This window comes from Euphorbia lathyris, chromosome 3 (assembly GCF_963576675.1).
Source record: "Euphorbia lathyris chromosome 3, ddEupLath1.1, whole genome shotgun sequence".
Lineage (NCBI taxonomy): Eukaryota > Viridiplantae > Streptophyta > Magnoliopsida > Malpighiales > Euphorbiaceae > Euphorbia > Euphorbia lathyris.
The window spans coordinates 72,922,337-72,994,425 of record NC_088912.1 but is presented as its reverse complement, the minus strand read 5'-3'; the positions used below and the strand labels follow the sequence as shown (position 1 = coordinate 72,994,425).

General features: G+C 40.1%; 1 protein-coding gene and 1 long non-coding RNA gene across 4 annotated transcripts; one reads left to right on the top strand and one right to left on the bottom strand.

Annotated features, from left to right (window-relative positions):
- The first annotated feature begins 22,078 nt into the window (after positions 1–22,078).
- On the top strand, positions 22,079–24,724 carry LOC136223403 (palmitoyl-acyl carrier protein thioesterase, chloroplastic-like). The gene is made up of 7 exons (XM_066011367.1): positions 22,079–22,234; positions 22,328–22,721; positions 22,956–23,095; positions 23,661–23,774; positions 23,864–24,035; positions 24,117–24,185; positions 24,269–24,724. Exons 2-7 carry the CDS (start codon positions 22,350–22,352, stop codon positions 24,542–24,544), a joined length of 1,143 nt encoding a protein of 380 aa, XP_065867439.1. The 5' UTR covers positions 22,079–22,234; positions 22,328–22,349; the 3' UTR covers positions 24,545–24,724.
- Positions 24,725–61,490: 36,766 nt separating this feature from the next.
- Positions 61,491–65,498, bottom strand: LOC136221823 (uncharacterized). Of its 3 annotated transcripts, none has more exons than XR_010685327.1 (4): positions 65,316–65,498; positions 63,615–63,733; positions 62,535–62,624; positions 61,491–62,006 (listed from the first exon to the last, which is right to left on the bottom strand). It is a non-coding gene; the product is annotated as an uncharacterized lncRNA (long non-coding RNA). The 3 variants fall into 3 exon arrangements; XR_010685326.1 differs by having other exon boundaries at positions 61,491–61,989; XR_010685328.1 differs by lacking the exon at positions 62,535–62,624 and having other exon boundaries at positions 61,491–61,989; positions 65,316–65,496.
- Between the last annotated feature and the right edge of the window lie 6,591 nt (positions 65,499–72,089).

The following is a 72,089-nucleotide window of genomic DNA, read 5'->3' as shown; positions in this document are numbered from 1 at the left end:
GGGAATCCCATCCTGAGTTTAAAAATTTTGTTAAAGATAATTGGCAACCTCATTCTAATGTTCTCCTTGCCGCTGAGGGGTTTAGAAGGAATGTGGTGGGATGGAATAAAAACATCTTTGGCCATATTATCAGAAGAAAAAATAAACTTTTAAGAAGAATTGAAGGCATTCAACGCTGTTTGGAAATCCATTTTGATCACAGTCTGAATTGTCATCTTAGATCTCTCCAAAACGAGTTGGAAGCTGTGCTTAGACAGGAAGAGCTTCTTTGGTTCCAGAAATCTAGGAAGGCTTGGATTAAGGACGGAGACCGGAATACCAGGTTTTTCCACCTTTCTACTATTATTAGGAGGCAGAGGAATTGGATCGATGCTATTAAAGACTCCAATGGTGATTGGGTCTATGAGGATGAAGATATTCGTCGCCTGGTCCTTGACTTCTATAAAGACCTTTTTAAAGAGGATGAGGTGGATCTGGATAAAGCCCTCTCTGGGATTTCCTTTCCTAGGTTGGAGGAGGATGCTATTAAGGAAGCTTTCCATCCTATTGACCAGAAAGAAATTGATCTGCCTTTCTCTAGTATTGGAGCTACTAAGGCTCCGGGGATCGATGGTATTCCTGCTAGTTTTTACCATAAACACTGGGAAACTGTGAAGTAAGGCATTTACAGTTTTGTTAAAGGTGTTTTCGATGGGTCCAACGATATTAGGCTGGTGAATAAAACCCTCCTAGTTCTGATCCCAAAAGTTGAAAAACCTTCCTCCTTTTTACAAATGAGGCCGATTAGTCTTTGCAATGTGTTATATAAAGCTATCACTAAAATTGTGGCTAATAGAATCCGGCGTATTCTTCCTGAGATTATAGGCCAGAATCAAGGCAGTTTTGTTCCTGGCAGGCAAATGATGGACAGTGTGGTTATTGCCCAGGAGATGGTTCACTCCATGAAAATGAAGAAGGGTAAGACAGGGATTGTGGCGCTCAAGCTGGATCTGGAGAAAGCTTATGACCGTTTAAACTGGAGTTTTCTTCTGGATAGTTTAAAGAGAGCTGGTATCCCGGATAGCCGGAGGAGATTGATTGAGGATTGCATTTCTTCTCCTGTTTTCCAGGTTATGATCAATGGAGATATGTCTGATGAGTTCTCTCCCTCTAGGGGAATCCGTCAAGGGGATCCTATGAGCCCCTTCCTTTTTGTTATTGCTATGGAGAGGTTGTCTCACCTGATCCAAGAGGCTGTGAGCAAGGGGATTTTCCATCCTGTGTCCATCAATAAGTTTTGCCCTCCTATTACCCATCTGTTCTTCGCTGACGATGTATTGATCTTTGTGGAAGGGAATGAGGATCAAGTTGGTGTGGTTATGGATATCCTTAATTGTTTCTGCGCTGCTTCTGGCCAGAAGATCAATATCCAAAAATCTCGGATGCTTTGCTCTAAGAACATGGATAAAAGCGTTTGTAAAAGGCTAAGTGATTTATCTGGTATTCCTCTTACTCACTCTTTGGGTAAGTATCTTGGGGTCCCCCTCCATAGCGACAGAGTTTCTAAAGCCTCTTTTAAAGAGACTCTGGATAAAACTAATGGGTTGTGTGCTAGTTGGAAAGCTAACTCTCTTTCCCTGGCAGGCTACCTAACTTTAATTCAGTCGGTCAATTGTGCGGCTCCTAATCATATCATGCAAGCCTGCAGACTGCCTGAGCCTGTTCTCAATGAGCTTGACAAAATTAACCGGCGTTTACTTTGGGGTGAATCTGGAGAGGGGAAAAAGATTCACCTTGTCCCTTGGAAGGAGGTCTGCCAGCCGAAAAGTATGGGGGGTCTTGGAATTAGACAAGATAAGGACAATAACAAAGTCTTATTAATGAAGCTTCTCTGGAGAATGTGGCAATGCCCCTCCTCTCTTTGGGTTCGTCTTCTCTGCGGTAAGTATCGAAAAGATAAAATCTTTGGGGGCCCTAAGGAGAGAGTCATCAATTGTTCTTTCCTCTGGAAAGGGCTTGGCGCTGTGTTTGCAGAGTTCTGCTCAGGGGTTGGCCTAGAGGTGGGTAATGGCAAGTCCATCAGTTTCTGGAATGATATCTGGATTGGAGACAAACCGTTATTAGAAGTGTGTAGCTCCCCCCCCCCCCCCCGCCTAGTAATATCCGTAATTGGAGGATAGCTGATGTGGTGGACTCTGAGGGGGACTGGATTTGGTCAAAGTTTGATAGCTTCTTTAGCTTGGATACCCTCCTTAGAATTAGGGGAGTGAAGATTAGTAATCAAGAGGAAGACAAGGATAGGCATTGCTGGGCCCTGACTAACAATGGAGCTTATTCCTGCAAATCGGCCTTTGAAGCTTTTACCCTCAACAGGTCCGATCCTCTCTCTGATACTTGGAAGATCATTTGGGCCCTTAGAGTCCCTTACCGTATTAGGAGTTTCCTGTGGCTGGGAGTTAAGGACAGGTTGATTACTAATTCGGATAGGCACAGACGGCATTTGGTGGATTCAGGAGCTTGCAGTAGATGTAGAGGCCATGATGAAACCTTGTGCCATGCTCTTAGGGACTGCTCTAAGAGTAAAGAGGTGTGGAAGAAAATTCTCCCACACCACATTCTCCCTTCCTTCCTTGCCCACTCTGAGTATGACTGGTTCTCTGATGGTGTTAGTGGGAAATTACTGGTTAACATGGAGCATGGTGACATTTTCTTTGCTATCATCTGTCACCAAATTTGGAAGTGGAGGAACGAGGAGATTTTTGGTGATAAAACTGTTTTTATTCCTAACTTATCTGAGTTCTTCTCGAAAAAACTCTCTATTATTACTGAGATTTTCAAAGGGGATTCCCTTGCCAGGTCTACCCAGAAAAGAGATGTCCACCTCGTTGGTTGGAGCAGGCCGAGAGATGGGGTGGTGAAGTTGAATACGGATGACTCCTGCCTTAACAATGGGAAGATTGCTGCCGGAGGTATTCTTAGAGATGTGGGGGGCGCCTGGCTGTCTGGGTTCACCCAGAATCTGGGGTTGGGCTTTTCCTTTTCTGCGGAGCTTTGGGGTATTCTCTCTGGTATCAAGCTTGCCAAGAGTCTGGGTGTTAAGAGGTTATCTGTGGAGTCTGATAACATGGAGGCCATCAAAATGATTTCTGATAATCATGCTATTTGTCTTAATAGCCGCAACCTTATCAAAGCGATTAAAAGGCTTTGCTCTTCTTTTGAGTTCTTAAAGTTCAGCCACATTTTCAGAGAGCAAAACCGGATTGCGGATCGCTTGGCGGCAGCTGGTCATAAGGGGATGTTAGGCGTTACTACCCTTTCTGATCCTCCTATCTTTCTTTCTTCTCTTCTTTTAGAGGATAGGATTGGGGTTAACCTTCCTAGGCTAATCCCAGGTTAGGTGTTCTTTGTTTGTTTGTTTTTTCTTTCCTGTTTCTACAAAAAAAAAAAAAAAAGAAATTAACAATGTAATTTAAAATACCTTATTTTGTAAATTAAACCATATCACAGATCTCTATTTACAAACTTTTAAACCACATGTCCCTATTTCTAATTCTAAATTAGACAGAGGAGATACCTTATTTTTATACTTTACCCATAAAAAAATGTAGACTATTTATTATTATTATTATTAAATTGATAAATTAATGGAAACAATATTTGACTAATTAGAGAGGATGAGAGAATTATTAATTCCCATAATTAGAAGAATGTGATTCCAATTCCTCAACTAAATTTATGAAACAAAAAATATATATATAATAATCAATCATTTTTATTCCAATTACAAATCTTAATTTTCTTTAACCAAATACTCTCTAAAAGAAGGAATATTTAAATGTCATAAAAATTTAACATTAAGTAAAATAATATTATAAATTAGTATATCCTTGCTCAAAATTTCAAAGTTTGATTTTAAATCCGTTAATGAACTGCTATGGAAAGAGAGGTAATTCATAAAAAAAAAAATGAAAATAAATAAACAAATTCGTACTTATTTGATTATGGGGAGTCAAGAGTCAAGCCACAGTGTTAGAACAATTCGGTTATGGTAGATAGCAGTCAAATGCTATAAAACCTCCAAATTCAAAAAAATGAGAATTTACATTCCGAAAACTATAGAAATTGAAAGATTATACACGTTACTCATTCAATTTTGTACGTTCACATAAAATTAAATAAAGACAAATCATTGACTGTGACCATCACTATTATTTAAATGTGATATAATAATATTCAAAGGGGGAAAAGTAGAGAGAATTTTAATTTCTTTTTAGAAAAAAAAACCACTTAATTAGTGTTATAACCTTTTTTTCAAAATCAAATCGCCTCTTTCAAAATCATATTTGTCTTTTTCACCAAACTTGTAAAATTCTACTTTATCTCTCTAATTCCTTCTATTAACTTTAGCATTAGAGTTTTTACTAGGGGTCATCACCAATATAAGTACCTATAAAGACATCTTCCTTTTAGACCTCTCTGATTATTTAGTGCGGTGAGCATAGATTGAAACTTGGTTCATCCATTCTAAGAACAAAAACGCTTGATCTTGTAAATAAGAAAACGTGTATGATTTGGAACTCCACCACTATTAGGATCTGTTGGGTTCAGTAGAACTAAAAAATGCAATGGAAAAGAATAAGCCGAAAACCAAATGTGGAACCATGCCTTTAATTAAAACAAATGGAAATGTTAGATCACCCACCTCAGTTGAAGTGTAGTTTGAGATCTGTAGATCAAAGAAAGGGATGGATCCAATGTTGCTTGTCTAACAAACGAACATACTCTACGATATCCACATGAACGATCCAACATGTACATATTGGCATGCTAGCACCAAAGTAATCATGAAGGGGCTCAATGATGTCGATCTCATATTGAGAGGGACAAATCTCATATTTGCCACTCATATTCCTCTACATGAATCATATTATGTCCAATAATAACCTTTATAGTTTCCCGGTTAAAGATAATGTTCGATTGTGTCAAAACTATTACTTTTCTTGTAGGAACCTATGGTGATCTCAAGTCTAAGGATTTAATGACACTACTACAACTAAAATCACTTATGACACTGACCCATCACTTATGATACTAACCCGTGTAGTGATCTCATAGTGGATCAGTCCAATACTATGTACTCAACATAAACCCGTGAATTTGATTTGTATCTCCATACACTATTATCTCATGAACATCAATCAAACCTCACACTAGTCTTAATTTTATTATCATGCTCATGGCAATAAGTGACTAGGGGCATTTAGAATAACTAACTGTCATTCATGGATAAAAAAAGGGCGGCCCGGTCGCACTACGCGTCTGATAGGGGTCAAAAACCCCTATCTTTGGGTACGGTTTTAGGACGGTTTTTAGCATTATTTCGTGAATAAGCGAGCAATTCTCGCATTTATATGCCTTTGTGTGAGTAAGTTAGAAATTGGAAATGTTTTATTAACTTTTCGTTGTTTAGGCTCGTTTTCTGGCAATTTCAGGCAAATATGGCCAAAATAACATGTACGTCAGATTTCCATTATCTTTTATAGCTAATTGATCCGTCAAAAGTCGCACCAAATGGAGTTTTTACTTAAAATGAGCGATTGGCGGGTCAATTTAGCCCTTGGACTAACGTTGTTTGGAGTTTCGTACATGTGCAGGAATGAATTCGGGTGAAAAACGCGTTTAGGGGAAATTCAGCAAATGCGCACGGGCAGGCTAGGCCAGCTTACCGAGCAGGCCTCCAGGGGCCTGCTCGGGCGAGCTGACTTGCGGGAATCAGTCAAAAAGGCTGATTACCGGCCCCACGAAGACACTTTGACTCCACGACTTCCCACCTGCAAAAGGACACGACTTAGGTCAGAAAGAAGGCCTGAACCACGTCTATAAATAAGATTTTCCAATTGTAAATTAGACATCTTTTATCTTTGTAAAAACCTTAGCTTCCACCTTGAGAAATCCTCTCCACTTCCTCCATCTCCTTCCATTGAAGACACCTTTGAAGCTCCGTTCATCGAGGATTGCTCAAGTTCCATTCTTAAGTCCTAGGAAGATGCCTGCATTGGTAGACAGGTTCCCTGAAAGGGATTTTTCTTCTTTTACATTCTGTCTAGCCTCTGATCCATGTTATGAATCCTAGGCTCATTGTATCTTCGTGACAATACTTTTCATCTTTGATATATATTATAGTTTTGTTTATTCAATTGCGTTAATGCTTTAATCTTTGTCTTACGCTTTGTCTGATTGGTTTAACTCATTCGATAATCCCAAAATTAAGTTGGCACATATTGCGAGCTGAATCTGACCTAGTCAGTGCCTATAGGATTAACGACCCTATAGAAGATTAAGCCCAAATTGCTGAGCCTTAGAGCTAGTTTCGGCCTAACAAGGGAATCACGAACTAGGGACCTCAGGAGGATAGGTAGGGTTAATCGCCTCGGACACAAGTGACTTAGATTATGTTTTAATTCCGTTGTCTAAACAATCTATTTTCGTTATCATCGTATCCTTTCATGTTCCTTCGGGTAATTACATTGGTAAAAGATCACCTAGGAGTAGTTTAACTTAATTAGGAGTAGAATAACTTAGTTCGAATTAGTATAACTTAGCTAGAAGTAGAATAATTCAACTAGGAGTAGGTTAACTTAATCAAAACAAACTCAAAACCCACACAGCCTAGATAACACCTGAAACCGAGTAGCTCGATACTTGCAGAAATAAATCCTGTGGACGATACCTGGACTTATCCAGAATTTTATTACTTGATAACGACGGGGTACACTTATCCCTTAGTCGATCTCAGTGGAACCAAATGCCGTTGAGGCCCCGTCAAGTTTTTGGCGCCGTTGCCGGGGATTTATTTCTTCTGCAATATCGAACCAAAAGTTGATTTGTTAGTTTAGGCATTCTTTTTGTGAATATCCTTGTTTATATCATTTACACCTGTTTATACACATACTTGTTTTTAATTATACTTGTTTATATACTGTCATACAATCGTTCCATACGATTTATAGTATTATTTTTCTTATATACCTTTCTTTCAGCAATCATGGACAACAGAACTCCAGAACCGTCCATAGTTGATCTCAACAAGAAAATGGACTTCCTTGTGGCCTCCTTTGGCCATAACAACCAGACAAGGACACCATTTTGTGCAAGATGTGGCCAGAATCACTCCCGTGAGGTATGCCATACCAACCACTATGTACCTAGAGGTGAGAATGTAAGTTATTTGGGTAATCGTCAAAGGTATAACTCTGAACCCCCAACTTACAACTTCTATATGATCGGGAGCACACACGATATCCACCAGGGCCATACGTGGCACCCATGGATAACCTTTCATATCCCCCTTCTAATTCTGATTTTTATGGCAGGCAGACGGAGCACTCAGAAGGAATATGGCTCTCTTAAAAGAGATATCCGTCCAGCTTGCAGCCAACGAGGAGATGTGCAGAACCCTGAGCAACCAACTCGCTGCTATCAGACAAGAGGAAAGGGAATACCAAGAGGCGTTCCTCTCACGAGAAGAAACAGTTCAAGCCACCACCTTGAGAAGTGGCAAGGAAGTGGACACACTCGTACCACCCCAATCACAAACACAACTGTCACCTCAGGGAAGTAAGGAACCGGAAGAGGTAAGCAACCCCGGTCCCGTGTCTGAAACTTCAGCTCCTGGAGTAGCTGTAGAAAAAGTAGTTAGGCCTTACGCACCGAAACTACCATTTCCCTAGAAACAGAAAAAGGCCAACTTAGATAAGAAATTTGCTAGATTTTTGGAAATCCTTAGTAGATTAGAAATCAATATCCCATTAATGGAAGCACTAGAGGAAATGCCAAACTATGCAAAATTTCTTCAAGACATGTTGTCGAAAAAGAAAAAGTTTGGGGAGAATGAAATAGTGGCCTTAACAGAACAATGTTCGGCCATAATCACTTCATAAATTACCTCCCAAACTTAAAGATCAAGGGAGCTTTACCATCCCATGTAGGATTGGCAACATGCATATAGATAGGGCACTGTGCGACTTAGGAGCAAGTATTAACCTAATGCCTTTATCTATTTTCAGGAAATTGGGACTCAGAGAACCCAAACCCACAAATATGACATTACAACTGGAAGACATGTCGATCGCACGACCTCGGGGCATAGTTGAAAATGTGTTGGTAAAGGTGGATAAGCTGATCTTCCCGGTCGATTTCGTAGTCCTCGACATGGAAGAAGATGACTCCGTTCCCATTCTCCTCGGGAGACCGTTCCTTGCAAACGGTAGGACACTGATAGATGTTCATGGAGGTAAATTAGTCCTAAGGGTGCAAGACGAAGAGGTAACATTTAATGTTTATGAATCTATAAAATTTCCTCAAGAGCGTTCCAAAAGCTGTAATTTTGTAGATGCACTAATAGACGAATGTGTTGAGGAAGTTAACTATAGCAATAGAGAGGCCTCTTTGGGACTTAATTTAGGTGGTGAGGAATGTGAGAGCTTCAATGAACCATTCGAAGACCTCCCACCTGAAAAATGTTACTGGGTAAAGGGTAGAAAAGAAGACCTTGATCGTGAGATCAAGCCTAAACCTAAAACCTCACTGGAGGAACCTCCAGAACTGGAACTCAAGCCCTTACCCAGCAATTTAAAATATGTTTTTCTTCAGCCTCCCACAGATTTACCCTTTATTATTTCTTCTTTATTGATAGTTGAACAGGAAGAAAGATTGGTGGAGGTGCTGAAAAATCATAAAGGAGCCTTTGGGTGGTCAATCCATGACATCAAAGGTATCGACCCCAAAATTTGCACACATAGGATTTTTCTTGAGGAAGAGATCAAGCCATCTGCTCAACCTCAACGCTGGCTCAATCCTAACATGAAAGAAGTGGTAAAAGCCGAGGTCATAAAACTCATCGACGTAGGTATCATCTTTCCAATTTCTGACAGCCAATGGGTAAGTCCGGTACAATGTGTGCCCAAAAAGGGGGGAACAATGGTAATGGAAAATGAGAAAGGAGAATTAATCCCAACTAGAAAGGTTACGGGTTGGCGTGTGTGTATTGACTATAGAAAATTGAACGAAGCCACCCGTAAAGACCACTTTCTTTTACCATTTATTGATCAGATGTTGGAACGTTTGGCAGGGCACGAATTTTTCTGTACATTAGACGGGTTGTCCGGTTATATGCAAATCCCTGTGGACCCTTTGGACCAAGAGAAAACCACATTCACTTGTCCCTACGGGACTTTTTCATATAGGAGGATGCCCTTTGGATTATGTAATGCCCCTGCCACATTCCAACGATGCATGATGGCTATGTTTTCTGACATGGTTGAGGAGTTCCTAGAAATTTTTATGGATGATTTTAATGTTGTAGGACCTACTTTTGATCAATGTCTTGAAAATCTGGACCGAGTCTTAGAACGTTGTGAAGACAAGAACTTGGCACTCAATTGGGAAAAATGTCAGTTCATGGTCCAAAATTGTATAGTGTTAGGACATAAGGTGTCGGGAAAGGGGATTGAGGTCGATTTGGCAAAAATTGAGGTGATTGAAAAACTACCTCCCCCTACCAATGTAAAATTGGTTAGAAGCTTTTTAGGACATGCGGGGTTGTATAGACGATTCATAAAGGATTTCTCAAAAATCACTAAACCCCTCACTCAATTATTATTGAAAGATGCTGATTTTAATTTTAATGAAGAATGTCTGTTTGCATTTAAATTATTGAAAAAGAAATTAATTGAAGCACCTGTTATGGTAAGCCCGGATTGGTCCCTTCCCTTTGCATTGATGTGCGATGCCAGCGATCTAGCTGTAGGAGCATGTCTTGGGCAGAGGGTAGATAAACTTTTTCGCCCAATCTTCTACGCTAGCAAAACCTTAAATGATGCACAACAGAATTATTCAATAACTGAAAAGGAATTGCTAGCTATAGTCTTTGCCTTTGACAAATTTAGATCTTATTTAGTGCTATCTAAAGTAATTGTTTTTACTGACCATGCAGCTTTGAGATATCTAATGAGCAAGCAAGACGCAAACCCAGATTAATCCGCTGGATTCTGCTACTCCAAGAATTCGACATTGAGATCAGAGATAAAAAGGGAGTGAAAAATGTGATAGCGGATCATTTATCTCGACTGGAGTCAGATCAACAAGCTTTAGAACATAAAGAAATCAAGGAGGTATTCCCGGATGAAATGCTATATTCGGTAAAAACTCTCCCCTGGTTTGCAGACATCGCGAACTACAAAGTCGGTAACATTCTTCCTCTTGATTTAGATACAAACAAAAGACGTAAGTTTTTGTTTGAAAGCAAACAATACTTTTAGGAGGAACCGTATTTATTTCGATTCTGCACAGATGGCATGATTAGGAGATGTATACCTGAAGAAGAGGTAGAGTCAGTGATTAACATGTGTCACTCTAGAGAACCAGGTGGACATTTTGGGCCGGATAGGACAGTGGCAAAAATCCTTCAAAGTGGGTTTTGGTGGCCACAAATGCATGGTGATGTCAATAGTTATATCAAATATTGTGATGCATGTCAGAGAGTAGGAAATATCTCCAGGAGAAACGAAATGCTTCAGCAAGGCATACTCGTCTGTGAGCTATTTGATGTTTGGGGCATAGACTTCATGGGACCCTTCCCTATGTCACACAATAACCAATACATTCTCGTAGCGGTTGATTATGTCTCCAAATGGGTAGAAGCCGAAGCCCTACCCACAAATGATGCTCGAGTAGTGATAAAATTCCTAAGAAAGAATATCTTTACTAGATTTGGCACCCCCCGGACCATCATTAGTGATGGAGGATCCCATTTCTGCAATAAACAATTTGACACGTTGCTCAGAAGTATGGCGTAGCTCATAGGGTGGCAACACCTTACCACCCTCAGACGAGTGGTCAGGTAGAAGTGTCGAATAGAGAGCTGAAGCGTATTCTTGAGAAAATGGTAGGGAATGCTAGAAAAGATTGGAGTCTTAAGCTAGACGATGCTCTTTGGGCATATCGGACAGCTTTCAAAACTCCTATAGGAATTTCCCCCTACCGTTTAGTTTTCAAAAAATCTTGTCATTTGCTTGTTGAACAAGACCATAAAGCCTATTGGGCACTGAAATTTCTAAACTTTGACCCTAACCTTTCAGGCGACCTACGATTAACACAACTACATGAACTGGATGAGCTCAGATATAACTCTTATGAGAATGCTAAACTATATAAAGAACGAACCAAAAGGGTGCATGATAAGAAAGTGCAGCGGAAAACCTTCCATAAAGGCGATCAAGTACTGCTTTATAACTCCCGATTGAGATTCTTTCTTGGAAACCTCAAAAGCAGATGGTATGGGCCATACTCGGTTATTGACGCACACCCCTCCGGTATGATTGAGATCGTGGGAAAAGACGGGATCACCCAGAAAGTGAACGGACATCGACTCAAGCTTTATCTCGGCAAAGATAATTCAGATGTACAAATCCTGCGTCTACAGGACGATCAGTAAGTTGTCTTCTCCACCCTAACTTCTTTCACATGCGTTTTAGTGTTTTATATGCAATGTTGGAACTTATTGCATGATTTAAGTGTGAGGAGGAGGGGTAGACAAACTTACAAAAATTTGTATAATTTTTAAATTTTCGTTGCGTGGTGTCTAGTTTAGTTTAGCGTTTTCGGGTTTTATTTATGTTTTTGCATGCTTAGGACCTAAAACTGTGAACCTCCTTCGAATCTAAACTTCGTTATTTTTTCTTGAGGGCTGAGAACCGAATCTAAAATTGCATGACAACTAGTTTAGGTGTAGGACACAATCCTTGTATCTGTTAATTCATGAGCTAAAGTTTGCATTTAGACCCTACTTTTGAAGAAATTCTAAAATCATTACTTAGGTAGATAACTTAAGAATTGAAGGCATATGATATTAAACTTGAGTTTGGGGAGAACTAGTAAGCACAAAATTGAAACCCAAAGAATTGTGAGTTGAATTTGAGCCCAAGAGCGAACATCAAAAAGCTCTTTTTCTTGACCTTTTTGTGTGAATGCTTTGACTTGTGGAAAGATTACAGATTTTGCACCTAATACTGAGTTGAACCTACATGCGATGATTTGAGATGTTAAAGGATGAATCAGCCTCATTAGAATTAACTTTTTTCTTTACCTTATTTTCTCTTTTTCATCTACTCTAGGAAGCCCCTTTGAGCCTGTATTTTTGTAGTTTGTAGATTTTTCTTTCGTTCTAACCCAATTTTTGCAAACCATCACTTGGTTTGTTACTTAACCCGATTTTTTACAAAGCTCGCATTGAGCCTTTGTTTTCTTCTAGCGCTTTATCTTTGTTTATGGCATCATAGTAGCAAGCCAAAAGGCTAAGAAGTGATTGAGCACTACTATCCAAAAAAAAAAAAAGAAAAAAAAAAAAGAGAAAAAGGAAAAACAGAAAAGAAAAAGAAAAGAGACGAACAAAAGAAGGAGAACCATATCTCCCAAGTCTTAAAACTAGAACGTCTCAGAAAAATATATGTGAATAAAAAGCTCAATCACTTCCCAATTTGCTAAAGCAATTTTAAACTTTGTTTTTCTAGCGCTAGAACTCCAAACCCTTGTTGTACCTTTAACCCTCTAACCACATTACAACCCCGATTCGAGGCTGTTTTTGATATCATCGGAGTCATATAGCATAGTAGAGGAACTCGGATGAACGTGCAAAATCAACGTAATCCTAAGCAAGAACATAAGCCGAGAGTAAACACTTTAGCCACCAAAATTGTGTGAATTGAGTGAACTACCTATGATGAGGTGTTTTACTTACCTATCCCCTTAAGCTCGTTTAATTGAACATGTGTCCTTTTTCTTAAACATATGACTTGTGATAATTGAAATGCGGCTTTTGGATATCGTGTCTCTACTTTGTATTTTCGAATGCATGTAATTACAGATGCTCGAAATTGTGTCAAGCACCTAGTCAAACCAGGAGGTTTTCTAGCTTGCTTGTGATTGTGGGTTTAGTTTTTTAGTTTACTTGGGGACAAGTAAAGTTTTAAGTGCGAGGAGGTTTGATAGGGGTCAAAAACCCCTATCTTTGGGTACGGTTTTAGGACGGTTTTTAGCGTTATTTCGTGAATAAGCGAGCAATTCTCGCATTTATATGCCTTTGTGTGAGTTAGTTAGAAATTGGAAATGTTTTATTAACTTTTCGTTGTTTAGGCTCGTTTTCTGGTAATTTCAGGCAAATATGGCCAAAATAACATGTACGTCAGATTTCCATTATCTTTTATAGCTAATTGATCCGCCAAAAGTCGCACCAAATGGAGTTTTTACTTAAAATGAGCGATGGGCGGGTCAATTTAGCCCTTGGACTAACGTTGTTTGGAGTTTCGTACATGTACAGGAATGAATTCGGGTGAAAAACGCGTTTAGGGGAAATTCGGCAAATGCGCACGGGCGTTCTGGGCATTGTCGCGCGACGATCTGGCCTATAAGGGCCAGCTCGCCGAGCTGACCTGCGGGAATCAGTCAAAAAGACTGATTCCCGGCCCCACGAAGACACGTTGACTCCACGACTTCCCACCTACAAAAGGACACGACTTAGGTCAGAAAGAAGGCCCGAACCACGTCTATAAATAAGATTTTCCAATTGTAAATTAGACATCTTTTATCTTTGTAAAAACCTTAGCTTCCACCTTGAGAAATCCTCTCCACCTCCTCCATCTCCTTCAACCTCCATTGAAGACACCTCCGAAGCTCCGATCATCGAGGATTGCTCAAGTTCCATCCTTAAGTCCTAGGAAGACGCCTGCATTGGTAGACAGGTTCCCTGAAAGGGATTTTTCTTCTTTTACATTCTGTCTAGCCTCTGATCCATGTTATGAATCCTAGGCTCATTGTATCTTCGTGACAATACTTTTCATCTTTGATATATATTATAGTTTTGTTTATTCAATTGCTTTAATGCTTTAATCTTTGTCTTACGCTTTGTCTGATTGGTTTAACTCATTCGATAATCCCAAAATTAAGTTGGCACATATTGCAAGCTGAATCTGACCTAGTCAGTGCCTATAGGATTGACGACCCTATAGAAGATTAAGCCCAAATTGCTGAGCCTTAGAGCTAGTTTCGGCCTTACAAGGGAATCACGAACTAGGGACCTCAGGAGGATAGGTAGGGTTAATCGCCTCGGACACAAGTGACTTAGATTAGGTTTTAATTCCGTTGTCTAAACAATCTATTTTCGTTATCATCGTATCCTTTCATGTTCCTTCGGGTAATTACATAGGTAAAAGATCACATAGGAGTAGTTTAACTTAATTAGGAGTAGAATAACTTAATTAGGAGTAGAATAACTTAGTTCGAATTAGTATAACTTAGCTAGAAGTAGAATAATTCAACTAGGAGTAGGTTAACTTGATCAAAACAAACTCAAAACCCACACAGCCTAGATAACACCTGAAACCGAGTCTCTCGATACTTGCAGAAATAAATCATGTGGACGATACCTGGACTTATCCAGAATTTTATTACTTGATAACGACGGGGTACACTTATCCCTTAGTCGGCCTCAGCGGAACCGAACGCCGCTGAGGCCCCATCAGCGTCCCCGCTGAGCGAGGGTCCGGGGAGGGGTCCCACCACAAGGGTGTACTGGGGGCAAGCCTTCCCCTGCCAATTTATTTGACAAGAGGCCGCTCCTAAGACTCGAATATTATTATAAAATTGCCTCTTGATAAGTAGTAGGCTTATTTTGATCCATGAAAAGTATTGTTAGTCCCTTATGAGGTAGGATTAGTTACAAATGGGTGGGGGGGAGGATGAATGGAACTATTGTTTAACTTTAACATCTTTTGATTTACTCACTTGGCTATTTCTATTCGCTTAGCATAGAGGCGGAATTCGGAGTCAGAAGCAAGTTCAGATTAGCAAGTAATACCCTCTACTGGGTTTCACTCTGATTCGGATGGATGCGCTCAACATATAGTTATTTGGACAGAGCTTCTGACTACGCAATAATTAAGATTTGTGTGTTAATTAGTCGACTCTTATATATATGAGATAAATATGTTACATCAAATAATATAATCAAAAGCAGTAAAAGGCAGGATTAGGAAATCGTTACGTAGCAGATTTATATTGGTTCGGCCTCTAGTCTACATCCAGTCCTCAGAATACATTGTTCCTAGCTTTAATCCACTAAAGCACTTTTTCACAGGTAGAGCACAAAACTTTACAAAATAGACATAGCCTATGTAAAGTGCCTTCCTTTACAATTTCACTCAGCTATATATCTCTCAACTATTTGTCTATAACCGAAGCAAACAACAGAGCTTCTGAATATTATGAACATAAAATGGGTTCTAATGTAGAAAACAATTAAGATCTAAGTCTCTTTTGGATGAACACAAATCTTGAAATGATTGTGTATTACAAAATATTGCTCTAATATCACTTAAAAGTTTTGATCTCTTTTGCAGCTTATAATTTCGTTAACTTCACAATGAGCATGTCACTTGGTATTTATATTAGAGGCTGGACAGAATATCCGTTTGAAATTCAAACTAGTCGTTTGGAGGAAAATGACTTCTGTCAACATCAGGTTCTAACTTATGTGTCTATACAGTCCAAAAAGTTTATCGTCGTAGAAGGATGGACTCTTTTGTCTTGAGCCGTGCTTTTGATAAAGCAGACCTGTAGTCTGCTAGCTTTCTATCTTAGGTTTGTGCAGAGAGACATTGAGGGGACAAGGCTTCTGTAGCTTGTACTTGTTACCGGAATGGGGAATAGGCGTGATGTGATAGGGTCAACGCCAGCTTGTCCGTCTCCTTTTGCTTCTGGGCTTCTCCTATTGGTTCCAAAAATCAGCCAATGGGCCTTTTTCTTCTTTAAGGCATTTTGTATTTGATTTGATTTAACGCTTAAGTATATAATCACTTAACAAACATGTTAGCATAAATCAAACTTAATTTAATTCTAGATTTGAATATTTTTGGACATCTAATTTCCTTATTAATTTATTTTTGTCAGAAAAAAAGCTCTTAGAAATTGTGTTTCAACAAGTATATCATAATTATTAATGATGAGAAATCCATATCTCTCAAGCTCACGATGTACTCTATCAGATCTTTGTTGAACTTGTGTTACTTGGTTAGACTCATCATTTGTTTCAGACTTTGGTTGATGTTCTACTTGTAGTTCAATGTTGTTTTATATGGGTCTTGAGTTTCTTAAAGGTGTACTTTACTCCCACTAAATCTTTTGGAAATAAACTCCCTTCCCAAAAAAAAAAAATCATTTTGAGCAACAAACACTTTGTTCTCAGAGCGCTTATAAAAAATAATACCCTTTAATTTCCTTAGAATAACTCACAAAAAAAAAGACATTTGTCAGATTTGGGTGATAGCTTATCTCAAACTTGATGCTTCACATAAATTTTGTTAATATTGTGTGTTAGTGTTTGCGCTAGTCCCTAGATATTGTAAAACTGATTAATATTAATAGAAGGCAATAATCTATTCAATTCATTTTAACTTGTGCAAAATTTACTTAATAGAGTATCCTAATATATGATCTACACAAGTTTGAGGTTCCGAACAAATGAAATCATGGTGCGATTAGATATTGTTATTAAAGCATCCATAGTTCGTTGTTACCATGGAAACGATAATGAACTGACTAGTATATGTCATGGTTGTTAAGGTATTTATGAAATATCAAACCAATGGCATAAGGGCTTACGAAACAGTAAGCACGACCGATTCACTAATGAGAACACCATATACGCATGTGATATATGTGTATCTCATGTAATTATTGTGATAGTTCTAAGTTTTTCTTTTAGAAATTTAAGATTTTTGATATGATTTATTATCCCATTAGATTATTTATATGTTAGTAATTTAATTATCGGTTTTTTAATAGTTTGTTATCTATAATGTAGATTTATGAATAATATAAATTGAAAATTAAAGAAAAAAATAAAGAAAAAAATCAATTTTTTGGTGTCAACCGTATTAAATAACGGGTGCTAATGATTTTCATTAGTTCGATTATTTAATGCACCGCGCAAAATTTAAAATTGTCTTTGGTGTCGAACTTTTGTTAAAGATCGACGCTATAGATCATTACATTGCCGTTGATCATATTAAATAATTGAGGGTAATGATTTTTCATTAGTGCCAGTTTTTTAATGGACCAAACGAAATTTAGCATAGTCTTTGGCATCGATTTAACGACCATCGCAAATAGAAAACAACGACGCTAAATACCATTTTCCCATTAGCGATAGCTATTATTTATTCTTGATTTGAAAAAGTAGCAGTAATCATTTGTTTCGGTCTAAGATACAGTTATATGGAAAATAGCCTATTACAATTGGAGCTTTATGTGGATGATTAATAATATGCATTGACATAGCCAACTAATTTGGGCTTTTGATTCAAATCTATAAAGCAAACACAAATCAAATGTGCATTGCAGTGGAGCAATATGAATATATACTGGACAATCAGAAGACCCTTAGAGCATAATCACAAAGAGACTAATTGGTCTCTTAAATTAAATTTTGAAGAGTTTGAATTAAAAATCAACTAAATATCACGGGGCCAATCGTTGGGGTTCGTGTGGCGCTTACTTATCTTCCTCGAAGTAAGCCACCCAAGGAAACTAGATCACTCTAACTGCAAGAATCACACAAGGGTTAGATAGGAACCACATATAGTGAATATAATAGCATACATACGATACCAACATAAGGGCAACCATCTCAATCATTCACACACATGGATAACATATAGGACACTCCAGAAGAAACAATACACGGATGATGTTATTCATAGATAAACAGCAGTGTTACACCAAAGGTCCCATCCCGTAGTATTAGGGGGGCAACTACTAGGGATGGTAGAATACCGATAACCTAGTGACAGTGCAGTGTGACAGGTCACTCCCCCTATAGTGTTTCTTATACCAAGTCCAGCTCTACGGACAATGGCTATTACAATGCTCCCCATGACATACTAGAGTAACTCTCTCTCCATTACAAGAGACTATTAGTCACTCCTCAAATCACTAAAAGTCTTCATTCACTCTCTATTACTGAGGAGTCTCTCTTCACTCTTAATCACTCCTTATTTCATTTTTTTTTTATTAAAAATCTATTGAAGATTCTCTCTCATTTCACTATTGTTAAATATAACCATACATAATAATTTTAAAAAAATAAATAAGGAGTAAGTATGAAAATTATTTTTGGAGTGACATCTATTTTAATGTTGTTAAATGATTAAGATTCAATTTTTTATATTATTTTCAGAGAGTTGGCTCTTGAACAGTGTTATCAGGCTCGGATCGGACCGCTTGGTCGAACTGAAAACCAGTTAGAAAACCGATCTGAACCTATTTGGTTTGTTGAATGATCAACCAACCGGAGAGACCCGCGATTGAATCGAGACCCAGCGGTTCGACCGGGATTCGGATTGACTCGGGTCTCAAACTTTTTTTTTTGTTGAAATTTTTTTAGACGGACAGGTTTGTAAAACTTTTTTTTGAAATTAAAAAACGTGGGTTATTTAGGCGGGGGATCAATTATATATATATATATATATATTGGAGATTTGTAAAACAAGAAAATTTAAAACATTAATCAATTCTTTTTATATATATATTGGCGATTTGTAAAACCAGAAAATTTAAAACATTATAACTTTTAAACAAAATAAAAATAATAGCAAAAGTAGCCAATTGTAAAACAAGAAAATTTAAAACATTATAACTTTTAAACAAAATAATAGCAAAAGTGGTCAAATTAAGAGACTTTATTACAGTGCGATATTTATAATTTTAGGTTTGATAAAAAATAATAATAAATTAAAAGTTGTTTATACTTTATTTTGGATATATATAATTTATAAAAATAATTTTAAATTAATCATATATATTTCATATATATAAATATTGTTTATTTATTTAATACGTCAATCGGTTCTATCAATCCGAGTCATCCGGTTCCACTATTTCTAGCCATCCGGTTCGACCAAATAACCCATGATCCAGTTATAAATCCGGTTTGATATCTTGTCCGGTTCTGATAACATTGCTTTTGAAGATACTCTTATATTAAAAAAAAAAAAAAAGTGTATGCTTAAAGTTAGTTGTAATGAAATATTCATGATAACATGTTTATCTAATACAAAGAAATAATGATGCATGTAAAAATTGCATATCCTTGTACATAAATAGGAAAATTAGTTTTCATAAGTAAATTACAGATGTTTAATACGTATTTTTATTAGACATAGACTAAAAGATGTTCAACATTTATATATATATATATATATAGAAAATGCAGTGTGACAATTTTTTTATGGTGAGATAAGTCTTATGGTACACAATGATCAATTTTGTAATTAAGTAGAGGAATGGGTAAATTTGTAAATAAAAGGAAAGAAAAAATTATTTTTTTTTCTTTAAAATGTCTTTTCCCGACTTTTTCAACCCCGTTTTTCAAAAAATTTTATACCGTTGGATTCGTCTTAATTAGACGGTCATTTTAAGATCCCAGAATCTCAGGTAAAAACCATGTCCAAAAAAATTTCAAAAAATGTAAAACATCATTCTGAGAAACTTTAATTCTTCACTCAAAGTGAGATTCCTTACGGTTTACTCCCAAATCAACGGAATCCGGTGATTAGGTGGACGTTTTCCGGTGAGAAAAAAAAATTGCCCAAAAAAATCTCAAACAATTCCAGAAAATGTACAACATTATTTTGAGAAACTTTAATTTTTGGGTTGAAGTGAGATATCTTACGGTTTAGTCCCAATAAATTATTGAAATATATAAAATGGATAAAATTAAGGAAAATGATTTATTGATTTTTAAGGGTAATTTTTTTATTTTTAATAAATTTTAAGGATTAAAATTATTGTCTAAATAATATAACTAATGAATTTGAAGATACTATATTAAATTCTAAAAAACAAAAATAAAATTGAAGACGATAGATAATAAATTCTGAGAAAAATTCCGGTGAACGGAATCCAACGATTAGGTGGGCGTTTTCCGGTAAGAAATAAAACATTGCCCAAAAAATTCTCAAAAAATTTCAGAAAATGTAAAACATTATTTTGAGAAATTTTAATTCTTGGATTGAAGCAGGATTTCTTAGGGTTTAGTCCCAATAAAACGTTTTCCTTAATTTTATCAGTTTTACATGCTTCAACAATTTATTGGGTCAAAACCGTAAGGAACCTCGTTTTGAACAAAGAATTAAACTTTCTTAAAATGATATTTTACATGTTTTAAAATTTTTTTGATAATTTTATGGGCACGTTTTGGTCCTACCTTTCAGCACTATGTGTTGGAATATTTTGTTGGAACAATATGAGAATTCTGTTGGAACAATATAATTATTCTGTAGGAAATATTGGTACACAGATTTATTCTGTTGGAAGAATATAAGAATTAGAATTATTTTCTAAATAATATAACTAATATAAATTTGAAGATACTATATTAAATACTAAAAAATAAAAATGAAATTGAAGACGATAGATAATAAAATTATTTGGAACAATTGGTAAACTGATTTATTATGTTGGAACAATATAAGTATTATGCTGGAATAATATAACTATTTTGTTGGAACAATTTGTACGCTGATTTATTCTATTGGAACAATATAAGTATTATGTTGGAACAAATGGTACACTGATTTGGAAAAATTTCGTACACTGTTGGAACAATTGATACACTGATTTGAAACAATTAGTACACTAATTAGACCAATTTATACACTGATTTAGAACAACGTGTTGTCGTCTAGCAGTATGTGCTGGTTTTTCCAACACATAGTGCTGAAAGGTAGGACCAAAAACGTACCAAAAAATTTATCAAAAAATTTCAAAACATGTAAAACATTATTTTAAAAAACTTTAATTCTTGGCTTAAAGCGATATTCCTTACGGTTTTGACCTAACAAATTAATGAAGCATGTAAAATGGATAAAATTAAATAAAAAGTTTTATTGGGACTAAACTGTAAGAAATCTCACTTTGACCCAAGAATTAACGTTTCTCAGAATAATGTTTTATATTTTCTGAAATTTTTGGAGAATTTTTTGGATATTTTTTTTCTCGCCAGAAAACGCCCATCCGGATTCCGTCACCGGAATTTTTTTTACCTGAGCTTCAGGAATCCCAAAATGACCGTCTAATTTAGACGAGTCTAATAGTATAAAAAATTTCGAAAAACGAGGTTAGAAAGGTTGGGAAAATGTATTTTAAAGAAAAAAATAAAACAATTTTCTCTATCATCTCTTTCCTTTTATTTACAAATTTATCACTTTGCCCTTTTGAATTATCATCAAAACTATGTAGTTTTATTGTGTCACACTATAAGCCCTTTATCACACCAGAACCTCCTATCTCACTGGATTTCACCCTTTTATATATATATAACTAAATGTTTACGAAAAGTATGTGATTAGTGACCGATCAACCACAAGAAAAAATTTCAAAAAAAAAAAACATAAGAAAAGGATTCACTTTCATCATTCTTTAAATTCTCACCATTTTTTTTTTGTTAAATTTTTCAATTTAAATTTTCCACTTCTTGTAAAAATTCGTATTAATATTATTATAAGTATATCCACGATCACGATCATGTCTACGAGCTTTTTATATTTTTATTATTGTATAACATTCCAATCATTTTTTTTTTTTTGAAGTACCATTACATTCATTTTAGGAAATGCAATTGATGTAGTAGAATGTATCTCATGACATTTTCTTAAAATTTCATTAATTTTTTTATTATTAAAGAAAACAATTAGTGTTATAATTAAATCAGTCAAAGGAGTACATCCAAGAGAGAAAATGTTGAGGAAGTTTCATACGCTAGCGGAAGCCGGAAGAATGGACTGTTTTTTCTTAATCAAAATCGACTGACTAATTAAAATAAATCAAACGATTCTCACAATTATCAAGAATTAACAATTGACCCTAAACATTTCAAATATTAATATTTATACACCCTTAATAACATAAATTTATTGAAACTGCATATTAAATAATTATAAGTATTAAGATCTGAGAACTAATCCGTTTAAACTATTGGAAAAGTAACCAGTTTGTTAATTTCCTAGCAGGTCTCTATCAGGAGGAAAAGTCTACCACCATAATATTGTACAACTATAAATAGAGCAGCCTTAATTAAATTTCCATCAACATTTTCTGAAGAGCAGCCAAAATTAAAGTTTTGGAACTCAATATTCTTATTGTTGTAAGAATTAGCATTAATTGCATTGTACATTTATTTTCTAACAATGTGACAATAATAATAAATTGATGTCATGCCTCTTAATTTTTTTTGCAGAAATTATCAAGGAGAAGTTAAAATGGCAAATCCATGTGGCATACTGATGATGAACAAACATGTCCAAGCTTTTCAAAAGACAGAACAAATGAAGAGTGTGAATAAATTTGGAAAGGATGATTTTAGGCAGAGGAATTCTGGAATGCTGTTTAAAAAGAAGAAGAATTTTAGTTGCATGAGTGTAGCAACTGAGCACAAAATGGTGCAGCCGCAGCAGCTGCAGCACCAGCAGCTGCAGCATAATCATAGCCCTTATCTGAATTCCAGTGATATGCTTAATGTTGGAAGAATGGTTAAAGGTGGTCTTGTTTATAGGCAAAATCTTGTAATCAGATCTTTTGACATTGGCTTTGATGGCAAAGTTTCTTTAACTTCCTTGATGAGTTATTTGCAGGTTTGTTTTCTTTTTTTTTTTTTTTTTTTATAATAATACGGGATAACTTATAAATTTAGTCATATGGTTATTAGGAAAGAGCAGATTTAGCGTCTACTTACAAAGCAGTGCAATTTTATGATTACATTGTTTTATATGCGGATGTTAAATCTGTTCTCTCTTAATAACCATGCACGTTATTCGGAAAATAAATATCCTTGAATAGTATGAACTAATGTTGTGTAAATGTTGTAGGATACTGCACTGAACCATGGAACAATGATGGGAGTATTAGCAGATGGTGAAGATTTGGGTATAACTAAAGAAATGAGTAGAAATAACTTGATTTGGGTCATCTCCTCTTTGCAAGTTGTGCTCGATCAATATCCTTCTTGGTACTTGTTCTTTCCATTTTTATATTAATCACAACATACAATTTATTTTATTTTCTTATACATGAAAAGTTTTACAATAGACCTAAAATCACAAAAAATAATATCATTATGAAAATAATATCACAAAACATACAATTTATTTTAGATGCGTCGTTATCTATTATGAAAATAATATCACAAAAAATAAAATCATCCAATTTTTATCTTTTCAAAAACCGGAAGTATAATAGAATAATCATGATAGAATTTTCTATTAGGGTTAACAGTTTGTTGTCCCATATAACAAATATTTTGAATACGTATATATCTAAAAACATCTAATTTTGCATGTTCTCTATCCAATAAAAAAATACTTTCATTTATTCCTTGGAGAGTTGATTATTAAATTCTACGAAAACATCAAAATTGACTTTGAAAAGTTGCGTATATTAAATAATATGAAAAAACTCATATTATATGAAATTTTAGAAAAATACATGTTATATAACCGATTAAAAATTTCAAACTTTTAGAGATTGTAGAGTAATTTAAATAACTAAAATTGTATTAATTTTATAATTTGTAGGCTTGATGTTGTTGAAGTAGAGACATGGATGTATCCAGCTGGTTCAAATGGTTTAGGTCATGACTGGATTATCCGTGACACCATCACTGGCCAAACTGTGGCTCGAGCCACCAGGTATTTCTTTTTTTATTTTATTTTTCTTATTATTATTACTGATTATTTATTGATTTATAAATAATCATATTATATATATAAATATGCAGTGTATCAGTATTGATGAATAAGAAAACAAGGAAGCTCTCAAAAATGACAAAGGAAATCAGAGAAGAAGTAGCTTCTCATATAGTCCACTGTCCACCTATTCTGGATAAAGATACTCATAAATTTCCCAAACTTGATGTTCATACCACTGATTTTGTTCGTACTGGCCTGAAAGTAAGTTTAATTAAAATAAATTATTATATAGCTAAATGAATTTAATTAATCCTCAAATTAATTAACTTGTCCCAATTGCAGCCTGGATGGAACGACCTTGATGTGAATCAACATGTTAATAACACCAAATACATTAATTGGATTCTCGAGGTACTTTACGAGTTTCTTTTACTCTAATAATCTCGATGTATTCTAGAATTTCACTTAACGAAAATATTTATCTGTTTTTTCAGAGTGTTCCGCGATCATTGATGGAGCATCACCAGTTGTCTGGCGTAAGTTTGAAGTTTCGGAGAGAATGTAACATGGATAACGAATTGCATTCGCTATCGAAATTTGTTGAAAATTCAGATCCTAATAACCATAATCAGACAATAGAATTAGAGCATTTGCTACGTCTTGACAACGGACCTGAAATTGTTGGAGGACGAACTGTTTGGAAACCGAGATTTGCTAATAATCTCAGCAAGGAACCAGTATTTGAACTTCCCAATATGAGAGCTTGCTGAGTCTGAATGATACATTGTAAAAATGTTGGTCAATTACAGTTGACCTTTTGATATTAATTAAGGAATTCGTTTATTATAGAATAATAATCAGCCAAGAAGAAGTGATGTAAATGGCTTTTGATTTTCTCATACCGATGTAACATTTTTTCATATATTTTATAACCATATGTTTATTTATTATGTTTACTATTCACATGGAGTACATTATGATTGGGCTAATAAAACTTTTTTAAAAAATGTGTTTTCTAATGTATTTGACAGATGCACTGCTAATTGGTTGATAAAAAAAAAAAAAAACTTGAACCACTTACAGTGGATCAGGTGCAATGATTCAATCAATACAAAAAAGGAAAAGAATCATACTAAAATGTAAGGAAAGAAACTGTACAATTATTATGTTTCTATTGGCAAATTCCAATTGATCGGGAGCATAAATTTGTTAGATCACATGATGATGGCATCTAGATAGACCAATAACTAAACGTCATTGGATAAAAATAAATAAGTTTTGCTTTGCGTTGATTATTATAGTAGAAAGATATGAGTGTTTTTTTAAGGAAAAATACGATATATTTAAAATTTAAATATGAGTAAACTTTATTTATATTGCAAAGATGAATTAATAATCAGAATATATATGAAAAATATAAAAAAAAATAAATACTAAATATTTTTAAGTGAAAACTATAAAAATAAACTTTGCGGTTTGGTCGATTCGTAAAAATAATCTGCATGGTTAAAAAGTTGACAACCAGATACATTGAAATTGATTTCGTTCGCAAAAACAGTCAAAATTACCAATGTCGTTAGAAAACGATTACGTGATAAATCTGGTAAAAAAATTCAAATGGATATTTTTGTCTTTCATTTATTTTATTCATTTAATTTCTTCATCTTTCATACATCTCGTCATTCAATTATTGACACATCATCATTTCCCTCAATTTACCTTCTCTCACCTCCTCTGTTTCCCTCACTTTATTTAATATTTTTTTTTTTGGTGACCTAGAGGGCAAAAGCCCAGGAACAAAAAAGACACAAAGAAGGAGAAAGGAGCAGACTACACAACACGGTTCAGAGCAGTTCCCATCTGATCAGCAAAAAGGATGTCCTGAAGGCCTGCAGGAGGCACATCAAACTCATGATGACCCAAAGTGTGATTCCCTGCGAAGTTCGCCAACCAGTCGGCAGCCCGATTCCCTTCCCTGTAAGTGTGGGTAAACAAGAGGACCCAATTCCTATCACGTAACTCATGACACTTGGAGATCAACCAATAGCAAGGATGATAGTGCTGTATATCCCCTGTCATAAAGCCCAGAACAACTCTCGAGTCGAGCTCCACCACGAGCCTACGAAAACCTCTCTTCCAAGCTGACTGAAGGCCAAAGTATAGCCCCCAGAGTTCAGCAACAGTCACAGTACATATGCCTATGTTCATAGAGAAACCTGCAATCCATATACCCCTTTCATCACGAATAATACCTCCAGCATAGGCTCTGCCCGGGTTCCCTTTTCTTGCCCCATCTGTGTTTAGTTTGACCCATCCAGATTCCGGAGGGGTCCAACTCACCCAAACAACATCTCTTGACAAGTTCAGATTAGTACCACCCTGAAGAAAGGCATCTCTACATTCCCTTGTCTTCTCTAAAATAAAGGACACCCTGTCTCGGCTACAAGCTTTGCCATTAAAGACAAACTCATTTCGCCATTTCCAGATCCACCAGACTGAGACGGAGAAGATCACAGGCCAATCAAGGTTCTTGAAAACAAAGTGAGCTTGGAGATTCCCATCTAACCAGTGATTCCAATCCAGAGAAAAGAAGGTGAGCAGGTAACAAGAAGGGACTAACATGTGCCAAATGGGTCTTGCGTTGCGACAATCATGAAGAACGTGCAAGACCGTTTCTTCCTGATCACAAACAGCACAATCAGCAGAGACACTGAGGTGTCGGGCCAAGCGAAGCGAATTACACATTATTCTTTTATGTCTCGTCAGCTAGAGAAAAACACGAATTCTTTTCGGTAACTTGAGCTTCCAAATCGAGGACCAGATTTTTTCACGAGCACTAGGAGTGCTCGAGGTCAACAAAGTGTAGCCTGAGCTGACCGTATAGGAACCCGATGCTGAGGCCGTCCAATACCACCCGTCCCTTTCACTACTATCCGGAAATAAAACGAAAGAGGCAAGACGAAACAACACATTCTGGGAGAGCAAAGGAGCTAGCACCTCTCATTTCCACCCGTCGGAAGCCAACCAAAGATCTGAAACGCTGCTTTGGGTGTCCACACTTGCAGTGTTAGGGCCTATATACTGAAACAAAGGCTCTTCCCCACACCAACGATCAAGCCAAAAGTTATTGCTCTCCCCATTGGTCACCATTTTGCCCAAACCTCTTCGGAGGACAGCACTGCCCTTCACGATTCCCCTCCAAGTTGCGAAGGAGTTACTCGGACACCGGAACATATCAGGGCCCGGGCACTGCCCCCTATATTTCTCTTTAAAAATTTTGACCCAGTGAGCATCTTGCTCCATTAACAGTCTCCAACCAATTTTCACTATAAAAGCAAGGTTCAACTCCCTAACCTGTTTAATCCCAAGACCACCCTCAGATTTAGGACGACACATTGTAGCCCAGTTCACATGATGTAGACGTTTATAGGAGTCAGTGGAACCCCAAAGGAAGCTTCTATTATAAGCCTCGAGCTTGTTACAGATAGAAGTGGGGAGAACAGCAGTCTGCATGGCATAACTAGGGATCGAAGAGGTGACTGAGCGGATCAATGTAATTCGACCAGCCGTAGAGAGACACTTGGCTTTCCATCCGCAAGTTTTGCTTGTACTCTGTCGACCACATACTTGAAAGTATTTTTGGAGACCCGACATGGATTAGGGGCATGCCGAGATACCTTCCAAGATCCTCTGATTTAGCAAACCCGAGGATGTCACACACCCCTCTACTAAGCGCTTCCGACACATTCTTAGAAAAGGATATTCTAGACTTTGCAGTGCTGACTTTTTGACCAGAGCTGGCGCAGAAGTCATGAAGGATGCTCCTAATCACACATGCCTGCTCCACTGAGGCTGCTGACATCAACACAATATCATCCGCAAAGAATAAGTGGGAGAGGGGGGTCCCTCTTTTGGTGAGGAGGATAGGCTTCCAAATATTACTATTCACAGCATCATTAATCAGATGGCTCAAACGCTCCAAGCAAAGAACAAAAAGGTAAGGGGAGAGTGGGTCACCTTGGCGAAGGCCCCTGGAAGGTTTGAATTCTTTCAATTGCTCTCCATTCCAAAGATTTCTCATGGTTGCACTCGAAACACAATTCATGATGAGGGTAACAAACCTGCGGGGGAGGCCCAAAGAGAAAAGAGTATCTTGCAGAAAATGCCAACTCACCCTGTCGTATGCTTTCTCCAAGTCAAGTTTCATAAGCATTCAACCTAACTTCCCTTTTCTATACCTCATAGAATGGATAACTTCTTGGACCACAAGAATATTGTCTGAAATCTGGCGACCCGGGACGAAGCTGCTCTGAGTGGGACTGACCACATACCGAAGAAGAGGCTTTAACCTGTTGACAATGCACTTGGTAACCGTTTTGTATAAAACATTACAAAGGCTAATCGGTCGGAATTGAGTCAAATTTTCAGGGTTGGGGACTTTGGGAATCAGCGTGATCAAGGTGCGATTCCAACTGTCATCCAAAATTCCAGAGTTGATCAGAGCTTGAGTAACGGCAGAGCAAACCTGATTGCCCACTGTTCCCACATCTTCTGGTAGAACACTGCATGGAAACCATCTGGACCCGGGGCTTTATAGGGATCCATACTGAATATAGCACTTCTTACTTCATCAGGCCGAAACACTCCCTCAAGAGAAGCTGAGACAGCAGGGTCCCCAGGAGGAAAACTGGTAGAAGTAGTCAACTGCGGTCTTGAAGAATTCTCTTCCAAATATAGAGTAGTAAAAAAGGAAGTAACCAAACCTTTAATGACTGCGTTGTCCCAATTCCAAATGCCATGTTCATCTTTCAAACCCTCGATCTTGTTTCGACGATGACGGATAAGAGTGGAGGTGTGAAAGAAGGTCGTGTTTCTGTCACCAAACTGAATCCACTTGACTCGGGATTTTTGGAACCAGAGGATTTCCTCACGTTGCAAATTCTCATTCAGTTCGTTGATCAACTTCCGCTCGAGCTTCAAAAGGCCCCATGTCACTCTGTGACTAATGCAGCGCTGAACTCCCTCAATTCTCCTAGTTAAAGTCCGTTTCTGCTGAAAAACGTTGCCGAAGACACTGCGGTTCCAACTCTGCATCAGGGGTGTGATGGACTGAAGGTTGTCAGAGATTTGCTTATCAGTTTTCCAGTTGTTATCAACAAAGGGTCTAAACTCTGGATGTTGCAACCAAGCAGCTTGAAACCGGAAAGGCTTAGCAATTAGGGGGCCCCTCATCAGAAGTAAGTCAATAAGAATAGGGCAGTGGTCTGATTTGTTGCGGATGAGGTGATGAACCACGGCTTCTGGGAAAAGATGACGCCAATCGAGATTAGCTAAAGCCCGATCGAGACGACAAGTGTAGGTGCCGCGGCCTCGCCCGGGTGGACCGGGGGGTGGACACAGTTGACGACAGATGATGTGATTAGTGCCGAAAGGAACCAATCGCGGAATCAAGCTGCTCGGCAGGGCCGGAGCTCGGAGTATGGAAGAGTCGCCACCCACGAATGGGAAATGAACACCGATCCCTTGCGGGAGACCGGTGAGGGTTCGGGAAACTTAGGTACGAGCCGAGAAGGCTAGCTCCTTTCCGAAGAAAGGCTACTAGGCACCCCGACATCGCCCGGTTATGAACCACCGGCCTCCTACTTAGCATGTTAGGCACTAACGGACTAATCGCATATTTCTTTAAGTTTAAAATTCATTTGAAACCTTTTCTTTCTCGTTTTGAAAACCGTTTTGAGCATATATTATTGAAAGCCATATTAGTAAAGAATCACCCATTTACATGAATTTAGAGTATATGGAAGAAAGAGGGAGATAGAAGGAAGAATTAATTTATTTACAACGTGATTTATGCTTTGTATTATACATTAAATCTACACTAATCTCACTCCCCAAAAATGAGTTTATTTACATGGTTCGTACCTTAATCGCCGTTGGAACGATTTAAGTACGTTTCAAAACCCCGTTAATTTTCATGATGTTCACTCGAATCGTCGTTGGAACGACTCGAGCGTGTGAAAACGTTGAACAAAAAGTTTTAACCAAAAACGTGATTAAGCATACAAGTCCATTTATTTTTGTACAAAACCGTTTAGTTGGGAAAACGATTCAAAACTCTATTATTTATAAGGAAAACGATTTTAATTACAAGGTTCGCTTAATCCGTCGTTGGAACGAATTAAGGTTTTAAAACGTGATGTTTTTAAGAAGTGGCTTAAAAAAGATAAAGAATTAACAACCTTTTATTTACATTTTTGGAACATCTAAAAACCCTTAATTTAAATAACCAAATTGAAATTTTTTTTTTGTAATTTAATTTTTCCCTTTTTCACTCAAATTAATCCTCACTTGAACAAAATTACAATAATGAACAATTTAAATCCAAAAACCCACACCAACCCAATATATCTAAAATATATGCAAAAAATACCAAAGAGAAAAGAATGAATATATGTATATATACATATACATATATGTTTTGGTAAAAATGGTAATTATACCTATAGATTGAAAATGAGGTAAAAACATAATATACATTATAGCTTTTGACATGTACTAATAAAAAGGAAAATAATACTAAATATAGTACACCTTTTATTCTAATTAAAAAAAACATGTAAAGATAATGAACAAGGTTCATACATGAAAAATAACCTTTAACCCAAAATAGTTCTTCTTACATAATAAATATATAGAAAACAACTCACCCAAAATGTACATTAAATATGGATAATAGAAAATACTACTTGATAACCCAAAAACATCACTTAATTAATTATCCCAAATGGGTCAAGCACATAATCCACAAAAATAATAATTAGATATAGCTTAAATAAGCTTAAAGAAAACCCATATATGCATATATTTATTTTTACAAAGTTAAATTAACATAAATAATACCCAAACATAAAATAAGTAAATATATAATAAATAATTATTACTTATATACCCCCAAAATAATTACATAATTATATATATATATATATATAAGGGACCAAATATCCAAAAGTTAAGAAAATTGGCTTAAAAGAGCATTTTTTAAAATTCCAGCAGATTTACCGACAGAAAATCCGTCGTAAAATCATTTAGTGACAGAAACCGAAGAATTACAGAACAGCTCCTATATTTTCCAGATTTGATGAAAAACATTAGATCTACTCTATTTCATCATTTTAGCCCCCAAACTACCCCAAATCGGGTCATGGTTTGTAACGGAGGATTCTAAAACAACGTTTTGTTGAAAATAATGGTTCAAAACGTTTATAAACCCACGGATCTACGACGTTTGGATCCTGAACTACCCTTGAATCGGATCATGGTTCGTATTGGGATTTGAAACGAAGTTTTATTTCAAAATCAAAACCAAATACTTATTCAAGTGCAAAATGAAAAATTAATTTAACAAATCTAAACAATAAAAGTGCAAAAATAAATAAATAAATAAATAGATCTAAACAACAAAAAATGAAATAAAGATTAAACGGGTCTAGTTCCTCGGATTATTACCTCTCAATCGGTAATGGGAATGCCAAATCAAGTCGATTGATTGTGTTTTGAGTCGGTTTTTTATGTTTTTGGGAGAATTCGGGTCTCGTTGAATTTTTCCAGGGGTTCGGGTCCGATTTTTTTCCTCCTGGTATCTTGGGACTCCATCCTATTTATAGGCATATGTAGCCCCAACTTAATTTCTTTTTGGCTCCAAGCCAACTTGGAGCCAAAGGTAAGCTAGATGAGCTTAGGAAATTTCATGGAAATTTCCTAATCATCATTAGCTTTATTATTATGATTATTATTATTTTTATTATTATTATTATTATTATTTTTAAAAAAACTAAATGTAAAATGCACTTGGCATTGGCCAAGTGCAGCAAAGTGCACTTGGCCGAATGCCAAGTGCTATGGGGCTGGGCCGCGGGCCGCCAAACGGCCCGTGACGTAAATAGCGGCCCCTGACGGGGCCGCGTATATATATATATATTAAAAAAATAAAAATAAATAAAATACACCTAAAAATCAACCAAAATCCAAAAATGATTTTTATCAAAAATGGTTTTCGTCAAAACCGATTTTATAAAATTAGCTTTTATAAAATCGATCTCTTTACAAAACTAATTTTTTATTGTTCGAATTCTAAAACAAAACCCCTATCGACCCGAAATACTCCGAATTTGGTGAAATGATTTAAGATTTCATTCACGGAACCGATTCGCCCGTCATCTCGATTCGATTTCCGAATTCGATCAAACCGGTCTCCACGGTTCCTTTGAACAACGTTTTTTATTTATTATTTTTATTGACTCATCATTTATTTCAATCGACTGATTTGGATCCCTTTTTATAATTTTTCTTCATCGGTCCTCCGACCCCGGTGTCTACAGTTGCCCCTACTTTTCTATTTTTGACAGTGACGTGTGTGCTTTTTGAAAAAAAACTTTTTCTAGAATACAACACATGCAATGCGAAATATATTAAAGTAAAAGACACATATAGAGTGTGAGGAGGACTCCCTGAATACCTGATCTTCACGTTGTATGCCTCCACATCGACTGCAAGCGTAGATCTCCCAGCGCGGTTCCTCATTCCCGGTCTTCAAGTCGACCATCCAACCCTAGCCTATACATCGACCGAAGGCTATATAGCTCTTTCTAGCGACCCTAGTCTAAAAAATCGACCGTAGGTAAATTGCTCTTTCTAGCGACCCTAGTCTAAATCGACCGCAGGTATGTAGCTCTTTCTAGCGACCCTAGTCTTTATCTCGACCGCAGGTATGTAGCTCTTTCTAGCGACCCTAGTCTTTATCTCGACCGCAGGTACTCTTTCGTTTTGCATATCTCGAAATCCATCGTTCGACCCTAATCTCTACATCGATTGCAGGCGTTTTCTTGTATTGTAGATCTCCAAATCGAACATCCGACCCTAATCTATACATCAATCGCAGGCGTCCTTTCGTTTTGCATATCTCAAAATCAACCGTTCGACCCTAATCTCTACATCGATTGCAGGCGTCCTTTGTTGATGATAGCTGGGCTTTATCACTCGTCCGAGAGTTTGTGACCGCAGTTGCTTTGATATTTGGGCTTTATCACTCGTCCGAGAGTTTTTGACTGCAGTCGATTTGATATTTGGGCTTTACCACTCGTCCGAGAGTTTTTGACCGCAGTCCTTTGTTATTTGGGCTTTATCACTCGTCCGAGAGTTTTTTTTACCGCAGTCGCTTTGATATTTGGGCTTTATTACTCGTCCGAGAGTTTTTTTACCACAGTCGCTTTGATATTTGGGCTTTATCACTCGTCCGAGAGTTTTTTACCGCAGTCGCTTTGATATTTGGGCTTTATCACTCGTCCGAGAGTTTTTTTTTACCACAGTCGCTTTGATATTTGGGTTTTATCACTCGTCCGGGAGTTTGGACTTGGATCTCGTCCTAGAGGTTTCGACCGCAGTCGCTTCTTTTTACCAGGATCGTTTGAGTTTGACCGGAGTTGATGATGTCGTAGATCGGAGTCCGTAGCGGGGCCTGTGCCCATTGATGATGCCATAGACCGCAGTCCGTAGCGGGACCGGTGCCCGTTGATAATGCCGAAGACCACAGTCTGTAGCGGGGCCTGTGCCCATTGATGATGCCATAGACCGCAGTCCGTAACGGGGCCTGTGCCCATTGATAATGCCGTGGACCGCAGTCCGTAGCGGAGCCTGTGCCCATAGATCGAATTTTAATTTGCCTATCGAAGCCTACCTAGACTTGCACGGATTTCACGGCGCTATCCGAGTATTTTTGCGTGCGCCTTGACTTGAGTCATGCTCATCACCTGGCGAGTGTTTTTATTATGTTATAGTGTAGTGATATGTATGCACATGATTATGAATGAATGTATATATTTTTTTTTCTCTCTTTTTTTTTACATTGCTTCCCTCCTATTTTCCTTTGCAGGGAGACCTTCATTCTATTGACCGAAGAGTATCGGAGGGCATAGCGACCGGGTGAGAGGAGTCACTGTGGGATGATGATGCTCAAATGGGACGTCGTTATCAGGATATGGAGGATGAGCGCTCCAGCTGGGAGGAGCGGGGCTGAGCAGCTGAGGAGAGGAGCCGTGTGGACATAGAGGCCCAGGGAGCTGTTGAAGAGAGTTTGCGGATTGCGGTGGAGAGCCGCCGAGTTTCGGATGAGGGTTGCCCGTCGAGTTGCCTAGGAGGCCTTGGCTGAGAAGCGGGCACCTTACTTCGGAGGCTTTGATTCGTTTGAGGGCTTTTGGGACTTTGGGATTCCTTCTCATTGATAGTCCCATCATTGTTTTGGTTTACAACTTTATTAGTACTACCGTGATGTATAGCGGGTATATGTGAAAAAGATATTTGTGTAGGCTTTTTATTTGGTGGTGGGGAATAGAAATGTATAACTCATGACTTACAATACTATGCATTCAGTCGATCATAATAATTCCAATCATTCTCTTCAAATATATTCATGCCTTTATTCATTTACAAACAACAGAAATACTTAGCCAATTATACATTATTTTTGTAATTGCTCAAGACATAACTATTGTTACCAGGACCCGCCTTTTTTCGGTTTTCAGATCCCATCGATTTTTCAACTCTCCTTTTATTATCCCGGAATTTTCAAATGAGCGCTTTCTTGGGTTTTCACTCATTGGGATGTCCCTTATTGTTGCATAGGTCGCCCTTTGTGGGTTTTCAACCTATCGGGAATTTTTATTTCTTTCTTTTTTTATTTTAGGAAAAGTATTTCTTAAGCCTATCCCGATTGGTAGGTTCGGAGAACTCCATGCCGTCCATAGTAGTTAGCTTAACCGTTCCTTTGCTTAGAATCTTCTTCACGAGAAAGGGCCTTTCCCAGTTTGGCCTAAACTTGCCCCTAGGGTCAGTGTGCGTCATCCGGATCTGTTTCAGCACCATGTCTCCCTCTCTGATAGGACTAACTGATGATTTGTGGAGAAATTCTGATCAGCTTCCGTCCCTGTGGGGGCGTCGTTGGGTTCGACGGGGGGAAGCTCCGATGCCAAAGTCAGTAAGGATGAACAAGAGTGCAAACTGAATTGACAAAGGGTAAAATGAATGTGTACCTTGATAGCCTGAGACATAGGCTATATATAGTCATGAAGTTGTAACTTTCGGTAACTAGAAAGTCTCCATTAATGGCGGTTACAAGTTACTCTTAAGTTGGCGGTTAGCTAATTGATAGCTCATTAATGGCCTTTATTGCTAGATCGGCCCAGCCGTTCTAATGGCGGATTGAGTGTTTATGGAGATCCGCCTCATAGGTTCGTCCGCGAGTCTCTTTTGGTGAGTCCTTGGAGATTCGCCTCATAGATTCGCCGGATACCTTTGTTTCCATACGCCGTGATATTCCCGTATTAGGTAACCAACATGTAGCGTTCTTCAGGCGAATATCCCTTTTGATCCCTAGGATAATATCACGATGTTATCAGAAGCCCCCCCAAAGTTCCCTTAAAGTCCTTTAAGGCTTTCGAGCTTCTTTACGCGCCGTCATGATTACTTGCATTAATGAGCACTCTGTTCGATGCCAATCATGGAGTGACACGTGTAGCAGGCGCACTGTCCGAGGAGAGAGAAGACGCCTTCTTCATTCTTTCTTTTCTCTTTCTTCCCCATTCGTTCTTCCTCTCATTTTTCCTTTGCGTCTTCTTTGCAGAGTTTTCTTCGGAGTTTTCAGAATCCTTGAAGCTGTATTTTTATGTAAGTTCATCTTCCTCATTCTATTTATTCTGAATGTTTAGGAGCTCTTCTTCATGCTCCGAATCAACCGCTGAACTTTTTAATTTGACTTCTTCCTCTGAGATTGTATTTAGTTGGACTACTTCGTCATCGGAAAATTCCTTTTCCTCCGAAGGTACGGTCAGCTCCGATTTAGCTGAGTTACACAACTCGGCGTGTAATCGTGATCGAACTCGTCTAGGTAGGAGTCAAAACCTTTCCACTCCGATCACTGGTACTGCTCCGGCCGTAGTTCTTAGGCGTTTTTCTGGGACGATGGCCTCCTCTTCTGCCCTACCTAGGAAAAAGAAACCTCGAGCGGAGTCCACTCCGTCTCGTATGAGTGCCACGGATCTAGCGGATCTGGCGAGTCGCTTCCCATGGATAAATAATTATGAGACTCAGTTGGCGGCGGCTCACCAAAGGCCCTCCTGTCCGCCAAGCGGATTCTTGTCGATGTACTGTAGTCATGTGGAGAGAGGGTTCCGGCTTCCTCTTCCAAAGATGATGGCGGACATCCTTTCTTACTTTGATATCGCTGTCAGCCAATTACATCCTAATGGCTGGTTAGACATAGCTTTAGACTGCTATCTGGCCTCGAACTTAGGAGCAGTGTACACTCCCCGTATCTTTAGAGCTTTTCATAAACCGTCGAAGTGAAAGTCTGAGTCTTTCCTTACCTTTGCAAAATTTGGAGTGTATTTGCCGTTTAGTGGCAAAATGTCCAACGTCCATTGTTGGGACGAAAAATTCTTCTACATAAAGATAAACGAGGGCGAATCTCTAGGCTTCCCTACATACTGGAATCCCAAACCTTTGCACATGGCGGGAGATATGCGTATACTGACGAATAGTGATAAGGTAGTGGCGGATCTCATGAAGAGTGTCAAGGCGGAGGCCTGGACATACGCTGATGCTTTAGATTTCATGATGAGTGACATTCCCCTGATTCTCCAGGAAGAGGACAAGTTTATTTACTCGAAGATTGCCCAGTTTGATCAAGGTAACTTTGTGTTTTCTTTCTTTGAACCTTGATCGCTTTATTGTTCTCTTTGGCAGGGGTTTATCTAAGTCCAGTCACGCTCTTGCAGAGAAGCGTAGGAAGTTGCAGGAAGATGAGGCTCGTAAGAAAGATCAGGCGGCGGATCCCCAAAAGGGTGCAGGGAAACGTTTGGCTGATACAGCGGCCGATTCGCCTCTGAAAAGGAGGAAGCCTGCAGCTTCTGGCAGTCAAAAGTTTATGGCGGATGCCATGAAATCCGCCGCGTCCTCGGTGGAAGGGGAACAGGCAAGTTGTATTTACCTTAATCTTTTTGTCATACTTTGGATCTAAGGCTTGATCCTTTCATCTTTATGCAGATGGCGAAGCCTGACCTAGGCGGTTATTGGTTCGCCAAGTACGGTACTAGGGGATCCTTGAGAAACGAATCTGTTATTAATGACCTGGACGAGGCTCTAGGTCAGCTGGGCGAGGTACGGAAGAACCAAAATCAGATCCCCGGATTAGCCCATGTTCAAATGGGAAAGATTGAGCTCCTAACGGTTAGTTCCTTCTATCCTTTAGCTATAAGTGATCTCCTTTTGGCAACTTTTGAATGAACTGTTTTGGCTTAACAGATGTATACTCGCTTACGCGCCATGGAAGCGGAGCTACTTCAAGGCGTAGCGGATAAGGCTACCATAGAAAAGTTGGAGAAAGAAGTCGCTGACACCAACGCGAAAGTCGCATCCGCCCTTGCCCTCAAGGATGCCGAGATCCAAAAGCTAAAGGAGAAAATTGAAGCAGATGCTAAGGAGCATGAGGATGCTTTAGGAGATGCAAAGTACATGGCTGGGGAACAAGCTTTCTATTACGGCGAACTGATTATGGCATATTTCCAACTGGCGTATCCCGAGATAGATTTTACAGATCCGCAGTTCGTCGTTCCGGAACCAGATGACATTCTTAAATATAACAAAATTCTGGAGATCAATGACTACCTTCGTGATTACGTTCGAAAATGGATGAAGGGACCGGTCGAAGAAAGCAAGCCTTCTGCCAATGTCAAGCTAGTGGATCTCGAGGAAGTACCTCCAAAGGCGGGTGAGGAACCAATAACCGATGGCACCCTTCTTCCTGAGGGAACACCTTCTGTGGAAAAGGAAGTCTCCTTGGTGGGCGCATCTGGAGCTGTTGAGAAGGAAGCTTCTCAAGCAGGTGCCTCAGGCGAGAAGAATGCTAAGGAGAATACTCCTGTTAATGTTTAGTTTTGTTGTTTGTAAAACTTAAGTACAATTATTTAATCCTTATGGTTGCTATTTATTTTACCTTTACGTTTGCGTAAGTAAATATATAAGCTTGTAGGATTTATTTTGGAATAGGTGGCCAGCCATACTCCATCGTGCGAACCTTTGTGAAGGTTTGAAGCTGTTTTATTCCTTTAGAGGAAGTAAAGCTGCCTTTAGGGATCAACTTGCTACCTATCTTTGAGGTGAAGCGATCCGCCTTTAGGACTTTGTAAACCCTTCTTTGGGAAGGGAGTAAGAGAGTGTAAAGACCTTGCGTCCAAGGAATGTTTTAACTCTATCTCGAATGGTGACTATCTAAGGATAGATCCACCCATGAGACTGTTCTCCTATCTTTGAGGAGAAAAAGTAGCTATGTGATAGCGATACTTTTGAGTGTGGGAAGCGTTGGATGCCCCCCTTCTTTTTTAGACTGGAATATTTATATTGCTGCAAGAAAATACTGAAAAAGAATATGGACAATAGAACAATCGCTTTTTATTGATAAAAGATATGTGTTATTACAGCAAGCGGGTCTCATATGTGAGCCTCATTAAAACCTTTAATAAGAAAAACCTCATGGGAAAAAAGCTTATTAAAGGAAAAAGAGTACTCAAGACCTTTGTTTACATTCTATTTTCTGGCGAAGTATTTGCGGAGGTTTTGGAGATTCCAAGTGCGTGGCAATGTATTTCCTTCCATGTCTTGAATCTTAAAGGTGGCGAACCCAATCTTGTCCACTATTCGATATGGACCTGTCCAGGTGAGCCCTAGCTTGCCCTTCCCTTCTCTAGATTGGATTTTCTCGGCCTTACGGAGCACAAGGTCTCCTACATTCAGGTCTACAAGTTTGGCGTTTTTGTCATGATAAGTTGTGATCCACTGCTTGTATGCCGCCATACGTACATATGCTTTGTCTCTCCTATCCTCCACTTGATCAAGACTTTCTTTCAATCTCTGACTGTTTTCATCCTCGCAATAGAATGCAATTCTGTCACTTGGTACCAATATCTCGACTGGGATTACAGCTTCCACACCATGAGAGAGGGCGAACGGGGTTTCGCCCGTAACCGTTCGAGGAGTAGTACGATACGCCCATAAGACGCTCGTTAACTGATCCGCCCATTTCTTATCATGCTCACCCAGTCTTTTCTTTATTCCTTTTACGATTGTCCGATTCGTGACTTCAGTCATACCATTGGATTGTGGGTAATATACGGAGGCGAACCTGTTTAGAATGCCCAATTTTTCACAGAAAGCTTTGAACTCCCCACAGTTGAATTGCGTCCCATTGTCAGTGATGATCGTGTGTGGAACTCCGTATCTTCCCACAATATTATCTTTCACGAACTCAACCATTCGTTCAGCATTGATGGAGGAAACAGCTTCAGCCTCTACCCATTTAGTGAAATGATCTACTGCCACTACTACGTACTTCCTTTGTTTACGAGTAGGAGGAAATGGTCCAATGATGTCAATTCCCCAAAGGGCAAAGGGTCGACCTTCAATGATAGTCCTCTGGAGATGTTTGGTAGTATGAGATTCATTCGCATGAATCTGACAACTATGGCAAGATTCCACCAGTTTATGTGCATCAGGTTCTGCTGTGGGCCAATAAAATCCTGCAAGCCTGGACTTCTTTAGGATGGAGGAGGATGCCTCATGGGCCCCACATGCTCCTTCGTGCAACTCCTTGAGGACCTGTTGTCCTTCTTCTGGCAAAATTCATTTTAACCAAGGATGGCTAAAAGATTTTCAATAGAGGCCATCATTGATCATGGAGAAATAGGCCGCCTTCCTTACAATCCGCCGAGCTTCCTCTTTGTCCGTAGGTAGAGCTCCATCTAATAGATACTGGCGGATGGTAGACCTCCGAGCATTTTCTACTGTTGTGAGGAGGGATACTTCCTCTGAGGTGAAGGCTGGGGCTGCTTTAACTTCGAAGGGACATTGTGGGTCCGCCCAATTTGCCTTGCTGGAAGCCATTTTAGCTAAATGATCCGCTTCAGTGTTTGATCCGCGAGGTACATGGATCAGCTCCCATTTAGTTTCTTTGACTTCAAGGTGATCCAGCAATTTTTTAACTTCGGCAACGTATTTGGCCAATACGTCATCCTTTACCTCGTAATTTTTGATCACTTGATTGACCATCAACTTGGAGTCACTATAGATCACGATCCGCTCGGGAGTGATTTCTTTCAACAGACGCAGTCCCAATATTAAGGCCTCATACTCCGCTGCATTGTTGGTTGCAATAAAATCCAACTTGGCTGCGTATCGTAGTTTTATATATTGGGGACCTGTGATTACGATGCCTATACCAGCTCCGTCTGCCGAGGAGGCTCCATCTGTATACATCGTCCATTCTTCGACTTGAGATTTAGGGAGATTCATCCCTTCTTCAGTGAATTCATTCACAAAGTCTGCCAAGACTTGACTCTTTAAGGCTGACCTACTCTCATATCGCACATCGAATTCTCCAAGGCGGATTGCCCACTCCATCAATCTCCCTGAAGTTTCCGGCTTTTGCAATACCTTCCTCATTGGTATATTTGTTCGAACTATAACAGTATGAGCCTGGAAGTAAGGCCTAAGGCGGATTGCCGTGGTGACAACAGCCAACGCCATTTTATCAAGCTTGGAATATCTGGTTTCAGCATCCTTTAATACTTTGCTCACGTAATAAATTGGATACTGCTGGCCATCCTCTTCCCTTATCATGACCGTGCAAACAGCTTTATCTGTAACCGAGACATACATGTAAAGACTCTCACCTTTCAAGGGTCGGCTCATTAAGGGCGGTTCTGTGAGAAACCGTTTGATTCCTTCAAAAGCTTTTTCACAATACTCGGTCCATTCGAACGCCTTTTGCTTCTTGATCACCTCATAAAAGGGCTGACATCTACGGGCTGAACAGGAGATAAACCTGCCCAAGGCTACGATCCGCCCGTTAAGGCGTTGCACTTCCCTGATGTTCCGTGGCGCTTGCATTTCCAGAACGGCCTTAATCTTGTCGAGATTTGGACTCACTCCTTTCTGGCTGATCATGAATCCCAAGAACTTTCCATACGTTGCACCAAAGGTACATTTTTCTGGGTTCAGTTTAATATTGTGACGTCGAAGTATGCCCAGTACCTCCCTTACGTCATCTGCATGTTTTTCCACAGTGGTACTCTTGATGATCATATCATCTACATAGACGGAGTAATTATCACCTTTGCTTTCCGCGAATATTTTGTTGATAGGTTGCTCCTGCGTTCTTTAACCCAAAGGGCATGACTTTGAAGCAATAAGTGGCTTGGTGAGTCACGAACGAGGTCTTGATTCTATCTGAAGGCTCCACTGGGATTTGGTGATAACTCGACTTTACGTCTGTGAAGGAGTACATGGCGTGTCCTGTGGTTCCATCTACGAGGATATCAATACACGGCAAACGATAGTTGTCTTTGGGACAAGCTTTGTTGAGATCTGTGAAGTCAATACACATGCGGTATGATCCGCCCGCTTTCTTGACTAGAACTACATTCGCCAGCCATTGTGTATAAAGTACCTCTTCAATGGCATCCGCCCGTTGGAGCTTGGTGATTTCTTCCCCAACCACCTTCTGCCTTTCAAGGCCATGGTTTCTCCGTTTTTCAGCAACCGGTACCGCATCTTTGTCGATGTTGAGTTTGTGAGTGATCACATCTGGACTAATCCCAGGGAGGATCTCATCCTTCCAGGCAAAGACATCTTCTGCTTCATGGAGAACCTTGGTGATTGCTTCCTTAATTTCTCCCTTGAGCCCCTTCGCCATCCGTACTTGCTTTTCATCCGCCATGAGGTACATTTCTGTTTCACCTAAGGCCATTGTGACGAGTTCTTCTTTGTCTTCTTCCTTTGACTGGGGGTGAAGCATTAGCGATGCCGAATATGTTTCCTGAGCCACCTTTTGACTTCCTCTGATCATTACACCTCCCTTGGCCGTGGGGATATAAAGAGTTAAGTGGCGTATGGAGATAAGGGCCGCCACCTCGGAGATAAAGGGTCGCCCAAGGATAATATTGTAGGCTAACTGGCCATCCAGGAGAATTCCAGATCGCCCTTCCAGACTTGATCTTCGTCAGCTAATTCACAGTCTAATGTTACCTGGCCTTTTGTACGAATGGTGTGTCCTGTCACTCCCAGGATGTCCACTACAGTGGTTTCCACCTGGATTGGATCTATCATTAGTTTGGCAAATGCTCCCCTTGTGATGACATTGCACGAACTCCCCGTATCGATCATCACTCTTTTCATCTCCCAGCCATCCACCATTAAAGTAATAACCAAGGCATCCGTATGAGGAGAGATCTCTGGGCTAACATCTGTAAAAGGGCGATTAAGTAATGCCCTGTCAAGAGCAGTGGTCTTTGCCTTTTTCAGTACAGGTTGGTACCCAGGTCCGCCTGCTATGACATTGATGGTACCTTTTCCTTTCTTCTTCGGATCATCCCTGGATCCATCCTTCTTAGCATCATTTTGGACGAACCGATCCAATTTGCCTCTCTCAATGAGACGTTCAATTTCTCTGGCCAACTCCCAACATGCATCTGTGTCGTGGCCATTTTTCCTGTGGTATTTGCAATAATTTTTGGGATTTTTACCAGTGTTGGTGTACTCCCCCCCTTTTGGTTCGGGGTATGAAATGCTCCGCTTATGCTGACTGTTCTCGATCCATATGAGCACTTCACTTTTAGAGGCATTGAGTGGCGTAAATGATGAAACAAATGCCGATTTGTTCTTAGAGCCTCTTCGCCGACCTCTAGAGGATGAATCTTGGTACTTATCTTTCTCCTTCTCCTGACGGCGAGATTCGCCTTTATCTTTTTTGAGCGGAGAAACTGATTCTCAGCGAATATCATCCACCTCCATGAAGTCTTTGCAGCATTCCATCAATTCTGCCATGCTGCTGGGCTTCTTTCGAATTAGATCCTCCTGCAAACTCTTACATGTTGTGTTCTTTACCAGGGATTCCACTGCCATGGAGATATCCACATCAACAATTTGTATACACAATTTGTTAAAATTGTTTACATACTCTCGAAGGGATTCATTCGTCTTCTGCTTTAATTCAAAAAGCTTCCGTGACTTGACCATTGGGGGGATACATCCGGCGAATTTAGCACAAAACTCTCTGCTTAGTTGATCCCACTTTCTATCGTTCCAGGAGGTAAAGATTGGAACCAGTCATAAGCGGGACCTCCTAAGGTGGTGATAAACATCTTGCATAGCACTGGGTCCGTTGCACGGTTAAGGCGAAGCAGTATTCGATATTTTCTGGCATGGGCCTCTGGGTTGTCAGCACCCGTGTATATTGGGAGATTAGGTACTTTTAAAATGCCTATCCGTTTCCTCCGCTTCGATCCAGGCCGTAAAGGGCGAATCACGATTGGCGAATGGATTATGTCGAGCATCCTCCTCATTCATGCGGAGCACCGCAGCTTGAACTCTATCATCAAAATTCTCCGGACCCGCCCTTGGACATCCTCTCCGTGGAGATCTACTTGGAGAAGATGAAGAGCTGGATCTAGAAGACGGATCCGAGGGCGAATGTCCTCCTCCGCTTCCACGTCTGCCGCCACCTCCACCTCCACCTCCTCCATGTCCGCCCGGAGGAGCTTGACCGTTACCCCCTCCATGGCCTCCTGAGGGAAGGTGCCTATCATCCCCTTGGCGTGGTGGTGGTGGCCTATCCGAACGTGGTATCTCTACTGGCCTTTTGCTCTGTCTACGTCCAGTAGATGGGGGTGATCTACCCTTGCGGGAGGATCTTGGTTTCCGAGGCGAAGGTGATTCGGACCGCCTACTTTTCTCTTTTTTACGCTTTTTGTGCCTTCGCCCTTTTAATCCACCCAGGGAGAGATTCGACCGTGGCCGCCTTAGGACACTTGATCCGCCTAGATTTATCCCCTGGTTTACAGACCCGCCAGGAAGAGATTGATCATTCCTTTGACTTCCTCCTGCGCCAGCAGGGAATAATTCCCGATTGAGCGGTCGATCCCCAATCGCTGTCGTGGAGGTTACCATGGAATCTGTATTATGAGCTTGGAGAAATGAAGAATTGAGGGCGTTTGATCCTATAGTTGCATGGGGCCATGAAGATATCGTAGACGTGGGCGTCATGCTCCAAAACGGAGGAATGATCATGACTGACCGTAGGTGATTACCCATCTCCAGGCCAAACTCCCTTCCTATTGCTTCTGCACACATGTTGATGAATGCGTCTGGTGTCACACTACCTTCAGTTTGTGTTGTGGGAGCATTTGAATCAGCGCGACCAGCACTAGTTACAGGTTGGCTCGATGGTGTTACTAATGGTGTTTCTTCCCCCAATGTGGGGTTTGGTTCTCCAGTTGCCATGTTCTTTTAAAGTGAACGAAAAACCCTTTATTTCATTAAGGATTCCACGCTCACCGCACCAATTGATGACTTGTGGAGAAATTCTGAACAGCTTCCGTCCCTGTGGGGGCATCATTGGGTTCGACCGGGGGAAGCTCCAATGCCAAAGTCAGTAAGGATGAACAAGAGTGCAAACTGAATTGACAAAGGGTAAAATGAATGTGTACCTTGATAGCCTGAGACATAGGCTATATATAGTCATGAAGTTTCGGTAACTAGAAAGTCTCCATTAATGTCTCATTAATGGCGGTTACAGGTTACTCTTAAGTTGGCGGTTAGCTAATTGATAGCTCATTAATGGCCTTTATTGCTAGATCGGCCTAGCCGTTCTAATGGCGGATTGAGTGTTTATGGAGATCCGCCTCATAGGTTCGCCCGCGAGTCTCTTTTGGTGAGTCCTTGGAGATTCGCCTCATAGATTCGCCGGATACCTTTGTTTCCATACGCCATGGTATTCTCGTATTAGGTAACCAACATGTAGCGTTCTTCAGGCGAATATCCCTTTTGATCCCTGGGATAATATCACGATATTATCACTAACCTTAACCTTTTTGTTGAAGGCTCGGGCCATCCTCCTCTGATATAGCTGTACATGGTAGAGGGCCTCCATCGTTTTCTCATCGACCAATGCCAACTGCTCATACCGCTTCTTCACCCATTCCGCTTCGGGAATCTCTGCTTCTACCGCGATTCTCAGCGATCGCTTTTCAATCTCGATTGGCAGAACTGCTTCTGCCCCATAAACTAAGGAGAATGGCGTAGCCCCAGTAGATGCTCTAACAGTCGTGCGATAGGCCCACAAAGCAAGTGGAATCTGCTCATGCCAATTCCGGTGCGACTCCACTGTCTTAACGAGAATCCTTTTAAGGTTCTTATTAGCCGCCTCCACTGCCCCATTAGCTTGCGAACGGTACGGAAAAGATCTATGATGCTCGATACCGTACTCCTGGAAAAGAATTTTTACTTCTCCTTGAAACTGGACCCTATTGTCCGTGATCATGTGATGAGGCACCCCGAACCTGGTGATTAGATGCTTTTCAATAAACTTCCTCATCTGCTTTGATCCCAACTTGCTAAACGATTCTGCCTCTACCCACTTGGTGAAGTAATCAATGGCAACGACAATGAATTTGTGCCCATTTGATGCATTAGGCCTCACTTCTCCGATGATATCAATGCCCTAAGCTGCGAACGACCAAACGGGTGCCAACACGTGCAGTTCCATAGCCGGCAAGTGATTATAATCTCCATGGATTTGACGATCATGGCATTTCTTCGCATATTCATTGCAATCTCTTTCCATGGTGAGCCAATAGAAGCCTTGCCTTATGATTTTCTTTGCCAACACTGCTCCTCCCATATGGGCTCCACAAATTCCCGAGTGCACTGACTCCATCGCTTCACGGGCTTCTCCCTCGTCTAAACATCTCAATTGTAACCCATCGGTGTGCCTTTTGTAAAGCAGATCGTTGTGGATGACAAATTGCTGAGCTAACCTTCTGATCACAGCCTGATTTCTAAGTTCTGATTCTGCCGGGTAAGTCCCATTTTTCATGAAATTCACAATGTCGAAGTACCAAGGCTTCTCGTCAACTCCTAACAACATTACATTTGATAGCACGGTTTGTGGGACCTTTTTAGCACCAAAGGCTTTGAGGCAAGGTTCCGAGGATTATCCCATACTGACACTAATGTGGCCAAAGCATCCGCCGCTTGGTTCTGCGCTCGAGGAATATGATAAAAGCGACACTCACCAAACCTCTGTGCTAACCCCCCTAGCTGATCTAGGTACGGGCGCAATCTCTCTTCTCTTACTTCCCAGTTTCCCTGTGCCTGTTCGATAATCAGTTTTGAGTCGCCCCAGATTTCAACATATGATGCTCCCAGCGCTGCTAACGACTCTAACCCGTAGATGCACGCTTCGTACTCGGCCATATTATTGGTGAGAGGGAAGGATAACTTCTTCGCCATAGGGATCCTTTCTCCTTCTGGTGAGATAAGTAGCACTCCTACCCCAGCTCCATTCGAGTTAACAGCTCCGTCTAAGAACATTTTCCACGATATAACTTCTATTGCGTTCAAATGCTCATCGGGGAAATCATAAGTATCTCCTCCTCTTCCGCATTTAGAGGCTGATTGGCCAGAAATTCCGCTACGGCTCTCCCCTTAATAACCTTTTTTGTTACATATTCGATGTCGAATTAGGACAAGAGCAACAACCATCGGGCTAGCTTCCCTGTTAGAGACAGAGTCCGGTACAGATACTTCACGGGATCCATCCGGGAAATAATGATTACTTTGTAAGATTGAAAATAGTGCCGCAGCTTCTTTGTTAGCCATACCACTGCCATGCATGTCTTTTCGATCATGTTATACTTAAGTTCGTATTCCAGGAACTTCTTACTCAGATAATACACCGCGTGCTCCACACCGGTGTCCCTTTCCTGGGCCAGCATTGCCCCAATTGATCGCTCCTCGATCGCTACATAGAGGAGAAGCGGTTTTCTGAGTTTAGGCAGTCTCAAAACCGGTGGATTAGACAAATAATTCCGGACACTCTCCAATGCTTGCTGGCACTTATCATTCCAAACCGTGGGTTGATCTTTCCATAGCAGCTTAAAGACCGGCTCGCAGATCGTAGTGAGTCGTGCTATGAACCGACTGGTATACTGAACCTGCCCCAGGAATCCTCTTACTTCTTTCTCATTCTTTGGTGCTGGCATTTCCTGTATGGCCTTCACTTTATCGGGATCCACCTCAATCCCCTTGTTACTGATTATGTAGCCTAAGATTTTCCCCGATGAAACACCAAAGAAGCACTTCTTCGTGTTCAATCTCAGCTTGAATTCTGCAATTCGGGCCAAAAACTTCTCAAGTGCGGCGAAATGCCCCTCTCTCGTCTCCGATTTGACCATCATGTCGTCCACATAGATTTCCACCTCTTTGTGTATCATGTCGTGGAACAGTGCCGTAGCCATCCGTTGATAAGTTGCCCCAGCATTTTTCAAACCAAATGGCATTACTCTATAGCAGTACGTCCCCCACTCAGTGGTTCACGAGGTCTTTGCTTTGTGCTTCTCGGCCATCTGAACTTGCATGTAGCCCATGAAACCATCCACGTTTGGGTGTAAGACGCTGGATGCTGTACTGTCAATCAATACATCGATGTGAGGCAACGCAAACTCATCTTTGGGGCAAGCCTTGTTGAGATCTCTATAATCGACGCACTTTCTCACTTTACCGTCTTTCTTCGTGATTGGCACTACATTGGCGACCCATGGAGGGTAGTCGATTACTTCGATAAAACCTGCCTCTAATTGTTTCTTCACTTCCTCTCTGATCTTATCTGCCCATTCCGGCCTTATGCGTCGGAGTTTCTGTTTCACACGCTTAGCATCGGGGTATGTCGGAATAAAGTGAGTTACGATTGATTGATCGATCCCCGGCATGTCTTCGTACGTCCAAGAAAACACTATTTCGTATTTTTTAATTATTCTCTCAAATTCTTTTCTCTCTTCAATAGTTAATTCTTGAGCCATTTGTATAAGTTTAGGATTTTCATCCGTGCCAAGATTGAAAGTTGACATTTCTATTGTATTGATTTCAAATGTAGGCATGTTATATGAATGAGAATGCATGGAATGATCAGAATCAACATCAAGCAAGTAAGCAAAATCAGAATTCATTTCATTGATAGTTTTGGCGAGTACATCGTCAGATTCAAACAAAGTAGTAATATAGTTGTCATCATCGAGGTTCTCGAGGTTCTCATGAGCCTTGGAGGGTCTTGGTTCATCCACCGCTCCCACGGTTGCCTATGCGGTGATAACTCGCTCCTCAGCATTCAGGTCTAGCATCATGATCTCCTCTATGAAGCAGTTTGTCTTTCCTTTGCTCCAGTTGGTAACATCATTGAAGATCTCAAATCCTAGCAGGATCTTTCCTTCGGCCACTCGGTCCGACCTCATCATAACAACAATTTCCGGCTCTTCATCAGACTCTTCCCAGATATTGATTGGAGCTCTCTGATTGATACCTTCCTCGTCCGAGAAACTTCCCCAAATATCCACGACCATCAGATCCATCATGTGAGGGACGTTCGGATTTACATAGGAAGGGTCCGACGATCCATACCGAGCCCAGCCTATCAATTCATTATAATCTTTCAAAAACATCATGCTCAACCTCTTTGCCATAAGTGGAATAGCCCCCTTTCGAATGCACATAAGTTGCTCTTGATCGCTCAAAGCGACATGACATGAGGCATACTTGAACCTCCATCTTCTTGCGTAATCCATGAATGCTTCCTCGGGAAACTGCTTGATCCTTTCTAAATCCTCCAACGACCCTATCCACGGAATGCATGTCTCATATCTCCATACAAAGGCCTCCATGAGGGATCCCTAATCCCCTTTTGTCTTCCCCGAGAGCATTCGGTGCCACATCAAAGCTTCCCCTGTGAGTGTCTTTGGAAAATGTTGAATCAACTCACTATGATAGAGTCCTGCGTCATGCATGTGGGCGCGGAAATAGTTTATATGATCGATGGGGTTCTCATCTCCCTTGTACTTAACCATAGTTAATACCGCCTTAGGTGTCTCCTCATCGGGTGACTCAGACATTTCCTCCGGATGTTCCCATGCGGTGTATTTCTTGATGAATCTCTTAGTCATTTCAGCCCAATTCACCTTAACATTCATCGAAAGAGACATATACCACACCAGTGATTCTCCTGCCAACGAGTTGCAAAACAAACTCGTAATTTCCTCCTCTTCGAAGCCCAGGGGACCCATAGCGGACAGGTAAAAATGCAAGTGCTCCATGGGGTCTTTGCTTTCATTATAATTGCTGACAGTTGGCAACGGGCGTTTGATAGGCCCAATTTGCATCGCGCTATGTTTCACCACCTGTGCTTTGGCTTTTCTATACCTCATCAAAAACAAGCTTGACATCAGTGACCAATCATGCTTAGTCGATTCAGATAGCAACTGAAACCACCTCAAAGGTTCACCCACTAGCGATAGATAGAACCACGGAGCAACATCTTCCACCTCATATGGCTCTCTAAACATGGCGCACACATACCCGGACAAATGGGCTTCGTGATCTTCTGCCCCACTGAATAAACTTAACACAAGCCTGACCCTCTGAGATGACACTTCTTCGGATTTTCCTTCGTCATTTATCACTTCCTGTGTTAGTCCTTCTCCTAAGACGGATACATGCAATCCACTTCCCACATTTATCTTTTCATCGGAGTCCAATAGCTCCTCTTCATCCTCCCCGAAGGGTCCTACTATCAAGTTTCCTCCTAGCCCAAGTCCAATCATGCTTACCCTATAGTTAGGCAAGGGATTAAGCCTAGTGGAAGGGTTTGCTGATGATGGATCGACTATCTTCTTCTCCTCAATCAAATCCTGAATCTCATGCTTTAGCCTCTCATAATTTTCAATGGTGTGCCCATAGTTACTATGGAACTCGCAATACCCATTGGTTATCATCCGGGGTGTGGGTCCTGTCTTGTTCTTGGGAGTAAGAGCTTTCAGTAACTCCTTTTTCTGCAATCGTTCGAAAACTTTTGCATAAGTCTGATCAAACTGGGTGAACTGCCTTTTCTTGATAGCATTGAGTTCAAGCGCCTTTACTGCGGCAGGTTCTATATTAGTACTTGGCCTTCCGGCACTATACCCCGACTTCGTCCATTTAGTATAAGCTCTTTTCGGCTCTCCATCCCCCTCAACTGTCAAAGCGTAGCTATACATCTGATTAAAATCGGTGAAAGGCATACACCGCAGCTCATTCCTAACATATGGCAAAGTATTGCCAATTACCACCCGGATCTGATCCTGCTCCGACGGCTTTTATTTCATAACTGCTGCCTTAGCTCTCCACCTACTCACAAAGTCGAACAAGGACTCCCCGACCTGCTGCTTGGTGCTCTCTAGCTCCCTCAAAGTAACCTCAAACATAGCGTTGAAGCTATATTGGATGATGAATTCCTTCGCCAGTTCTTTCCAATCTCTCTTTGTTCCCAGCGGCAATGCCTGAAACCATACGAGGGCAGCTCCTTCTAGATAAACATTGAACAGCCTTAGGATCTGTTCCTCAGTCAGAATTATGTGCTTCATTACTGCCACGTATTGGTTCACATGGGCGATAGGATCCCCAGTTCCATCAAACTTCTTCATGTCAGGGAGTCCGAACTCCACGCGGGTCGTACACTTCCTGTGTGATGGGTGGCTTCCATTCCTCTCCATTTGATTTCTCTCTCCCAAATTGCTTGTTATGCAATCCTGATAGTCACCTCCAAAATGGGAACCGGTGTTCACAATGTTCCTAGCTAGTTTACTACCACTTTTGTTACCCTTCATCGTAAGCTCAGCCAGCTGGACCGACATTGCCGCTAGTTGACCGTTAATGTTGTTCACAGAATTCTCCAATTCAGCCACTTTTTCATTAGTCGCAGACATACTGACCGAAGACTGAGCGGACTCGGACGAAGATGATTCAGAAGCCACAACTGCCGACTGCGATGGTTCGGAACTGACAATCTGTAATTGGTCGAACTGTCTGACTAGCCGACTACTCTCACGGAACCACAACCTCTTAATGATGACGTCTGCGCGAACGGTATCCATTAGTATGTATGCATGATTTTATATGCATGATTCGTGGTGTGTGCGTTTATTTATTTACGGATATATAAGATAAGAAGAACAAACGTCAGTCTAATTACACGTATCACAACATCTCTCTTCCACCCTTATTCCTCCGCACACTCGATGGTCCAAGTCTCTTTCCTAGGATTTTGGTTTGGGGCTCATATTGCAGTCCAGGGGACGCGTGATGTCGTCGATTATTGCGGAAAAATAAATCATTCAGCAGACAATACAATTCGTTTTGACGTATCAACATTTAGTGACTAAGATATCGACCAAATGGGATTGTCCTTTTGAATAACTCGTCTTTTGTTATTTCGCGAGATGCATTAGTTCGGGTTTTGACACCCTTTGAGCGCATCTCGGATTTTAGACGTGGTACGAGTTATTCTTTCAGTTCAATCGTTCGTTATTGACAATGACTCGTTCCCTTTTATTCGCGTGGGTTTGTGTCTCGATTTTTGGATTACGATGGGATCTTTTGGATCTATCGAGAGACGTAACCACGTGTTTGTTTAGTAATGATATCACTTTTGGATTTTATTTTAGGGAACAGACCTATTGCGTAACGTGTTTGTTTTTAGCGTCAAGAATCCGCTTGCTCGTTTTGGCTACGTGAAAAAGACGGCGAGTCTTATTCGAGCGCACGATAATCTTTCGGCTAATAACAACTCTTTATTTCTTCCAATTTACGGGATATATCATCCTAGCGTGGTTATAGAAAATCAACGTTTCGCTTAATCGCATGCTTATTCAAAGCAGAGATATTACCGTTTTTTTCATTTAGGCACGAGTTAAGCAAACACGCAGATCGGGCCATATTTCTTGTAGTTTTGGTAACGGTCGAAATGATCGAGCCATTAGTCAAACCCACAGTCTCGTCCATACGGTGCAATCATGCGGTTTAGCTCAATTCGGCTTCGTGATTTTAAGCGGCGTATACACCAGTTCGAGGCACGTATTTAACGATATTGGTTCATTTTCTTTAACTAGTCTTGGGATCGACATATATCGTAGATACGGAATGATTTTGGTCGTTTTTATTTTTTATTTTCCTTTTTCTTAGTCACTTTTGCGGATACGTCTATTTCTCTTTAGAACAACACAATGTATAACGTAAGAGCCCGTTTTTTATTCGGAAGGGACGGGTCATGTTTATGAAACTCTTTACGTTACAACGGGGTCGTTCAAAACAGAAATGTTCTTCGTCTTCATTTTTTCATAATATCGCATTATCCCAACGTATTTAAAGAATGTGAATAACGACTATCGTTAATATAGTCTTTTGAATCGAGACATAACTATCCTTAATACCAAACCGACTTGTACTAATACGTGCTTACGTCACAATGTATTTCCTGAACATGTGCCTACTTCGGGACACGGAAAGGGACCAGGCGGGTCGCACAAGTTCATTCATACGAGATGACTAAGTCGTCTTTAGTTCAAATCGTTTCGGTGTTTTGGGGTAGTTTATATATCGGTTTAAGAGTATATATTAATGTATCGTTTTATTTTCTTTACATATTTTAGGATTAGACACGTATCATGGCAATTTGAAAACACGAATTGATTCATTTATCACATCAAAAATAGTAAAGGGTAATCTTATGGCAACTTCTAAGGCTACTATATGCTGACACGGCTGATTGCGGGACCTCACAGGACCGCACAAATTCGCCCCTAACGAATGGATGGGGACCCTTTGGCGCCTTACTGTAAGGGGGAACTTACACTAGCCTCTTTCGATCGACGAATGGACTCTCGCTAGAGGTTTCGCGGAAATTACCCAAAAGGTTTGCAATAATGCTTATGAATGCATACGAAAAGAAATAATACGATCTGTCCCCGTTAAGGGCTTAATACACGCCTTTCGGAATCAAATTTCTCGCTTCCCCAGCAGAGTAGCCACTTGTAGTTGCCGCGGCCTCGCCCGGGCGGACCGGGGGGTGGACACCGTTGACGACAGATGCGGTGATTGGCATCGAAAGCAACCAATCGCGGAATCAAGCTGCTCAGCAGGGCCGGAGCTCGGAGTATGGAAGAGTCGCCACCCACGAATGGGAAATGAACACCGATCCCTTGCGGGAGACCGGTGAGGGTTCCGGAAACTTAGGTACGAGCCGAGAAGGCTAGCTCCTTTCCGGAGAAAGGCTACTAGGCACCCCGACATCGCCCGGTTATGAACCACCGGCCTCCTACTTAGCATGTTAGGCGCTAACGGACAATCGCATATTTCTTTAAGTTTAAAATTCATTTGAAACCTTTTCTTTCTCGTTTTGCAAACCGTTTTGAGCATATATTATTGAAAGCCATATTAGTAAAGAATCACTCATTTACATGAATTTAGAGTATATGGAAGAAAGTGGGAGATAGAAGGAAGAATTAATTTATTTACAACGTGATTTATGCTTTGTATTATACATTAAATCTACACTAATCTCACTCTCCGAAAACGAGTTTATTTACATGATTCGTACCTTAATCGCCGTTGGAACGATTTAAGTACGTTTCAAAACCCCGTTAATTTTCATGATGTTCACTCGAATTGCCGTTGGAACGACTCGAGCGTGTGAAAACGTTGAACAAAAAGTTTTAACCAAAAACGTGATTAAGCATACATGTCCATTTATTTTTGTACAAAACTGTTTAGTTGAGAAAACGATTCAAAACCCTATTATTTATAAGGAAAACGATTTTAATTACAAGGTTCGCTTAATCCGTCGTTGGAACAAATTAAGGTTTTAAAACGTGATGTTTTTAAGAAGTGGCTTAAAAAAGATAAAGAATTAACAACCTTTTATTTACATTTTTGGAATATCTAAAAACCCTTAATTTAAATAACCAAATTGAAATCTTTTTTTTGTAATTTAATTTTTCCCTTTTTCATTCAAATTAATCCTCACTTGAACAAAATTACAATAATGAACAATTTAAATCCAAAAACCCACACCAACCCAATATATCTAAAATATATGCAAAAAATACCAAAGAGAAAAGAATGAATATATGTATATATACATATACATATATGTTTTGGTAAAAATGGTAATTATACCTATAGATTGAAAATGAGGTAAAAACATAATATACATTATAGCTTTTGACATGTACTAATAAAAAGGAAAATAATACTAAATATAGTACACCTTTTATTCTAATTAAAAAAAACATGTAAAGATAATGAACAAGGTTCATAAATGAAAAATAACATTTAAACCAAAATAGTTCTTCTTACATAATAAATATATAGGAAACAACTCACCCAAAATGTACATTAAATATGGATAATAGAAAATACTACTTGATAACCCAAAAACATCACTTAATTAATTATCCCAAATGGGCCAAGCACATAATCCACAAAAATAATAATTAGATATAGCTTAAATAAGCTTAAAGAAAACCCATATGTGCATATATTTATTTTTACAAAGTTAAATTAACATAAATAATACCCAAACATAAAATAAGTAAATATATAATAAATAATTATTACTTATATACCCCCAAAATAATTTTAATAAAATAATTACATAATTATATATATATATATATATATATATATATATATATATATATATAAGGGACCAAATATCCAAAAGTTAAGAAAATGGGCTTAAAAGAGCATTTTTTAAAATTCCAGCAGATTTACCGACGGAAAATCCGTCGGTAAACTGCATTTAGTGACAGAAACCGAAGAATTACAGAACAGCTCCTATATTTTCCAGATTTGATGAAAAACATTAGATCTACTCTATTTCATCATTTTAGCCCCCAAACTATCCCAAATCGGGTCATGGTTTGTAACGGAGGATTCTAAAACAACGTTTTGTTGAAAATAATGGTTCAAAACGTTTATAAACCCACGGATCTACGACGTTTGGATCCCGAACTACCCTTGAATCGGGTCACGGTTCGTATTGGGATTTGAAACGAAGTTTTATTTCAAAATCAAAACCAAATACTTATTCAAGTGCAAAATGAAAAATTAATTTAACAAATCTAAACAATAAAAGTGCAAAAACAAATAAATAAATAAATAAATAGATCTAAACAACAAAAAATGAAATAAAGATTAAACGGGTCCAGTTCCTCGGATTATTACCTCTCAATCGGTAATGGGAATGCCAAATCAAGTCGATTGATTGTGTTTTGAGTCAGTTTTTTATGTTTTTGGGAGAATTCGGGTCTCGTTGAATTTTTCCAGGGGTTCGGATCCGATTTTTTTCCTCCTGATATCTTGGGACTCCATCCTATTTATAGGCATATGGAGCCCCAACTTAATTTCTTTTTGGCTCCAAGCTAACTTGGAGCCAAATGTAAGCTAGATGAGTTTAGGAAATTTCATGGAAATTTCCTAATCATCATTAGCTTTATTATTATGATTATTATTAATTTTTTTTTTTTTTTTTTAAAAAAAAAAAAAACTAAATGTAGAATGCACTTGGCATTGGCCAAGTGCAGCAAAGTGCACTTGGCCGAATGCCAAATGCTATGGGGCTGGGCCTGGGCGGCCCAGCCCCCGTCACGGGCCGTCAAACGGCCCGTGACGTAAATAGCGGCCCCTGACGGGGCCGCGTATATATATATATATTAAAAAACTAAAAATAAATATTTAAATAAATAAAATACACCTAAAAATCAACCAAAATCCAAAAATGATTTTTATCAAAAATGGTTTTCATCAAAACCGATTTTATAAAATTAGCTTTTATAAAATCGATCTCTTTACAAAACTAATTTTTTATTGTTCGAATTCTAAAACAAAACCTCTATCGACCCGAAATACTCCGAATTTGGCGAAATGATTTAAGATTTCATTTTTGCCCGTCATCTCGATTCGATTTCCGAATTCGATCAAACCGGTCTCTACGGTTCCTTTGAACAACGTTTTTTATTTATTATTTTTATTGACTCATCATTTATTTCAATCGACTGATTTGGATCCCTTTTTATAATTTTTCTTCATCGGTCCTCCGACCCCGGTGTCTATAGTTGCCCCTACTTTTTTATTTTTTACAGTGACGTGTGTGCTTTTTGAAAAAAAAACTTTTTCTAGAATACAACACATGCAATGCGAAATATATTAAAGTAAAAGACACATATAGAGTGGGAGGAGGACTCCCTGAATACCTGATCTTCACGTTGTATGCCTCCACATCGACTGCAAGCGTAGATCTCCCAGCGCGGTTCCTCGTTCCCGGTCTTCAAATCGACCATCCAACCCTAGCCTATACATCGACCGCAGGTATATAGCTCTTTCTAACGACCCTAGTCTAAAAAATCGACCGCAAGTAAATTGCTCTTTCTAGCGACCCTAGTCTAAATCGACCGCAGGTATGTAGCTCTTTCTAGCGACCCTAGTCTTTATCTCGACCGCAGGTATGTAGCTCTTTCTAGGGACCCTAGTCTTTACATCGACCGCAGGTATGTAGCTCTTTCTAGCGACCCTAGTCTTTATCTCGACCGCATGTACTCTTTCGTTTTGCATATATCGAAATCCATTGTTCGACCCTAATCTCTACATCGATCACAGGCGTTTTCTTGTATTGTAGATCTCCAAATCGAACATCCGACCCTAATCTATACATCGATCGCAGGCGTCCTTTCGTTTGCATATCTCCAAATCAACCGTTCGACCTTAATCTATACATCGATCGCAGGCGTCCTTTCGTTTTGCATATCTCAAAATCAACCGTTCGACCCTAATCTCTACATCGATTGCAGGCGTCCTTTGTTGATGATAGCTGGGCTTTATCACTCGTCCGAGAGTTTTTGACTGCAGTCGATTTGATATTTGGGCTTTACCACTCGTCCGAGAGTTTTTGACCGCAGTCCTTTGTTATTTGGGCTTATCACTCGTCTGAGAGTTTTTTTTTACCGCAGTCGCTTTGATATTTGGGCTTTATCACTCGTCTAAGAGTTTTTTTTACCGCAGTCGCTTTGATATTTGGGCTTTATCACTCGTCCGAGAGTTTTTGACCGCAGTCGCTTTGATATTTGGGCTTTATCACTCGTCCGAGAGTTTTTTTTTTACCGCAGTCGCTTTGATATTTGGGCTTTATCACTCGTCCGGGAGTTTGGAGTTTGGACTTGGGACCTCGTCCTAGAGGTTTCGACCGCAGTCACTTCCTGGTAAAATCGTTTGAGTTTGACTGGAGTTGATGATGCCGTAGATCGGAGTCCGTAGCGGGGCCTGTGCCCATTGATGATGCCATAGACCGCAGTCCGTAGCGGGACCTATGCCCGTTGATAATGCCGAAGACCGCAGTCTGTAGCGGGGCCTGTGCCCATTGATGATGCCATAGACCGCAGTCCGTAGCGGGGCCTGTGCCCATTGATAATGCCGTGGACCGCAGTCCGTAGCGGAGCCTATGCCCATAGATCGAATTTTAATTTGCCTATCGAAGCCTACCTAGACTTGCACGGATTTCACGGAGCTATCTGAGTATTTTTGCGTGCGCCTTGACTTGAGTCATGCTCATCACCTGGCGAGTGTTTTTATTATGTTATAGTGTAGTGATATGTATGCACATGATTATGAATGAATGTATATATATATATTTTCTCTTTTTTTTTTTACATTGCTTCCCTCCTATTTTCCTTTGCAGGGAGACCTTCATTCTATTGATCGAAGAGTATCGGAGGGCATAGCGGCCGGGATGATGATGCTCAAATCGGACGTCGTTATCAGGATATGGAGGATGAGCGCTCCAGCTGGGAGAAGCGGGGCTGAGCAGCTGAGGAGAGGAGCCGTGTGGACATAGAGGCCCAGGGAGCTGCTGAAGAGAGTTTGCGAATTACGGTGGAGAGCCGCCGAGTTTTGGATGAGGGTTGCCCGTTGAGTTGCCTAGGAGGCCTTGGCTGAGAAGCGGGCACCTTACTTCGAAGGCTTTGATTCGTTTGAGGGCTTTTGGGACTTTGGGATTCCTTCTCATTGATAGTCTCATCATTGTTTCGGTTTACAACTTTATTAGTACTACTGTGATGTATAGCAGGTATATGTGAAAAAGATATTTGTGTAGGCTTTTTATTTGGTGGTGGGGAATAGAAATGTATAACTCATGACTTACAATACTATGTATTCAGTCGATCATAATAATTCCAATCATTCTCTTCAAATATATTCATACCTTTATTCATTTACAAACAACAGAAATACTTAGCCAATTATACATTATTTTTGTAATTGCTCAAGACATAACTACTGTTACCAGGACCCGCCTTTTTTCGGTTTTCAGATCCCAGCGATTTTTCAACTCTCCTTTTATTATCCCGGAATTTTCAAATGAGCGCTTTCTTGGGTTTTCACTCATTGGGATGTCCCTTATTGTTGCATATGTCGCCCTTTGCGGGTTTTCAACCTATCGGGAATTTTTATTTATTTTTTTTTTTATTTTACGAAAAGTATTTCTTAAGCCTATCCCGATTGGTAGGTTCGGAGAACTCCATGCCGTCCATAGTAGTTAGCTTAACCGCTCTTTTGCTTAGAATCTTCTTCACGAGAAAGGGCCTTTCCCAGTTTGGCCTAAACTTGCCCCTAGGGTCAGTGTGCGTCATCCGGATCTGTTTCAGCACCATGTCTCCCTCTCTGATAGGACTAACTGATGACTTGTGGAGAAATTCTGATCAGCTTTCGTCCCTATGGGGGCGTCGTTGGGTTCGACGGGGGGAAGCTTCGATGCCAAAGTCAGTAAGGATGAACAAGAGTGCAAACTGAATTGACAAAGGGTAAAATGAATGTGTACCTTGATAGCCTGAGACATAGGCTATATATAGTCATGAAGTTGTAACTTTCGGTAATTAGAAAGTCTCCATTAATGTCCCATTAATGGCGGTTACAGGTTACTTTTAAGTTGGCGGTTAGCTAATTGATAGCTCATTAATGGCCTTTATTGCTAGATCGGCCCAGCCGTTCTAATGGCGGATTGAGTGTTTATGGAGATCCGCCTCATAGGTTCGCCCGCGAGTCTCTTTTGGTGAGTCCTTGGAGATTCGCCTCATAGATTCGTCGGATACCTTTGTTTCCATACGCCGTGATATTCCCGTATTAGGTAACCAACATGTAGCGTTCTTCAGGCGAATATCCCTTTTGATCCCTAGGATAATATCACGATGTTATCAGAAGCCCCCCCAAAGTTCCCTTAACGTCCTTTAAGGCTTTCGAGCTTCTTTACGCGCCGTCATGATTACTTGCATTAATGAGCACTCTGTTCGATGCCAATCATGGAGTGACACGTGTAGCAGGCGCACTGTCCGAGGAGAGAGAAGACGCCTTCTTCATTCTTTCTTTTCTCTTTCTTCCCCATTCGTTCTTCCTCTCCATTTTCCTTTGCGTCTTCTTCGCAGAGTTTTCTTCGGAGTTTTCAGAATCCTTGAAGCTGTATTTTCATGTAAGTTCATCTTCCTCATTCTATTTTTTCTGAATGTTTAGGAGCTCTTCTTCATCCTCCGAATCAACCGCTGAACTTTTTAATTTGACTTCTTCCTCTGAGATTGTATTTAGTTGGACTACTTCGTCATCGGAAAATTCCTTTTCCTCTGAAGGTACGGTCAGCTCCGATTTAGCTGAGTTACACAACTCGGCGTGTAATCGTGATCGAACTCGTCTAGGTAGGAGTCAAAACCTTTCCACTCCGATCACTGGTACTGCTCCGGCCGTAGTTCTTAGGCGTTTTTCTGGGACGATGGCCTCCTCTTCTGCCCTACCTAGGAAAAAGAAACCTCGAGCGGAGTCCACTCCGTCTCGTATGAGTGCCACGGATCTAGCGGATCTGGCGAGTCGCTTCCCATGGATAAATAATTATGAGACTCAGTTGGCGGCGGCTCACCAACGGCCCTCCTGTCCGCCAAGCGGATTCTTGTCGGTGTACTGTAGTCATGTGGAGAGAGGGTTCCGGCTTCCTCTTCCAAAGATGATGGCGGACATCCTTTCTTACTTTGATATCACTGTCAGCCAATTACATCCTAATGGCTGGTTAGACATAGCTTTAGACTGCTATCTGGCCTCGAACTTAGGAGTAGTGTACACTCCCCGTATCTTCAGAGCTTTTCATAAACCGTCGAAGCGAAAGTCTGAGTCTTTCCTTACCTTTGCAAAATTTGGAGTGTATTCGCCGTTTAGTGGCAAAATGTCCAACGTCCATTGTTGGGACGAAAAATTCTTCTACATAAAGATAAACGAGGGCGAATCTCTAGGCTTCCCTACATACTGGAATCCCAAACCTTTGCACATGGCGGGAGATATGCGTATACTAACGAATAGTGATGAGGTAGTGGCAGATCTCATGAAGAGTGTCAAGGCGGAGGCCTGGACATACGCTGATGCTTTAGATTTCATGATGAGTGACATTCCCCTGATTCGCCAGGAAGGGGACAAGTTTATTTACTCGAAGATTGCCCAGTTTGATCAAGGTAACTTTGTGTTTTCTTTCGTTGAACCTTGATCGCTTTATTGTTCTCTTTGCAGGGGTTTATCTAAGGCCAATCACGCTCTTGCAGAGAAGCGTAGGAAGTTGCAGGAAGATGAGGCTCGCAAGAAAGATCAGGCGGCGGATCCCGAAAAGGGTGCAGGGAAACGTTTGGCTAATACAGCGGCCGATCCGCCTCTGAAAAAGAGGAAGCCTGCAGCTTCTGGCGATCAGAAGTTTATGGCGGATGCCATGAAATCCGCCGCGTCCTCGGTGGAAGGGGAACAGGCAAGTTGTATTTACCTTAATCTTTTTGTCATACTTTGGATCTAAGTGTTGATCCTTTCATCTTTATGCAGATGGCGAAGCCTGACCTAGGCGGTTATTGGTTCGCCAAGTACGGTACTAGGGGATCCTTGAGAAACGAATCTGTTATTAATGACCTGGACGAGGCTCTAGGTCAGCTGGGCGAGGTACAGAAGAACCAAAATCAGATCCCCGGATCAGCCCATGTTCAAATGGGAAAGATTGAGCTCCTAACGGTTAGTTCCTTCTATCCTTTAGCTATAAGTGATCTCCTTTTGGCAACTTTTGAATGAACTGTTTTGGCTTAACAGATGTATACTCACTTACGCGCCATGGAAGCGGAGCTCCTTCAAGGCGTAGCGGATAAGGCTACCATAGAAAAGTTGGAGAAAGAAGTCGCTGACGCCAACGCGAAAGCCGCATCCTCCCTTGCCCTCAAGGATGCCGAGATCCAAAAGCTAAAGGAAAAAATTGAAGCAGATGCTAAGGAGCATGAGGATGCTTTAGGAGATGCAGAGTACATGGCTGGGGAACAAGCTTTCTATTACCACTACAAGAAAACTGGGATTTAATGACAGGAAATACCATCACTAAAAGTCTAATTCCACTCATTAAAGGTTTTTAATGAGCGAAATATTCCCTTTGAGAAAGCCCTTATTACTAAAAGTATTAATGAGCGGAATAATTCCGCACATTAATAACTTATAATGATTGGGCATTTACACTTACTAAAAACTATATATAATGAGTAACAAATACACTCATTAAAAATATTTGTAATAATATAAAATACACTCATTAGAAGTATTTATAATGATTATAAATCCTCTCATTCTATCATAGTGTTCCATGTCATTGATGATATTGCTTATAAGGATTAGAATTTCAATAATAAAATATTTAAAAATTTGGATTGAAGGAAGCTATGGTAGGTATCAAATAGTAATTAGTATTAAAAACTTTCGTGCAAATAATCTAGTGTGGCTTGTAAAATATAAACCATAACAACTAGGGGAGAAAAAAAACCTAAAATTAAGTCATCAACACCTAGAGTTATTTAGGTATTGCCAAAGAACAACCCTATTAAGTTCATCCAAGAGCTTGTACAAAAGGAAAAATTAATGGCAGGCATATTTGGTAAGCGTCAAGGATGGCAAAAACACTCACATTCTAACTTTGCTCATGCCTAGAATGTCACCGAGCTATTGACAAATTCTCACTTTAGCGGAACTGCTACGAGACATCAATTTAAAATAGCTTCCACTTGATGCGTTACGTAAGTTGAGCGTCGGGTGTCAGGCTTACACCTCTTAACCTTCTCTCGGTGCTATGATCACTAAATTTGCATTCCTTTGGTCACAGAATGGCTTCGTGTGCCTGTCGGTCTTGTGGTAGTGCTTGATAAGGAGGATGCATCTGTTTATAGGCAGGATCTGATATACATTAATTAAAACATAACTAAGAAAAATTAATCAAACAATTAGAATAAAACGTCTCTATGTCACTATAGGGATATGCCTATGGTTTCTCTTGTAGAAAAAATCAACTGGCGTCACATAAGAGGTAACCAAGTCTAAACGGAGTGGTACAACATTAAAAGGTTCCTGCACGAGACTCGAGCAAAAAAGTATATCAATCGCTAATACAGGAAAAGCTAGATAACTGAAAAGTTGCAGTTTTCACTGATAATCAAAGCAATGCATGGAAACTGCAGAGAAAGTAAAATAAAATAGATAGACACTTCAATTGCCCATAAAAAGTTTTCTTCACCATCCAAGTGAAACAATAACCAAGGAAACTCGGGGGAAAAGAATCAATGAATTAACAAACACCTTCAAACATTAGCTAAGTATCAACTAAAAAAGAAAAAGAAAAGGCAAGAGGCGGTGGCATATAAATATAAGTCAATAATCATAAGGAATCATTAATAGAAATATAGGTAATTAGGAAAAGAAGCAGGCCTTGGCATTGATTTTGAGGGAAGGATGCCGCAGCGGTTCCCGAGCACAATCCGATGGCCCATGAATTCCGGTCATTGTGAAAGGAGGATTCTGTAGAGTATGCAGAGGTGGGAGTAAAAGAAAAAGGAAGAAAGTGAAAGAGTTGCAACACAGAAAAGAAAAGAAGCCAAATCACTGAGAATGAACTCCAACCAATCAACACTTCCCAAAGAAACTCAGACAACCAAGGACGAGAGACTCAAACCAAAAAGGAAAATCATGAAATTGAAGGAACTACAACTTCCACAATAACCCAAAGAAGATAAAACTTGTGGCATGCTTTTTAACAATAGAATACCATGTCAAGTGTCTATCTAGAGAATTGGTTGAGCAAGTGAAACACAAAAAGCATGAATTTAACAACGAATGGGTTGTGCTTTAAATAGAAAACACAAAAATCATGACTTTAATAATGAAACACAATAACACAGTAGTAAGAGTTAACCTTTAAGCCAAGAAAAGTCTCAAAGCATGTACCCACTTATTGTATTTACCAATTATAAGTTAAATATACCTTAATTTTCTTACGAAAAGTCTAACCAACAGAATTAATAATTATTCTTGGATTTTCTGGCTTAAGCAGGTTACTCATCTCAATTGAATGAGGGTATTCCCTACCAAACAGGGTAAAACCCTGTTTCCAAACAGAGATAGAGGGCAAGAAAGAGGGGTTTCATCGTTATAAATTTAATTAGTAGCTCCAAGATAACAAAGAGGCATTTCAATCATTTTAAAACTTAATCATCTCGTAATTTCAAACATTGAGTTGTCCACAATAATCAAACCAAAATTACAATCATCAACAAAAATTCAACTGAAATTCAATTCAATAGAAATTACAATCATCCGCAACACAATACATCAGACGCCTCTTCAAAAGGAAACCTAACCAAGTAGACCGAGATTGGAAAAAGAATAGCACAAATATGGACGAACAGAAATCCTAAGCTCAATCACAACAGAGGTTACAGAAATCGTAAACTCACAAATCACAATAGAACTTACAGAGCTATAAATAAATTAGTGGAGAGAGAGACTAACAGATGGACGATGGCTGGTGATCACGTCGAACGAACCGAAGGAAGTTACTCGAACCTGCAGCTTCCGCCTTGTTCATGAAAACCATAGAAAAGAGAGATAACAGTTGTTAATGACCACACCTGAAATATGCAGTTCATGAAAACCAATAGCAGTTAGATGCATACCATCCTCAAATATGCATTTCTCATTTTGTGACAATGCACCAAACAACTCCAAATGAAAGAACAACATAAGAAAAAAATTCATCACAATCGAGAGTGATAAGACAAAATAAAAGAAACAGAGAAGTACCATAAAAAAAAGTATTTGATGCTACAATGTGATCCTATTCATCAAGAATCCACATACAAGATGTTGCTTATGAACTTCAACATATTCCAGCAATCTAACATTATCTGTAAGATCCTATGCATCAGGATGTTTTTCGTACCAAGGTAAGGCAAATTCAGCATATTGAATAGGGGAAATGAAAGGGAACCTTATGGTTCATTCAAATGGCACATCAGATGAATGAAGATTCATGTAACATTCAATATTGTGGCAACTAATAAGGAAAAGCAAATGCAAGAGGAAAGTTAGCTTTAACAAACAAAGCTGGTGAAATAGTTAAGGACTCTCAACTACTGATCATTTGCTATTCCAATAGAACTCTCATAAAAAAAACCCATTAGAGTGAAAGAGTTTTCACTGCCTCAAATTAGAGATTATAATTTTATGAAGTAGAAGACTGAGGTCATGGGTCTCCTGGACTATATCCAAAGAGTAAAACTTGCCCAACAACACCAATGCCCATGAGTTTTAATACTTATGTCCCTTTAACATATATGTCAAGTGAAACATACACTCACTCAATTGAATTAAAATTTGAAAGTAATGCACCATAAAACCATTAGATGATGGAACACGAAGCACAACTCAAAAGGCCTGTGAAATAATAAGCTTAAAACAGTAGTCACACAAACAAAGAATAGCTATACTGTACTATTGATTCATGAATAGAATCTAATAGAAAGGATTAGCGAAATGAGTGTGATGAACTAAAAACAAAAAGCTATTACAAGCCTTATTTTGTCTTACATTTATACACGCCATATCTGACCTATGCCAGATAAGAAGAAATGTGTGGAAAATTAATTCTCTTAGTTCTGGCCTCGCAACTATGAGGAAAAAGAGGCCTTAGACCTACAATGCAAATGTGAAACCCCTACTTTATTAAGAGGGATTTCATAAATTAAAGGTTTAAAAGGGATTGCTGGAGAACCCCTTCCTATGGACCACAAAACAGGACTCCAACAGGCTCCCTTACAGAGTAAAGGGCAGAATCAAGAAATCCTGATGCAAATAGTAGAAGAATAAAATCAATTCAAAAAAGTATGTGAAGATTAGAAAGTGATAACTAATGGGCACAAGATCAGAAGAAGAAATACAGGCAAGCAATAAATCGTCAATAATTCAGGACGATAAAAAAAGACAAGCAACAAATCAACATTCAATTCCAATCGATCTTGCAGATATAACAGGGTTATGTAATTGACAGTGAACAAATCGAAAAGACAAAGCAAAAAACTAGATCGAAAAGACAGTTCAGGACATAGCTTTCTCATCTTAAACCAAGGTCATAAAAACATTGAATCAAAACCCATAAAGAGGAAAACAGCGGAACAGGAAGGAAAGGAAAACAGGAAAAATAAAAGAAATTACCAAGATAAGAGAAGAGATGCCGCAGACGTGAAGGAGGAAAACCCAGACCTAGGTCGAACAAGCTCAATGCCAGTGAGAAGCCCAGACTATGTTCGAAGACGGGAGTGAGAAGCCCACCTAGGTCGAACATGAAGTGAGAAGATGGGAGTGAGACGCCCTAGGTTAATCCGATTTTACTTTATTTCTTTTTTAGTCCTCAAAATAACTGGAGGGAATAATTTGGTGGAATGGCGGTAAATGAAAATTTTAGCGTATTAATGAGTGGTTTTTTTTATAATTAAAGCTTGGTATTTTTACTCTCCGAAATAATGAGTGGAATTTTAGTGAAAGCGAGCAAATATCTATATTTTAGGCCTGAATAATAAAATGGTATAACTTCCACTCATTAATGAGAACATGGTTTTAATGAGTGGAAATTATACCCACATTAAATTTTGGTCATAAAAACCTTTTTTTCTTGTAGTGTACGGCGAACTGATTATGGCATATTTCCAACTGGCGTATCCCGAGATCGATTTTACAGATCCGCAGTTCGCCGTTCCGGAACCAGATGACGTTCTTAAATATAAAAAAATTTCGGAGATCAAGGACTACCTTCGTGATTACGTTCGAAAATGGATGAAGGGACCGGTCGAAGAAAGCAAGCCTTCCGCCAATGTCAAGCTAGTGGATCTCGAGGAAGTACCTTCAAAGGCAGGTGAGGAACCAATAACCGATGGCACCCTTCTTCCTGAGGGAACGCCTTCTGTGGAAAAGGAAGTCTCCTTGGTGGGCGCATCTGGAGCTGTTGAGAAGGAAGCTTCTCAAGCAGGTGCCTCAGGCGAGAAGAATGCTAAGGAGAATACTCATGTTAATGTTTAGTTTTGTTGTTTGTAAAACTTAAGTACAATTATTTAATCCTTATGGTTGCTATTTATTTTACCTTTACGTTTGCGTAAGTAAATATATAAGCTTGTAGGATTTATTTCGGAGTAGGTGGCCAGCCATACTCCATCGTGCGAACCTTTGTGAAGGTTTGAAGCTGTTTTATTCCTTTAGAGGAAGTAAAGCTGCCTTTAGGGATCAACTTGCTACCTATCTTTGAGGTGAAGCGATCCGCCTTTAGGACTTTGTAAACCCTTCTTTGGGAAGGGAGTAAGAGAGTGTAAAGACCTTGCGTCCAAGGAATGTTTTAACTCTATCTCGAATGGTGACTATCTAAGGATAGATCCGCCCATGAGACTGTTCTCCTATCTTTGAGGAGAAAAAGTAGCTATGTGATAGCGATACTTTTGAGTGTGGGAAGCGTTGGATGCCCCCCCTTCTTTTTTAGACTGGAATATTTATATTGCTGCAAGAAAATACTGAAAAAGAATATGGACAATAGAACAATCGCTTTTTATTGATAAAAGATATGCGTTATTACAGCAAGCGGGTCTCATATGTGAGCCTCATTAAAACCTTTAATAAGAAAAACCTCATGGGAAAAAAGCTTATTAAAGGAAAAAGAGTACTCAAGACCTTTGTTTACATTCTATTTTCTGGCGAAGTATTTGCGGAGGTTTTGGAGATTCCAAGTGCGTGGCAATGTATTTCCTTCCATGTCTTGAATCTTAAAGGTGGCGAACCCAATCTTGTCCACTATTCGATATGGACCTGTCCAGGTGAGCCCTAGCTTGCCCTTCCCTTCTCTAGATTGGATTTTCTCGGCCTTACGGAGCACAAGGTCTCCTACATTCAGGTCTACAAGTTTGGCCTTTTAGTCATGATAAGCTGTGATCCGCTGCTTGTATGCCGCCATATGTACATATGCCTTGTCTCTCCTATCCTCCACTTGATCAAGACTTTCTTTCAATCTCTGACTGTTTTCATCCTCGCAATAGAATGCAATTCTGTCACTTGGTACCAATATCTCGACTAGGATTACAGCTTCCACACCATGAGAGAGGGTGAACGGGGTTTCGCCCGTGACCGTTCGAGGAGTAGTACGATACGCCCATAAGACGCTCGTTAACTGATCTGCCCATTTCTTATCATGCTCACCCAGTCTTTTCTTTATTCCTTTTACGATTATCCGATTCGTGACTTCAGTCATACCATTGGATTGTGGGTAATATACGGAGGCGAACCTGTTTAGAATGCCCAATTTTTCACAGAAAGCTTTGAACTCCCCACAGTTGAATTGCGTCCCATTGTCAGTGATGATCGTGTGTGGAACTCCGTATCTTCCCACAATATTATCTTTGACGAACTCAACCATTCGTTCAGCATTGATGGAGGAAACAGCTTCAGCCTCTACCCATTTAGTGAAATGATCTACTGCCACTACTACGTACTTCTGTTGTTTACGAGTAGGAGGAAATGGTCCAATGATGTCAATTCCCCAAAGGGCAAAGGGTCGACCTTCAATGATAGGCCTCTGGAGATGTTTGGCAGTATGAGATTCATTCGCATGAATCTGACAACTATGGCAAGATTCCACCAGTTTCTGTGCATCAGGTTCTGCTATGGGCCAATAAAATCCTGCAAGCCTGGACTTCTTTAGGATGGAGGCGGATGCCTCATGGCCCCCACATGCTCCTTCGTGCAACTCCTTGAGGACCTGTTGTCCTTCTTCTGGCAAAATGCATTTTAACCAAGGATGGCTAAAAGATTTTCTATAGAGGCCATCATTGATCATGGAGAAATAGGCCGCCTTCCTTACAATCCGTCGAGCTTCCTCTTTGTCCATAGGTAGAGCTCCATCTAATAGATACTGGCGGATGGTAGACCTCCAATCATTTTCTACTGTTGTGAGTAGGGATACTTCCTCTGAGGCGAAGGCTGGGGCTACTTTAACTTCGAAGGGACATTGTGGGTCTGCCCAATTCGCCTTACTGGAAGCCATTTTAGCTAGATGATCCACTTCAGTGTTTGATCCGCGAGGTACATGGATCAGCTCCCATTTAGTTTCTTTGGCTTCAAGGTGATCCAACAATTTTTTAACTTCGGCAACGTATTTGGCCAAAACATCATCCTTTACCTCGTAATTTTTGATCACTTGATTGACCATCAACTTGGAGTCACTATAGATCACGATCCGCTCGGGAGTGATTTCTTTCAACAGACGCAGTCCCAATATTAAGGCCTCGTACTCCGCTGCATTGTTGGTTGCAATAAAATCCAACTTGGCTGCGTATCGTAGTTTTATATATTGGGGACCTGTGATTACGATGCCTATACCAGCTCCGTCTGCCGAGGAGGCTCCATCTGTATACATCGTCCATTCTTCGACTTGAGATTTAGGGAGATTCATCCCTTCTTCAGTGAATTCATTTACAAAGTCTGCCAAGACTTGACTCTTTAAGGCTGACCTACTCTCATATCGCACATCGAATTCTCCAAGGCAGATTGCCCACTCCATCAATCTCCCTGAAGTTTCCGGCTTTTGCAATACCTTCCTCATTGGTATATTTGTTCGAACTATAACAGTATGAGCCTGGAAGTAAGGCCTAAGGTGGATTGCCGTGGTGACAACAGCCAACGCCATTTTATCAAGCTTGGAATATCTGGTTTCAGCATCCTTTAATACTTTGCTCACGTAATAAATTGGATACTGCTGGCCATCTTCTTTCCTTATCATGACCGTGCAAACAGCTTAATCTGTAATCGAGACATACATGTAAAGACTCTCACCTTTCAAGGGTCGGCTCATTAAGGGCGGTTCTGTGAGAAACCGTTTGATTCCTTCAAAAGATTTTTCACAATCCTCGGTCCATTCGAACGCCTTTTGCTTCTTGATCACCTCATAAAAGGGCTGACATCTACGGGCTGAACAGGAGATAAACCTGCCCAAGGCTACGATCCGCCCGTTAAGGCGTTGCACTTCCCTGATGTTCCGTGGCGCTTGCATTTCCAGAACGGCTTTAATCTTGTCGGGATTTGGACTCACTCCTTTCTGGCTGATCATGAATCCCAAGAACTTTCCATACGTTGCACCAAAGGTACATTTTTCTGGGTTCAGTTTAATATTGTGACGTCGAAGTACGCCCAGTACCTCCCTTACGTCATCTGCATGTTTTTCCACAGTGGTACTCTTGATGATCATATCATCTACATAGACGGAGTAATTATCACCTTTGCTTTCGGCGAATATTTTGTTCATCGTCCGTTGATAGGTTGCTCCTGCGTTCTTTAACGCAAAGGGCATGACTTTGAAGCAATAAGTGGCTTGGTGAGTCACGAACGAGGTCTTGATTCTATCTGAAGTCTCCATTGGGATTTGGTGATAACTCGACTTTACGTCTGTGAAGGAGTACATGACGTGTCCTGCGGTTCCATCTACAAGGATATCAATACACGGGAAAGGATAGTTGTCTTTGGGACAAGCTTTGTTGAGATCTGTGAAGTCAATACAAATGCGGTATGATCCGCCCGCTTTCTTGACTAGAACTACATTCGCCAGCCATTGTGTATAAAGTACCTCTTCAATGGCATCCGCCAGTTGGAGCTTGGTGATTTCTTCCTCAATCACCTTCTGCCTTTCAAGGCCATGGTTTCTCCATTTTTGGGCAACCGGTACCGCATCTTTGTCGATGTTGAGTTTGTGAGTGATCACATCTGGACTAATCCCAGGGAGGATCTCATCCTTCCAGGCAAAGACATCTTCTGCTTCATGGAGAACCTTGGTGATTGCTTCCTTAATTTCTCCCTTGAGCCCCTTCGCCATCCGTACCTGCTTTTCATCCGCCATGAGGTACATTTCTGTTTCACCTAAGGCCATTGTGACGAGTTCTTTTCGTCTTCTTCCTTTGACTGGGGGTGAAGCATTAGCGATGCCGAATATGTTTCCTGAGCCACCTTTTGACTTCCTCTGATCATTACACCTCCCTTGGCCGTGGGGATATAAAGAGTTAAGTGGCGTATGGATATAAGGGCTGCCGCCTCAGAGATAAAGGGTCGCCCAAGGATAATATTGTAGGCTAACTGGCCATCCAGGATGGAGAATTCCAGATCGCCCTTCCAGACTTGATCTTCGTCAGCTAATTCACAGTCTAATGTTACCTGGCCTTTTGTACGAATGGTGTGTCCTGTCACTCCCAAGATGTCCACTACAGTGGTTTCCACCTGGATTGGATCTATCATTAGTTTGGCAAATGCTCCCCTTGTGATGACATTGCACGAACTCCCCGTATCGATCATCACTCTTTTCATCTCCCAGCCTTCCACCATCAAAGTAATGACCAAGGCATTCGCATGAGGAGAGATCTCTGGGCCAACATCTGCAAAAGGGCGATTAAGTAATGCCCTGTCAAGAGCAGTGATCTTTGCCTTTTTCAGTACAGGTTGGTACCCAGGTCCGCCTGCTATGACATTGATGGTCCCTTTTCCTTTCTTCTTCGGATCATCCCTGGATCCATCCTTCTTAGCATCATTTTGGACGAACCGATCCAATTTTCCTCTCTCAATGAGACGTTCAATTTCTCTGGCCAACTCCCAACATGCGTCTGTGTCGTGGCCATTTTTCCTGTGGTATTTGCAATCATTTTTGGGATTTTTACCAGTGTTGGTGTACTCCCCCCCTTTTGGTTTGGGGTATGAAATGCTCCGCTTATGCTGACTGTTCTCGATCCACATGAGCACTTCACTTTTAGAGGCATTGAGTGGCGTAAATGATGAACCAAATGCCAATTTGTTCTTAGAGCCTCTTCGCCGACCTCTAGAGGATGAATCTTGGTACTTATCTTTCTCCTTCTCCTGACGGCGAGATTCGCCTTTATCTTTTTTGAGCGGAGAAACTGATTCTCGACGAATATCATCCACCTCTATGAAGTCTTTGCAGCGTTCCATCAATTCTGCCATGCTGCTGGGCTTCTTTCGAATTAGATCCTCCTGCAAACTCTTACATGTTGTGTTCTTTACCAGGGATTCCACTGCCATGGAGATATCCACATCAACAATTTGTATACACAATTTGTTAAAATTGTTTACATACTCTCGAAGGGATTCATTCGCCTTCTGCTTTAATTCAAAAAGCTTCCATGACTTGACCACTGGGGGGATACATCCGGCGAATTTAGCACAAAACTCTCTGCTTAGTTGATCCCAATTGTCTATCATTGCAGGAGGTAAAGATTGGAACCAGTCATAAGCGGGACCTTTTAACGTGGTGATAAACATCTTGCATAGCACCGGGTCCGTTGCACGGTTAAGGCGAAGCAGTATTCGATATTTTCTGGCATGGGCCTCTGGGTTGTTAGCACCCGTGTATATTGGGAGATTAGGTATTTTAAAATGCCTATCCGTTTCCTCCGCTTCGATCCAGGCCATAAAGGGCGAATCACGATTGGCGAATGGATTATGTCGAGCATCCTCCTCATTCATGCGGAGCACCGCAGCTCGAACTCTATCATCAAAATTCTCCAGACCCGCCCTTAGACGTCCTCTACGTGGAGATCTACTTGGAGAAGATGAAGAGCTGGATCCAGAAGACGGATCCGAGGGCGAATGTCCGACTCCGCTTCCACGTCTGCCGCCACCTCCACCTCCACCTCCTCCTCCATGTCCGCCCGGAGGAGCTTGACCGTTACCCCCTCCATGGCCTCCTGAGGGAAGGTGCCTATCATCCCCTTGGCGTGGTGGTGGTGGCCTATCCGAACGTGGTATCTCTATTGGCCTTTTGCTCTGTCTACGTCTAGTAGATGGGGGTGATCTATCCTTGCGGGAGGATCTCGGTTTTCGAGGCGAAGGTGATTTAGACCGCCTACTTTTCTCTTTTCTACGCTTTTTGTGCCTTCACCCTTCTGATCCACCCAG

What these genes read in the sequence shown, in the direction of transcription:
- LOC136223403 (XM_066011367.1), top strand. Translation starts at nt 22,350, where the DNA reads ATGGCAAATCCATGTGGCATACTGATGATGAACAAACATGTCCAAGCT. An exon ending in CTCGATCAATATCCTTCTTG is followed by an intron (nt 23,096 to 23,660) that starts GTACTTGTTCTT and finishes TATAATTTGTAG; the next exon opens with GCTTGATGTTGTTGAAGTAG. An exon ending in ACTGTGGCTCGAGCCACCAG is followed by an intron (nt 23,775 to 23,863) that starts GTATTTCTTTTT and finishes ATAAATATGCAG; the next exon opens with TGTATCAGTATTGATGAATA.